The sequence below is a fragment of the Dipodomys merriami genome, unplaced genomic scaffold (assembly GCF_024711535.1).
Source record: "Dipodomys merriami isolate MVZ:Mamm:240054 unplaced genomic scaffold, mDipMer1.0.p SCAF_4, whole genome shotgun sequence".
In the NCBI taxonomy this organism is placed as follows: Eukaryota; Metazoa; Chordata; class Mammalia; order Rodentia; family Heteromyidae; genus Dipodomys; species Dipodomys merriami.
In genome coordinates this window covers 10,845,453-10,917,541 of record NW_027205603.1, presented here as the reverse complement: position 1 = coordinate 10,917,541, position 72,089 = coordinate 10,845,453, and the positions used below count along the sequence as shown (strand labels likewise).

Sequence of the window (72,089 nt, the reverse complement as noted above, 5' to 3'; positions counted from 1 at the left end):
AAGGAGAAGGGAGAGGAAGTATAGAGGGAGCAGAGGCCCCAAAACATAGATGGGGTAATGCTTCTTGTGTTCTACATCCTAGTAGATGAAGTATAGGCTATCATGGTCTATAATTCAAGATAACTAGAAAGGTACAAACGTTCCTATCATTTAGAAAAAAGTTTAAGATAGAAATGTTAAATTGTACATAAATATACAATTACATAAAATAAAAAATTTTAAATCACTATACATATCAAGCAATGAAGTCCAGTAAGTTTCTGATTTGCACCATGATTATTAGTTCATTTTGAAATAGTAAATCTTTCCAATTTTCTTTTATGTCCCTGTTTTTATTAGTGTTCTGTCGCACTGGTTCTTAAAACATATTTATTACACCAGGAGAATCGGCATCGCCTGTGAACTTGTTAGAAATATGAATTCTTAAGCCCACCTTAATTCTGCTAACTAGGAACTCCAGCTAGACTTTTCCAATGTTCTTTGAAGAAGCCTTTCAGGTAATCCTGAAATATGAAAGTTTGTGAACCACTGCCTTAAATTGTTACTTGAGCGGTCTGACATACTGCTGTTCACATGAGCTATTTACTAAAATCTCCTGAGAAGCGTTGTGAAACTGCCAAACCTGGGACTTGAACTCTGTAGATTTAATTGGCCAGGAATCCCGTATTTTCTAAAAAGCCGCCCAAGCGATTCTAGAATGGCAACAGACATTGAGAACCTAACGTGTTGGCTAATCCAGCTCTGGTCTCTACACTTGGGACAGTCATGGGGGGGGGGGCGCCCCCCAGTTCAGACCCAAGAGACTAAGCAAGGGGAGGGGGGTAGCTAAGGATGTTTAAGCAGCTTAGAAATAAGATACCGCTCATCTCATCTGGGAGGAAAAAAACGTGTTGGTTGCAGGGCGCCAAAGAGAACCTGGTTCCACACACAGTCCTGGGGCAGCAGAGGACCTAGAGAATAAAATTCGAAAAGATGAAGGTGGATGGGTGTCAACTATGGCCGACCCCGCGGCTCCTTTTCAAGGAGAACATAGTGACAAACAAACAAAAATACCCACAAAGCCAAGATTTGTCCAGGGGCCGGGGCGGCGTGAACGCGCCTGCGCGCCCCCGCGGCGAGCGGCCGAGGCCGCTGCGGAGCCGCTCGGTCCCCGCAGACAAAGCCCGGGACTGGGGGGGGGGGGGCGCCCCACCACCGCGCGGCTCCCGGCCGAGGAAAAGGAGGGCGGACCCCAAACGCCGCCGCCTTTGTTTCCCTCGCACCCAGACTACGACGTCTCCAGACGACCCAGGAGCGAGGCGGCTCCACACAGCGCTTCCCGCCCTCTCCCCCGAGCCCAGGAAGGAGCGGGAAGCTGCCGCCGGCGGTGGCAGTGACGCCCAGGCCTGGGCGGGAAGTAGCGCCGTCCGCGCGCGCGGAGAGAAACGCGAGCGGTGGCGCGGAAGGAGACGCGTGGAGCAGTGCGGCTTCGCACGCCTTTATAAGCGCGAGGTGAGGCGCCCGCGCGGGTTTGGGCTCGTCTTACTCTCCGGCTTGGCCTGTGACCGCCGGGGGCGGCTCAGCCGGAGCCACCGGCCTCGGGGAAGGCAGCCAGCCGGGTCGGGCTGCTGTTCCGACCGTGCCTCGAGGCGCTGCCAGGCCGGGCCTTGCCCCCTCCAGCTGGGTCGGCAGGTGCCCGCAGGCCGGGCTGCGGACCGGGAGGCGCGCGGCGGCAGCCGAGCCGACGCTGGCCGGGGTCTGTCGCGGACTTCTTCCCGACTCGGCTTCAGGTCCCTCTTCCGTGACTGGGGGCGGGGCGGGGGGAGGGGTAGAGCCAGGTGGGGGAGGGGGTCGTGAGGGGTCCTAGAGAGAGAGAGAGAGAGGGAAGATGGCCTGGCTGCCTAGAAAGAATTCTCCCATCCCGGACCAGTATTAACCCAGTGGCGACCTGAGCGGCCGCAGCCCGGCACTGGTTAAGTGAAGGTTCAGAAGAGAAGAGCGGAGGAGGGGAGAGGAGGTGGGGAGGGAGGAGGAGGAGGGGAGGGGAGGAGGGGAGGGAGTGCGAAAGGGGTAGGAAGGGGACTTTCAGGGGGCGCGAGTTAGTAGGATTTGTATGGTGGGGCTCGGTCCATGATTCACTCTTGCCCAAAAGCTCAGCCAAGCTGCACAGTCTCCAAACGGGTAGAGCAGATCATCTTCAAAAAAGCCACGAGCTAGGGCTGGCTGAGAACGTCCAGTTTGGTCGGGGGAGGAGGATTGCAAAAGCTGAGCGCTAAACGTGTGCAATCTGAAGAGCCAGTGAACACTAGCTTCAAACATGGCTTAGGTCCAAAGGGGGATACATCCTACCAGACCCGTCGCTGGCCCTCCTAGGTTTCCCCCGTGGGTCACCCACCCACCTGTGGTCCACTAGCCTGGCCTCCATTCTTGACAGCTTCAACCATCGTCTGAACACATGGCTTCAGAGGGTGGGATTTCTGACTGCTACCACCTACATGTGAGAAACACCGGGAGAATTCCCTTGCTTCCCTGGCAATTGCTTGTAGAGACGAGTTGCACCTAGACGAGGGAGAATTTGATCGCCGCCAAGACAAGCTTCATTAAAGCAGCAGAAAACAAGTAGCAACCAACAGATAAACTTCTCTCCCTTTCTCCTTCTGCTGGGTGGTTACCTCCGGAAGCTGCCTTTGGGGAGTAAGCAATCAGCTGTACTTGTGAAGTTGCCTTCAGATACGTTTGAACCACTTTGCGTTTGCTTGCCTTTACATTTCCCCCCACCCTCCGGGAGCTGCGATTGTACTTTGTCATTCTGTTGTAGCTCTTAAACTTCGCCTCAGGCTCAGCTTTTCTTTCTCAGCCTTTGGGGATGAGGTTTATACTTAAGGATAAATATCTAAAATAATTTGGATTTCCCCTTCCCCTCTGTTTTGGTTCTAGCTTAACTGTCCTGTTAAAGTAGTACTTTAAAACACAAAACCGTTGAGGCTAACGCTGAGTATGAATGTTTTTATAGGCATTCCCCTGTTTGAACTTAGTAGAGATAAAAGTTGGGGCTTCTGTCTCTGTCTTCTCACCTAATTTCCTCTCAGGAAAATCCTAGAGCATAGGCATTTGTTTAGATGTTGTAAATTTGTGGAAGCTTGAAAAAGTTGAGATGCATGTTTATGCAAAGCAAAACACTGTCCATTGTTAGTCTAGGAGTTTAATGAGTTTTTGGTTTGTTCACAAAAAAACATGCTCTATCCTGAAATCCTTGGGAAAGGATAAAGCCTTTTGTTAAGTGACTTCTGGTTCACAATGTTTTCAGAACAACGTAGTTTTAATTATTAGAAACAATGGTAAGATTTTTATGATTTTAATGCTAAGCACCACTGGCTTTGTGTCCAGGTTATTTCCTTTTATGGCAAGTTTGTCCGGCCTTGCACTGGGCTTTCCTTCCCACCTGGTTTGCCGATCATCTGTAACTTGATGAACAGTAAGTTGAGATGGCCAGAGTTATATATTAAATAGGACATTTCCACTTTCCAGACCACAGAATCCTCCCTTTCCTAACCACTTAAAAACTGTTACATAATCTACAAACACATGGATCTAATGACTCTGCTATATATCTTAGCAAAGGTCACACCTGCAGATCTACCTTTCTCTTGGCACAATGTTTCTATCAAATACTTATGTTTATGGCTTGTAATCCTAGCATATCAGAGCGCTTAAAATTATTTTTATAAATATGTTCTGTCTTTACACATCATAGTAAATTGTCAGGGAAAATGTTTCAAAGAACAAAATCATCTTTACAGTTTTTAAAGTTTGCATTTAAAATTTTTTCAGCTGAGGTTAATTTCAGCTGCAAGCTCAAGTGAAGCCAGGTTTTTAAAATGTGGTTTTACAAAAAAAAAAAAGGCATTCAAGAATACTTTCAGTTGCAGACACACAGTATCAGAACATTCCGGTAAATGAACAGAAAAGCTTCCCTTTGAGACTTAGCTGTTCTTTCCAAATTTAGGAAAGCAGATAATGCAGGTTTTATATTTACTAATAGGTCTTGGCCTTTTCAGAATAGGTCATAGATTGTTGCAGTTGTTTTGTCATTATTATTCACTTTTAGAATTCTTAAGAAATTTGTCACAAGAATCTTGACTCACATTCTCTTAAATGACATCAATGACGGCAAATTTTCCTCTTCTGAGAGCAGATCTAATTTTTAAAAATACCCTAAAGAGTTTTAAAACCATACTAAGCTTGTATTTTTGTTTAATGGTGAGAAATAGGGGAAATTCAACTGGAAGGAATAAAATGAATTGAATAACACTTTTTAATTCTATTTTTAAATCTCTGTACTGATAGGACTGTAGAGGTATTCTTATTAAAATCAAGTATAAAGATGCATGTTATCACCACTATTATTGAAAATTATGCAAAATAATTCTGTGATGAGATAAAATGGAAAAAATAGGTACATATTGCAAAGCAGTGGAAAAAATGTTTATTTGCAAACAGAACTTTGCCTTTAGAGACTTGATTGAAAAGCTATTCTAAAATATCCATTGAAAAATCAAGAGATTTTTCCAGTGATCCACCAATAAAATTTCATTTTAAATCCTATTTACAACTAACCAATATTGGCAAGAACTGAATAAAAGCCTTAATGTAAAAAAGAGAAGAAAGAACAAACAGGGGTGGAGAGAGAGATTTGAAAGCACAGACATTTGAATAGATTAAGCATGTTATATTATGTTCCTAGAAAATGCCTAATTGTTTATGGCTTTAAGTAAAATTCCAATTATTTTGAAGTTGAAAAATTAATTTCTAGAGTTTAAAACAGCCAGAATACTTCTGAAAAGGAAGAAAAACAGGAGATTCTCTCTACCAGATATTAATATGTATTGTAAAGCCATAATAATTAAAATGATACTGAACTACTGCGTAAAGATTGACAAATAGATTGACATTTCAGAACAGATAGCATGAATTTAATATGCCAGTAAATGAAACATCACTAATGGGGAGGACATGGATTATCAATAACCAGAACTAAGACACTGGCCAATCATTTGGGAGAAAGATAAAATCAGATTACCCACTTCATACATACTGAAATACATCTTAAAGAGGTGAATGTAAAAATAAAAATGAATAAAAATAAAAGAACTAAGAAGAAGTATAGTATTTAATTTTTTGATCGGATAGAGCTAATGACAAAATAATGGAAGAAATCCAATTTCCTTTTCAATAGTATCACAAAGACTTTGTGCTTCTGTCTATCCTCTAGAAGAGGTTCCACTGAACCCCCTCCAACAATGGATACTCTTCATAGATCCTCCAGATTTTAGAAAGATGTATGTGTGCGTATAAACACAGATGCAGCAAACTGAAAAAAATCACTAAAGAAGCCAACTCAGATGAACATGTTTTAGATCAAGAGAGGCAACCCTGACACTCAAAAGCTGTGTGCTCTGTGAGGATCTCCACATCTACCCCATTCCTGTCACAGACCACACTCAATAGCTTTCAGCAGTACCCAAATGGGAATGGGCTCCAAAGGCCTCAACCTCAAAAGTGAGAGTCTGTGAAGCACACACACCTTAGTGGAAAACTGTCTCATCCCTATGATCATGTTGGCACTTACAAGAGACTGGAACTATTGTAAGCCATGTTCTTACCTGGAGAGCTACATGAATTGTTTTGTGATCCTCAAACAACCGAAGGATTTAGATACTCTTTAGAATTTATTATTCTCGTTTCCACATTCTAGACCTGAAGCACCAGAAAAGTATCTTGCTAAAATTCACACAATTGGAAAATGGTACAAGCTGTATTTGAGCCAGGTAAGCAGTTGGAGCTGGAAGTCCCCTAGACATGAGGCCTACAATCATGTACACAGCCTTTTCAAACACAGGAATTCCTGTGACCCTCGCAGGAAAATATCCTTTCCAATTTACATTAAGGAAGTGGGAAGCCAGAAGTAGGTTATTGAAACAAATAAATTTTTAAATACTCTGAAAGAAACCATAGAGCATAGATAAGGAATGACTGCAGGGAAAACAAAGTTTAAAAAGCTTGGATCAGATAAGGCCTGTGAACTTCAAACAGATCAAACACAAACTTTATGGAGGGAAGGGGAGCCAGGGAACAGACAAGGAGAGGTTATCCTGAATGCAGCAAGAGTGAAAATCACACCAGTTTTTGAGCAATTGGGGTTTGTAATGATGTTAGATAATAGTGAAAGAAATCATACCCAGAAAAGACCCATTATTTGGGAATCTACCTACCTCCGGGAAATATCAGCTCCTATTTTTGTCACTGTTCATCTAAGTATCAACTAATATTTCTGCTTTTTCTACATGGTTTTTGTTTAATAACAAAACTAGAAGGTGTATTTAAACCACTGAAGTGAGTTTTTCATTGAGCCAAAGGATTTTCACTAGTTTTAAAATACCATTATGGTAATAAAGTTATAGAAAGCATTTAGAATTTGTTAATATAAAACTGAAACTGTGTCGGCTGAAGTCTGACTTGTTTTTTTTAATGTATCGCATAAATTTTCTTATTCCAAAATATTTCACAAAAAATGTGAGAACATTATTAAAAATATTTTTTAGAATTCATAAAGATTCAATCTACCTACATGTAGAAAACAGTCCTTTACCTCTTAAGATTGTCGCTCATTTTGTTTAGTAAATTTGAGAGGACAGGTTTTATTTTTCATTTTTTATTAAATAGTTGTATAAAGGCAGATATATATATTCTTATGCATTTAAAAATATCTGGAATTTAAAATTGATACATATTAGCTGCATGGAAAATTTGTTTACCTACTCTAAATTGAATCAAGTTTTATACAGTGTTATATAAGGTTATTGTCTACAGTGAACATATTCATAAATAAGCTTCACAAATAGAGGCTCTTAATCTTTTCTCAAAGGAGTAAATTCTGCTTAATAAGCCCTTTCTAACTTCCTGTCTGCTCCAAACACATTGTTTCTCTCTTATTCGCTGCCATCCAAATCCTTCAGTGACCTGTAGCAACCAAACAGGTTTCTAGTACTTGATTTCAAATAGTTTAAAAAAAAAATTGGAAGACTGTTCAGACTGAAATACTTTGGCTATGCTTCAGGGGGAAAAAATAAAAGGCACTCGTAATCCATGGTTTATAACAACATTGTTCAGATTTTTTTTTTCTTTTTTATTGCTGGTGCTGGCATGAATAAAATGCAGGCTGATGATTCATCCATTGAGAATTTCAATGCTGGTAGAAAATCCAGGTGAGCTGAAGGAGAAAGATCTGAAACTTGTGAGGAAAAAGCTGTCAGTAACTGAAAAGAGAGGTTCAATGGACACAGGAAAACAATCATAGCAGGTTAGAACTGTAATATTTAAAGCCTGCTATAGGCCGGTGACACTAGGTTGGGGGATTAAACAAAAAAAGCAGAGAGGGAAAAGTTTCAAACCTGACTTATTAAATAGATGTAACTCGGTGACTAGTGTACCCATGTGGGATTTTAATTACTTAGACATCTGTTTAGCGAAGTGTACTACTAAATAGGGATCAAATACAGAGATCAAATTACGTGGGGAGGGGAGTAGAGATGGCATTCATGAGTTAGAAAGGAGAGCAATGGGCCAGGGGAAAATCAATCCCGGCTTTACATCTCACCAACAGAGAAGCAATTATTTTAGATGTGGGGCTGGTTAGCATCCTAGGTCATGAATTTAATTAAATAACCCTCCAGTGGCAGAAAACAGAACAAACCACTGTATTTAACTGTCAGTAAGACATGCCACAAATAAATGATCCAAATTCTTCCTCTTTTCTTTCGTTCCTCCCACACAGGTTTGCTGTAGTTTTTCTTCCCTTTCCTCATTTAGCTTTTCTTCTCCAATAACATTCGAGTAAATAGCTCAAACCAGAGCAGTATTTATCTCTACAATTTTTACAGTGGAAAAAAGTGGCAAGGATTAAGTTGTCACTTGAGTTCCTTGCCTAGGCACAATTTTTGTTTAAAAAGGCAAATAACTCAGAAATAATCTTGGAAATAAAAAGACACTGAAGCTGTCTTAGCGGTAGTTAGTTGATATCTTGGCTAGCTAAGGGTTGGAACAAACACTGTAGGGAATTTTCCTCAAAGAAAAGAAAGCAGAGCATCGATTGCTTTTGAAATGGGCATTTAAAATCCAGCCTCACTGGGTAGGCTGAGGTCTTCAGCTCAGCCTGGCAGCCTCTAGTGAGTAGCTGACTCAGGCAGAAAGGTGAAATACCTTCCCCACCTTTGCCTTTGTGCCAACTCTGCACTCAACTTTCCTTTTCCCACACTTCCTATAATTCTTCCAATCAAATCAACCGGGTTTCCTCCAAGTCAAGCTGGAGGAGAGCCTAAGTTCTCATATAAATTTACAGGAAGGATGCTCCCACCATCTCATAGACTCCAAGGGAAAGTTAATGCCCCAGCCCCGCTCCTCAGGAGATCCATAATAAGCAGCTTCCTCGGCCCTCAGAGGATGAAATTTACTGATTCTTCCAAAGGGTCACCACTAACAACACAGCTCCTCACTCCACTCTCTTGCTGTGAAAATCTAAACTTTGGGGGGAATATAGTTGGTGATATACACACAAAGTATGCATTCAAGCTAAAGCTGTTCAATACACTCTGAAAATCATCCTAGACTATAACTCATTCCTTTTAGACTGGTCCTTTTTGCTGTCATGTAAAGATCCTAAGAACTGTTTCAGGAACTGCTAACCTCAGCATAGTAGATGTGGCTGAGTGGACAGCCAGGTTCTAATGCCCAGTGTAAACAGACAAAGTGGCAGCCAGCACCAACAGAGAAGAGCTTGAAAAGAACCTATTCTTGCCTTTTAAAAGTCTGCCTGTTGCCGGGCGCTGGTGGCTCACGCCTGTAATCCTAGCTACTCAGGAGGCTGAGATCTGAGGATCGCCGTTCAAAGCCAGCCCGGACAGGAGAGACCATGAGACTCCTATCTCCAATAAAACCACCAGAAAACCGGAAGTGGCGCTGTAGCTCAAGTGGTAGAGCGCTCGCCTTGAGCTGAAGAGCTAAGGGACAACGCCCAGGCCCAGAGTTCAAGCCCCACGACCGACAAAAAAGAAAAAAAAGAAAAAAAGTCTGCTTGTTGCCTAGGCCTGGATATGTGGCTTAGTGGTAGAGCACTTGCCTACCACGTGTGAGCCCTGGATTCTATTTTCAGTGTAACATACACACACACACACAGTCTTGCCCAAAATTCCCTTGAAAGTCACTAAACCAGATGGTTCCTGAGACTCTTCAGTGTCATTCATTCAACAATCACTTCTTGCTTGCCTACCTAGCACCATGCTAACATTATGCTATGTGTAGTATTGGGCACAAAGATGGAGAATGATTCCTTGCCCTCATGGCACATGAACTTAAATCAGTATTTCTTGTATAAGCATCAGTCTAGGGGCTTCTAAGAATTTACTTTTCATATAAATACTGGGTTTTAAAATGCTTAAATAAGGATATAGGCTGACCTATTGTAACAATGAGATGTACAAAACACTATGTTGAAAAGGAACTTTACAACTTGGGGGGGGGCAGGGGGTAGTTGTGGAGGTGGGAGGGAAAGGATGGTAGGGTGAAAACAAAGGAGAAGGCAACAATGCTCAATAGGAAATGTACTTATTACCTTGCTCATGTAACTGTAACCCCTCTGTACAGCATTTTTACAATAAAAAATGTACAAAAAAATAAATACTGGGTTTTTAGCTGCCCTTTCTTGTATAAGAAACCTATAGATTTTGCCTTAATTGGGAGGTTAATATTTCACTGTATATTTCTTAGGCTACATCAGATGAGAACTGAAATGACTTCATTATTTTTATGAAGTAAAATAGGGTATGATTGGGCTGGGAAGGTGGCTCAGTGGTAGAGTGCTTGCCTTGCATGCATGAGGCCTTGGGTTCAATTCCTCAGCACCACATCAGCAGAAAAAGCCAGAAGTGGCGCTTTGGCTCAAGTGGTAGGGTGCTCACCTTGAGCTGAAGAGCTGAGAGGCAGCACCCAGGCCCAGAGTTCAGGCCCCATGACAGACACAAAAAAGAAATTGGGTGTGATTGAAGAGCTGCTGTTGGTGAATAGAATTAAGTTTTAAAAAGTAACCGATGCTCTTTTTCTTCTGAACCAAATAGATATCTGAGTATAAGATTAAAAAAAAATCTAGTCATTTCCCCTTATTTCAGGTGAGAAAATACACTGGATCCTGCAGCTAAGCTTCCAAGTTAGGCAGAGGAGCTCCCAATTAGCAAGAGCTGTGGAGGCCACAGCCAGAGACTATTGAGGGCTACATGTGTAAAGTACCTGGGGCTTTGGTTTGGGCTTAGATATGAGAACATTAGATGTTCTGGTTTCCAACTTGAACCAAGTATTTTTAAGATGTTAAGATTTAGCAAATTGGGCTGGGAAGGTGGCTCAGTGGTAGAGCACTTGCCTTGCATGCCTGAGGCCCTGGGTTCAATTCCTCAGCACCACATAAGCAAAAAGAAAAAAGCCAGAAGTGGCGCTATGGCTCAAGTGGTAGAGTGCTAGCCTTGAGCTGAAGAGCTGAGGGACAGCTCCCAGGCCCAGAGTTCAGGCCCCACGACCGGACCCCCAAAAAAAATTTAAAAAAAAGATTTAGCAAATTATTAAGAGTCTGTGAGTTCATGACTGTGGTAAGGTTATAAAAATATGATTTAGCCAGGCATGGTGGCACATGTTATAGTAATATACTCTGGATGCTGAGGCAGGAGGATTCTGTATTTGAGTCCCAACTGAACAACACTCCTGTTTCAAAAGAGAGAAAAGGAAGGGGAAAGGAAAGGAGAATATACGTGGCTCAAAACTTATAGCAGTGAGATAAGTTGGGCGTTGGGCCTTAATGGGAGATGAGAGTGGAACACTAGAGTATTTCTTACAGTTTACCACCCCCCCTTGTGTTGCTCAGATCCACTTGCTACTTTTGTACTAAGTTCATTCAGTACCCAGAAGTTCCAGGGTTTCTGTTGGTTTTACTACTTCAGAACACTTAAGTTAGAGGGGAAACTAGTTGTTGCAGCTCCAGTGGATTGTCCCCCTTCTCCAGCACCCATGTTTGTCTAGGAGAATTGCCTAATGGAGTGACTCCGATTCTCATAGTCTCTGGTTTCCATGGCTACACCAGGCATAGCTTCTGTTCCTGTTTACTATTAAAACTGAGCATAAGCATTAAGAGATAGCCACAATGAATCATGTGTGCCAGACTCTCCTCATTGCTTTCTCTAACGGCATTACTAACTACTACTAACCAGTGTCTCTGCTGGTAACAGTCATTGCTTTTCTGCTGGTCTCTCGGCATGAGGAGATCTAAGACTGAATGGAAACTGCAGTGTAAAGTACCATTGTACCATTATACTTGACCAGTGTCCCATTGGACACTGTCCACTGGTGAGGTATTACTTTCTGGGAACCCAGACTTCTTGACCCACAGAATCTAAAGTGTGAGGGACAAGAAACACAACTTTTTCCTAATGTACCACCGGAAATGACAGTAAGCAGGGCCTCTGGCCAGCCCATGTTTTCTAGACCCATGTACTCTACCTGTTTGCCACGTAATTGTCACTGGCTTAGGATAGCTTTCAACCTGTGAAGTATCTCCAAGCTGGATGCATGATAAGACCATTGGGCTCTGGTTCAAGGCAGTGTTTTATGGGACCTATGGCAGTGGACAAGCATTCTTAAGTCTCTGGGTCATGGTGTTGGCTGAAGATTTGTGGATAGGAAAGGCCAATCTATATCCCAGCATACAACAGTCTCATTCAAGATGAATTCCTGGTCCTTGCAGGAGAGAAGTCCTCTGCAATGCATTTCCTTCCAAATGGTTTATTGGATGGGCTGGGAAGTTGGCTCAGTGGTAGAGTGCTTGCCTTGCATGCCTGAGGCCCTGGGTTCGATTCCTCAGCACCACATAAGCAAAAAGAAAAAAGCTGGAAGTGGTGCTGTGGCTCAGGTGGTAGGGCACTAGCTTTGAGCTGAAGAGCTGAAGGACAGTGCTCAGGCCCAGAGTTCAGGCCCCACAACCAGACCAAAAAAAAAAAAAAAAAAAAAAAACCAAATGGTTTATTGGACTCCTTGAGGGATGGTACTCTATTAAGGAGTCGGTTCTAGTGTATGTTACTAACAGGTTAGACATTTGATGGTACCAGTAGCTGGATCATCCATGGTGAGTGGAAGTCTATGCTGCCATCTCTGCCATTCTGGCTGTTCACAGGCCCACTGTGCCAGCACTATCATAACCTATGAGAGAGGCCAGCTGACATTCATAGCTGAGTCATGAATGTGTTTTGTACTATTTTGGTAGTGGATACTCAAAGGGGATTAACATGGCACAGAAAGTTCTCAGACTTTATACGTGTGTATACCTTTTCCCTTCTAGATCCTGACAAAAGTGCTACCTTGTTTATCATTGTCCATGGGTCGTCCTTTCCACAGAAGCTAGATGATCAGATACCTTGCCAGGAACTTTGCCAAATTGGAAGATTTCTCCTCGCTTCTTTTTCTTCTTATTTTTTTTTATTTTGGGGGGGGGGGGTTGAACTCAGGGCCTAACACTTGAGTGCTGGTGGAAAGTGTTCTCTTACTAAGTCATGCTCCAGCCCTTTTTTGTCATTTTGTTATTTTTCAATAGAGTCTTGCGTTTCTTCCCATACCAGCCTGGACTGCAATTCTTTTTATACTTTGCACATAGCTAAGAAGACAGGCATATACCACCACACCAAGCTTATTGGTTGAGAAGGGGTCTTGAGCATTTTTGCTTAGGATAGCCTCAAATGGTGACCCAGTTTCTCATCAGTCCACCAAGCCTGACTCTCACCCCTTTCTTTACATGTCACCCTAAGAGGCATATACTGTTTTGGGCTTGGACTCTTATGCTGGGTCACGTGATTTATGGGGGGAAAATGGTGGTCTTTTCCCTCCTCCATCATCTGGCTCTAGAAGATTCCCCCACATGACCGTTGTTGAGTTAGGAGTACAACATTCAGATCTTTACCACAAACTGGTACAGATTACATGTGTGCTTTTTCCCTGTGGACACAGTAGCTATACCAGTTGGGACCTGGTCCTGTATCTGCCACTTGAATTTTACAATGGATTATTGCTAGACTTCTGACTGAGTAGTCAGAAGGCTTTGACAGATCAACTGGTGATGGATCTCTCTGGCTTCACAGCTGTTTCATATCCTATTAGCATATATTCCATCCCAATCGGTACACAGTAAAATACAAGAACTTCTCTTATTTGTTTGCTCTCGATGGTAGGGGTCTTGCCCCAGAATCTTAGGAGTCGAGGCTGAGACTCTTCTACAGAGATTCTCAGTAACTCTTCCTGGACTCCTTTCTCCCTCATATCCTTCTGTTCCCATTTGGTATGTTGAGTGATACAGCAGGGTTCCTTGTACCAGGATGTAAACCAGCTGCAGACAGAGCTCTGCCACCTGGCAATAGGGTGGAACAATGATTGTGCTAAGGAAGCAACTACTGAATACACCTGCTGAGGTGTTTCAGGCTTTGTCCTGAGACATCCCCACTCTCCTTCAGACAATGGGATCCAGGTCCAAGAACTGATCCAAGTCTGGAAACTGGAGTAGTGATTCACTTGGTTTCTTTTTCAGTAGTGGAACTGGAAAGGAAAGCCTGGCATCTTCTAGGAAAGTCCTCTACCACTTGAGCCATGCCTCCAGCCCTGTGTTTTGTTTTTGAGATAGGGTCTCATTAAGTTTGCCTGATCTGGCCTAGAACTCAAGATCCTCCTGTCTCTCCCTCCTGAGTGGCTGGGATTACAAGATTGACCCACCATGTCCAGTTGAATGGCTTTCTACTAGAGCAGTTACCCTCAAGCCTCCAAACTATCCATTCTCGATTCCTTGTCATATTACAAAATTGATATGTATTAAGATATGAAGATGGCCTTTATCCTGCCTCTAGGAACATTGTTATATTTCTGTGGATTTGGTCCCTGAATACCACCACAGACTTGCTCCTTATTGTGATAATTATGTTCACCTTGCTTCTGACAATTATTACTCTGTATTTTCAGGACCCTATCATCTTATTTATGAAGCCCAATGGGTACTCTGAAACAACCCCCAGACCACAGTTGGCTGGTGGGTGTTCCGTCTCTACATAGTGTGCATACAGCAGCATGCCCATCTCTCTGGGAAGTTTGATACATCTGTGATGTAAACTATAACATTTCCACTTCACTTAGCATGGGCTATTGCTTCTACCAGGTTTCCAGGAGCCATCCTAGTACCTAGGTCCCTGTTAGGACAGTAAATCTTGTATTCTGGAGTAAGTCCTCCCATTATCAACAAACTCTCCTTTCTGTGTTAGTCTTCTCCGTGACTGTAGTGCTAGGTATGAAAATGAGCCAGTATTTTTTTATGTTTGCAAAAGTTTGCTGTAATCATTCTCTTCCCTTCAATAAAGGATTATCTAGCAGGAATACAGGGTCACCTGTTATATCCCAAGTCAGATTCTGAGGTCGAGGTGAATGGCAATACCACTGTCTTCCAGAAACCTGCCATCTATAATAATCTATTGTATTATTTTTGGTCTAACTTTAGAGATCAATATAAAAAAGCTCCATGCTTTGTTTTCAATACATCAAATATGTCCCCTAATTTGAGATTGATGGCTTAGTATTTGTGCTAACTTAAAACTGTAGGTTTTATTGTGAAACACACATTCAGTGGGGGAGGCAGGAGGTAAGAGGAGTACATGTTTCTAGTCTCCATAACAAAATGATGATGGTTTTCTGTTGATATTGTTGTTTCTTATTTTTCTAAGTGAATTTCTTTCTGTAAAAACCTTATTTACCTGGGCTTCTCCTCCAAATGCTATTTACCAAAGTGAGACAGAGGGTAGCAAAGATAACCTATGAAGCACGTATATGCCCAGCTGGGGGTGTAGTGTATTCCACAAAGGCACCAGTTCTTCTTAGTACCATAGGATACATGTTAAGCATCATGGATTTGCATATTTACAAAGGGAATTTTCCAGTAGATGGCAGTAAAGTGTCTTCCTTTATCAAAACAAGACTATTACAACAATTATTTGCCAGATAGAAATAACATGTCTTAGGACTGGGCACCATTTTTGATTCACTCAATGGTACCATGGAGACAAATGGTGACACTGCTTCCTGGATGTCATGCCCTATGCTCACTCATTGCCATTTAATCTTTAGGACCCTGTGAAGTGGGTGCTGGTAGGAACTTGACCAAGGCTACTGACTCTGGCTATAGGAGTTTGGCGATTCCAAAGTTGTCTGTCTCTTTTAATGCTAGTTTCTTTCCTTCTACACTCCACCCTGATGGTTCAGAAAACTAAGGTGTAGGAACTTGAAGTGACTTGACCATGGTGACCAACGCAAGTCAGGGGTGCATCTGAGAGCCTGACTCCAGCCAGCCTGCACTATTTTTACAATATATACTAGATCCACCGCCATGCTCGGTGACACTGGCGACTGAACAGCACACATTTTACTCATCTAAGATAAATGTGACTTTTGAGTTAGCAAACAACAACAGCAACACCTGGGAAAATAATGACTTTCCTCTTGACCTTTTAGAAATAATATTTGAGCTCAGCACTGGTAGCTCACATCTATAATCCTAACTACTTAGGAGGCTGAGATATGAGAATTGCAACTCAAAGCCAGCTCAAAAAAGCTAGAAGTAAAACTGGCTCAAGTAACCCTTTAGGTTCAATCAAGCCCCAGGACTGGCGCGTGTGCACAAGCGCACGCGCACGCACACATACACACACACACACACACACACACACACACACACACACACACACACACACACACACACACACACACACACACACACACACCAAAGTTACAGCATCAAAAATCTAATTTTAAATGTTAAAAGTTTTTCCAGGCACCAGTGGCTCATTCCTGTAATCCTAGCTACTCACTAGGCTGAGATCTGAAAATAGCAATTCAAAGCCAGCCCTAACAGGAAAGTTTGTGAGACCCTGATCTCCAATTAACCACCAAAACTCCAGAAGTGGAGCTGTGGCCAGGTCCTGAGTTCAAGCTCCAGTAGTGGCAAAAACAAAAACAAACTTTGGATAAACAGGTAAATGCAATAGTTGTAGATAAGAATGCCACTTGATACTTTTAATCTCTGAAGCAAAATAACTACAAATCAGCATTTCCTAAGTGGCCAAATAAAAGCCTCAACATTTGCTAGCACCTACCTTAATCAAATTGTTGTATATCTGAAAATAGGGAAAAATTCACCCTTCCAAGGTTTCTAAACTTGGCATCATAAAAATGGCCTCTTCATGTTTAGGAACAAGCAAACCTTCCATTCTTTTTTTTTTTCTTTTTTCTTTTTGTGTGTTTTTTTCCCTGTGCTGGGTCTTGAACTCAGGCCTGCGTGCTGTTCCTGAGCCTCTTTGTGCTCAAGGCTGGCATTCTACCACTTGAGCCATAGGGTCACTTCCAGCTTTTTCTGAACAGTTTATTGGAGATAAAAGAGTCTCATGGACTTTTCTGCCCGGGTTGACTTCATTCTTTCTTTAAAGAAAAGGCTTTCTTGGGCTGGGAAACTGGCTCAGTGGTTGAATGCTTCCCTCGCATGCATGAGGACCTGGGTTCAGTTCCTCAGCACCACATAAGCAGAAAAAACTGCAAGTAGCGCTGTGGCTCAAGTGGTAGAGTGCTAGCCTTGAGCTGAAGAGCTGAGGGATGGCGCCTAGACCCAGAGTTCAGGCCCCATGACTGACAAAAAAAAAAAAAGGCTTCCTTTTGAAAGGGTTAACAGATCAATGTCCTATAAATATGAGGTTGTCATTTGTTTTTATGGGCTAAATTAAATTTGTGCACTGTGTTCAGTCTTGTGGCCATTCTACTCCATGTCTGAGAAAATGTATATTAAAAAGCACCATGAGGACAGGAAATAGTTTTGCTTTACCAGAAATCATCTAAACTCCACTCATCTAAGAGGGGGAAGCCTGGGGGTTACTACACAATTGCTGTTCACAATGTGTAAGCTGTCCTTGATGATCCTATTTCCTCTAAGTCCTATCAGGTTTGTGTAGAATGGAGTTCACTGGTACATGCACCATGCAGGCCATGTTCCTAAGCATGTTATAAGTACATGAGCAAGCTTTATCACCCTAACTACTTAACAAAGTAGTGACTGGACATAGGTTTCATCATTCCATTCTGAAAGACATTCATTCATTTTACCATATTTCATTTCCACCACAGTTATACTGATGGCATCTGTTACAAAAGGTCCAACCAATTCTATCCCTGAAATGAAGCTTAACAGCAGTTGTTCACATAAGTCAGGGATCTTTATAAGAGTTAAATAAGTGGTATGGGTCAGGTGCAGGGGAACAGAGGTTTGTTTGCACTGAGAAATGGGGTTGACAAAATTCAAACCAGAAGTGAAAATACCAGAGGGATATTACCAATGACACTATTTTGCTCTCTGAACAATTTTTTTTTCTTAAAAGAATCTCATATAGGCCTTTCAGAAATAAAGTAGTAACCTCTCCCAGTGCTCAAGAGGTAGAAACTGGGAGGTTGGAGGTTCAAGGCTAGCTCAGGCAAAAGTTTGTAAGACTCCCAATCTCAAAATGCTGGGCGTCGTGGTGTGTGCCTGCCATCCCAGATGCATGGGAGGTGTAAAATGAAGTATCACATGCCAGGCCAGCCTGAACAAAAACTTTGAGACTCTATTTGAAAATTAACTAAAGCCAAAAGGGCTAGGGGGTATGGTTCAAGTAATAGCTCACTTGCCTAGCGAGCTCCAAGACCTGCGTTCAAACCCCAGGACTGCCATAAAATAAAAAAGGAAAAGAAACATTTGTAGCAGATATATTTAGCACATACATGACCAAATTATGCCCAGCTATCTCAGCCTCCTGAGTAGCTAGAATTATAGGCGGTGAGATACTAGCGCCCAGCATACAAAAAGGTTTTATGATGAAAACTTTAAAGATGCAGCAAAGCTATGTACTATTGGGAAATAGTGATGACAGAGAAGTCCAGAAAATTGCCAAAAGGTAAGTTTCCTTTTGAGGGGGGGAAAAAGTGCAAGAAGGAAATGTGCAAACAAAGCCCACTGGGCTGACCATGGCCTAGGGGCTCTTCAGGTGTTCCTGCTCCTCCTCCCCAGGAACATCCAAAACACACCGTACGGAAAGGACAAGCCTAAAGCTATTTTAAAACTTTATTGAAATCCATTTTTACTTACAGCTTCTTTTTATTTCATTACAACTTCTTAATAGGAAAGTGTTTGTAAAGTCTGAGCCAGGTGATATCTTCTCAATATTTTTTTCCTTAAATTCCTGAAAATGTGACTTTTGAAGTTTGGGGAAGGTAAAGTTTGGTCAAAGGAATACTGAGGCCTCGCTTAACATGCCTGCTTCCTTAGACAAGAGACCTTTCCATGAAAATGCAGAACAGTGTTGCAAGGTACAGTGTTCAATACTGAACTGTGACATCCTCCACCCAAGAAAGATCAGGTAGGGTGAGAAGAAAGAAAGTCTCAAAAATCTGGTGGTGAAGAGGAGAACCTTCCTAAGTTAGGAAAACCTGACAAGTTATCCCCAGGCTCTGTGTTTCTTAATGTGTGTATGTGATCAGCCTTAAGAGCTCTTTCTAGAACACTGAATTTATGTCATCACTTTCCTATTTCATCTCTTCCTCTTCTACATCCTGCTGTGTAATAGCTAAGGCCTATGCGTATTTCCTAATTGGCCAAAATAAGGGTTTCTAAACACCATCACTTACCTATTGAAGGGGAGGGGTATATTGTGTATTTGATTGTGGTCTTAGTAGAAAATAACATATACCTTAAACCCCATTAGTGTTTTTAAATCTATCTTTAGAGCAAACCCTATACATGCAAATGATTATGAATGGTTCCTTATGATTTCAAGTTACTAATTTCTAAAGCATCACAAAAACTTCAAATATTATCTAAAGGTATTTCACGTTGAATGAAACTGGTATGTACTTAATTCAGATACTTCGAACTTTAACGATTGTTATCCATTCTCTGTTGTAAATATAAGTATAAAAATACAACTTTGTTTAATTAATAATTGGTTGATAGCTGTCCACTCTCTGCAGAAGTGTATCTGAATATCCAGGGGAATAGTACCTGAAAAAGAAAAATTGCTATTAGGTACTTAATGGAAAGATTTTGCACAGTGAGCATAAAAGATTCTATATAAGGAATATATTGAAGTAATTTTCTAAATGAAGCCTCACTTATACCTGTATGATTATGTTATAATGCTTTATGCATAAAGGTAGAAACTAGAGGAACTAATAACACTGCTAGAGAAGCAGCAGAATATCTTAAGGGCATGTTTTCCAAGCAGGAACCTCAATCCAGTGGCAACATTTAATTACAGAGACACTTTATTATATCAAGTGACTATGTTACTATAAAGACCATAGCTGATTTTTTTTAGATAGTGCAAACTATCATTGCTGATCAACTTCTGCATTCTGGTTGTCTTAAAAAATCATTTGTATATTTGTTTCTGTTTTTTGCAGTACTGCAGTACCAGGGTTCGGATTCAGGTACTGGAGCTTAGGTGCTCTTATTGCTGTGGCACACCTCTAGCCCTGATTGTGTGTGTGTGTGTGTGTGTGTGTGTGTGTGTGTGTGTGTGTGCGCGCTAATCATTTTTGAGGTTGTGTCTCATTTCCTGCCTGGGCACATGCATGGGCATGATCTCTGCCTTGTTAGGCTTCAGGGCAGCTAGGTTAACAGGCCTGATCCAACACAGCCAGCTCAATGTTGAGAAGAGTTCGTGAACCTCTCTGCCTGGGCTAGCCTCAGACCTCCTAAGCAGCTATGCATTAGCCACTAGCACCTGGCTAAAAATCATTTCTCTTTTCTTTCTTTTTCCCCCCTACTACTGCCTTTTGAACTGTGGGCCTCCTACTCACTTTACTTTCTTGCTATATTGCTGTTCTGCCATTTTAGCTACATCTCCAGCTCAACTTTGTGCTTTGGAGATAGACTTTTCTATCCAGGGTGACTTCAAACCATGATCCTCCAGATCTCAGCCTCCTGAGTAGCTAAGATCACAGATATGAGCCACCAATGACCTGTCAGTCATAGGGCTTGAACTCTGGGATTGGGGGCTGTCCCTCAGCTCCTCAGCTCAAGGCTAGTGCTCTACTACTTGAATCAAAGTGTCACTTCCAGTTTTCTGGTGGTTTATTGGAGATAAGAGTCTCACGGATTTTCCTGCCCAGGCTGGCTTTGAACCATGATCCTCAGATCCCAGCCTCCAGAGTAGCTAGGATTACAGGTGTGAGCCTCCGGCAGCTGCCTACCCATCATTTCTTTCTTTCCTTCTTTTTTAAATTCAGTTTATTCACAGTCCAAACTAAAGTATGGAAGTATTGTACCCCGGGATTTTCACTGTACCTTTGGCAGTTTTAAGAGCAAGGACAGTACAGGTTAATTTTTTTTTTCTTTTCTTGGTCAGTCATGGGGCCTGAACTCTGGGCCTGGGCGTTGTCCCTCAGCTCTTCAGCTCAAGGCTAGTGTTCTACCACTTGAGCCACAGCGCCACTTCCAGCTTTTTCTGCTTATGTGGTGCTGAGGAATTGAACCCAAGGCCTCAAGCATGCAAGGCAAGCACTCTACCAACTGAGCCACCTTCCCCGCCCTAGTAATAATTTCTTAATATCTGGTTTAACCAGATCTGACCACCCCCATAGGAACAAAAAAATTTGGAGAAATATAGTTAACATTGAAAACTTATTTTATAAATGGTTTACAAATATCCCTATCATAAAAACATAAAAATCTAATCATTTCATTGGTTCTTTAGCTTATATAGTGCTATACATGTACATAAAATAGTTTTAAAGTAGTAGGTATGTTGATTAACAATTATGAGATGCTTGATATGCCAAGCATACATATTAAAAGTATGCCAAATAAATTTGTCGTGCCCACTTATTGATAAGTTTCTTCGAGGATTTGTTTTTTGAGGGGGGGAAGGTTAATTATTTTTTAACTTTACGTATATTTTAGTTATGAGGCCCTTGCCAGATATATAGCTAGCAAAGATCTTCTCCCAATATGTGTGCTTTCTATTCATTCTGGTAACTATGTTCCTTTGCCATGCAGAAAGTCGCAGGTTAATACAATCCTCTTTATCCAGCCTTTCTTTGACTTATTGTGTTTCTGGATCTTTACTTAGGAATTTTTGACCTGTGCCAAGAAGCCCTAGGGTTTCCCTATCCCTTTTTGTAATATTTTCAGGGTATCTGGTCTTACTTTGGAGTCTTTGATTAAAAAGAAAATTGCTATGCAATCTAGAATATATTAGATTTTAAAAATAAAAAGAATAATTATTTTTTTGGTCAGCTCAAAGCGAGTGTTCTACCACTTTAGCCACAGCACCACTTCTGGTTTTCTGGTAGCTAATTGAAGATAAGAGTCTCACAGACTTTCCTGCTGGGGCTGGCTTTGAACTGTGATCCTCAGATCTCAGTCTCCTGAGTAGCTACTAGGATTACAGGTGTGAGCCACCAGTGCCTGGCTCAGATGAGTTTCTCAGTGAAGAATTCCACAGTGCAATAATTTGGGTGGGAGCCCAGAAAACTTTCATGTATCTCTGAGTTCTGTGTCACCCACCTTACTTAACAAATATGGAAGAAGTTGGTATGAGGCAGACTAGGAGTTGATAAGTCAAGAATCTAGGCCTGGGTAAAGGTAACTTAAAAAATACAAATTATCACCCTAACATTAGGTTTTATCTAGAAGAAAACTTTCAAAGACTTTACTTTGTATAGTGTTTAGAAAATTTAAAAATTACAATTGTAGCCGAGTGCCAGTGGCTCACGCCTGTAATCCTAGCTACTCAGGAGGCTGAGATCTGATGATCGTGGTTCAAAGCCAGCCTGGGTAGGAAAATCCATTAGATTCTTATCTCTAATAAAGACCACCAGAAAACCTGAAGTGGCACTGTGGCTCAAGTGGTAGAGCACGCACCTTGAGCTGAAGAGCGGAAGAACAGCGCCCAGGCCCAGAGTTCAAGCCCCACGACCGACAAAAAAAAAAAAAAAAAAAAAAAAAATCATCTGAGTTAGTCACATATGTGAAAGCTAGCCTCACCATCCAAAGCTCCTCAGAAGGTAGCTATTATAAAATATCTACCTTAGTGTATGAGATATTAAAAAATCTTTAAAGCTGGGCACCTGTGGCTCATGCCTGTAATCCTAGCTACTCATGAGACTGAGATCTGAGGATCATGGTTCAAAGCCAGCCCAGCCAGGAAAGTCCGTGAATCTCTTATCTCCAATAAACCACCAGAAAACTGGAAGTGGTACTGTAGCTAGTGGTAGAGCACTAGGCTTGAGCAGAAGAGTTGAGGAACAACACTCAGGCCCAGAGTTCAAGACCTACAGCCAAAAAAAAAAATCTTTAAAATTTATACTGCTGAATATGGTACTAATTACATGTGACCACCAGAAATGTGACTAGCATGTTGAAGGACTGGATTTCTATTTTTTAAATAATTTTTATATTTCATTTATCTCAAATTTTAAAACACTTCAATTATTAGAAAACATGGATAAATTGGAATAAGTTAAGAGTCTGCTTTTATATAAGTTTTATATAATCTAAATATAGGTCAAATATTTCCAATGAAACTTACCATCTGAAATAAAACATATTTAGATTGATAAAATGTTATAAAATATAGAATATAAATTTTAAAATAGAAGTGTAAAATATGATAAAGTACTATAAAATGTAAACTAACTCATTCTAATTGTTATATTTGTTGCAAGTGGAAATTACAATGCTTGGATATATTAGATTAACAAAAGCATACCATCCAAAATGTGCTTAGCTTGGTTCATTTTTTTGTTCTTAAATGTGGCAATTGGAAAATTTGAAAGTATGTATATGGGTCACTTTATTATTACTTGTTTTATTTTATTCTTTAGTTTGGTTTAGAGACTGGACTTGTTCTGTAGTCTAGGTTGGCCTCCAACTATGATCCTCCTGCCTTGGCCTCCTGAATGCTGATGTTATAATACCACTATATCCAGCAAATTTTTTTTCTTTTCTTACAGATGGACCTAATTCTTGTACATGCTAGGAAAGGACTAAGCTACATTCTCAGACTCACCCTATTTCTATTATACATTATCGCTCATTTCCATGCCAACTGCTATTACCATTTCCCAAAGATCTCAGCGATTTCTCTGGCATATTGCAAGTGTTAGTCAAGCAGTTCTTCTATGTTTCCCAAAATATACTTACTATTCAATACTAAGATAGCGGAATGTCATAAACATTAACATAATTTTTCATATTTAGTTAAGAACTTTCTTTTGTTACTAAACTTCTCTTATGATACATCCATTAATATAATATGAACTATGTAAAAGTAATATACAGGAAACTATGAAAATTAGAATTTAGGCTGAGTTCCAGTGACTCAAGCCTATAATCCTAGCTACTCAAGAGGCAGAGATCTGGAAAATCATGGTTCAAAGCCAGCCCAGGCAAAACAGTCCATGTGACTCCAAGTGCAAAATATCTAGCAAAAAGCCAGGAAGAGGGGCTGGGAAGGTGGCTCAGTGGTAGAGCGCTTGCCTTGCATGCCTGAGGCCCTGGGTTCAATTCCTCAGCACCACATAAGCAAAAAAGAAAAAAGCCAGAAGTGGCGCTGTGGCTCAAGGGGTAGAGCGCTAGCCTTGAGCTGAAGAGCTGAGGGACAGCGCCCAGGCTCAGAGTTCAGGCCCCATGACCAGACCCAAAAAAAAAAAAAAAAAAAAAAAAAGCCAGGAAGAAGCATGGCTCAAATGATAGAGTACCCGCTGAGCAAGTGCAAACCCCTGTACCATCAAAAATCAACCAAAAAAAGATGAAATAAAATAGGATTTATAGGCCTCTTCTACATAGAGAAATCACAATTTTAAGACTATCAGTTTAATTTGAATTATGTTTTGGGGCATTCTACAGTAAAGCGTTAATGTTGAATTTATATAGAAATATCTTAAATGACGGGCTGGGAAGGTGGCTCAGTGGTAGAGCGCTTGCCTTGCATGCCTGAGGCCCTGAGTTCGATTCCTCAGCACTACATAAGCACAAAGAAAAAAGCCGGAAGTGGTGCTGTGGCTCAAGTGGTAGAGCGCTAGCCTTGAGCTGAAGAGCTGAGGGACAGCGCCCAGGCCCAGAGTTCAGGCCCCACGACCGGACCCAAAAAAAGAAAAAAAAAAGAAATATCTTAAATGACATTCCAGACTGATTTGGAAATGTCTGTGTCAGTGGAAACATCAACACTAGCCGGGCGCCGGTGCTCACACCTGTAATCATAGCTACTCAGGAGGCTGAGATCTGAGGATTGTGGTTCAAAGCCAGCCCAGGCGGGAAAGTTCATGAGACACTTATCTCCAATAAACCACTTAGAAAACCTGAAGTGGCGCAGTGGCTCAAGTAGCAGAGTGCTAGCCTTGAACTGAAGAGCTGAGGGACAGCATTCAGTCAGGCCCAGCGTTCAAGCCCCATGACTGACCAAAAAAAAAAAAAAAAATCACTTAATTTGTACCAGGAAAAAGAAATCAAGAAAGAAGTGAGAATACACACTGGCCAGTACTATGTCAAAGTGCACCTTCTGACACAGTAATATTAATCTCCATTTGAAAACCAAAAGGCTTCACAAAAGTCCATTTTCCCTACCTTACTATTTCCTCTGGGTAGCAATTGTTAATACTGTTGATGTATTCCTGAAGGATAGAACCTGGTTCTGCTTTTATCTCTTGAACCTTCTTAAGTCCACCACTTGTCACAAAAAGTCGCCGAGCTTTGCTATCATGTGGAAGCACCTAGAATCATGAAGCACATGAGAAAGTCAGCACACGTTAGGTTACTATGATTGCAAAGCACCCAGCCTCCTCCATAGCCACTATCTACACCCTCAGTTTTGTTTAAATAACATCAGAGCATGCAAGTGGCGCCATTCCTGGCCTTCCCTTGCTGTTTCCTCTTATTAGAATGCTCATCCATGAGACCCCCCACTAACACTTCCCCACCCTGTTTTGCCTGATTCTTCTTATTTAAAACACAGCTCAACGATTATCTCCTTTAAGAAATCTTTCAGGCTAAACCAGCCTGGCCTCCTGCCAACTCCAGAGACCCAGTGCCAGGCATTCTAAAACCTGCCAAGCTCTGGGTCATAGATCACATGAATCCAAAGCTCACACAGGAACAGTTAGAAACCTATGGGTAGCAGGAAGGCTGGGAAATGTAGGTTTTAGATTCTACATAGTGAAGGCGATAATCACAATGTAGGTTTGGACAACCACAGATAACATCTTCCCAACACGATGTATATACTCTATAGCTCTGTCGATACTGATATCTGACACAGGAGATGAGTAGATCAAGATCCCCCTTTAAGACTGGGGAATACTGCCCTTGAAGACAAAGACTAACAGTTCTTGGCAATAAGCTTGTTTCTGACAACATTCTAGGGCAATGCTACCCTAAGTATTGTCCTAGGCCAGGGTAGGTGAATGCATTATCAGTCCTCAACCACATCAGCACAGAAATGGAACATGCTTTTAGAAACATGGATACAAATTGACAAAGTAACTTTATATCCTTTAACCCCAATAATTAAACATAGGGAGCCAGGCCTGGTAACACATGCCTGTAATACTAGCCCTTGGGTGACTGAGGTAGAAGGCTCTTGAGTTCTAGGCCAGCATGGGCTGCATAATGGCAAGATCATGTCTCAGGGAAGAAAAATAACCTGTGTGCTGATGGCTCACACCTGTAATCCTAACTACTCAGGTGGCTGAGATCTAAGGATCATGGTTTAAACCCAATCTGGGCAGGAAAGTCCATGAGACTTATCTCCAATAAACTACTCAGAAAACCCTGGAAGTGTGGCTCAAGTGGTAGAGAGCTAGCCTTAAGCACAAAGAGGCTTGGACAGTGCCCCAAGCCCTGAGTTCAAGCCCTAGGACAGGCAAAAAGAAAAAAGAAAAAGAATAAAACTGGGTGAGGGCAAGCCTTGAAGAAAATAAGGTTGGGCATGATCCAAGAGGCAGAGGGGAAAGGAACGTGAGTTCTAGGTTGGCCTGGACTACATAGCAAGTTCCAGGCCAGATTGAGCTATGTAGTGAGACTCTGTCTCAAAAACTCAGGGCCTAAAGCCAGTGGGTCATGCTTATAATCCTAGCTACTCAGAAGGATCACAGTTCAAAGCCAAGCTGGGTAGGAAAGTTTATGGGACTCTTCATTAAACAATCAAAAAAGCTCTAAGTAGAGCTATGGCTCAAGTGATGGAGCATCATGCTTGTACTCAGTGTCCAGCCCTAAATTCAAGCCTCAGGACTGGCAAAACAAACAAAAGGCTATAAGTATAGCTAAATGACTGATTGCTCATCTAGTAAGCGCAAGGCCCTAGGTCTGGTTTGATGCCTAATACTTGGGAGTGTGTGTGCTTGAAGGACATAGAAATTGTGCCTAAGATAAATATTGCCAAAGGCATATTTACAGGATAAATGATATGACATACTGTCTTCAGTTAGTTGACCTTGACTTTTTTATTTGCCTGTTTTGAACTTTTAGCATTGGTTAGTGCTCATTTTCATAATTAGTCCAATAAAATTGGAATATCTTGCTTAAGCCTAAGATGATTACACTACAAATGAAACTGTTAGAAATAATGTCACTTACCCAATTTTAAGAGTTAGGCACTGGTGGCTCACACCTGTAACCTTAGCTACTCAGGAGGCTATGATCTGAGGATTGCATTTTAAAGCCAGCTGGGGGAAGGAAAGGCCATAATATTCTTATCTAAAATTAACCATCACAAAGCTGGAATTGGAGCTGTGGTAGACCCCTAGCCTTGAGTGAAAAAAAAAACTCAGGAACAGTGCCCAGACCCTGAGTCAAGACCCCATGACTAACCAAAGGAGGGGAAAAAAAGTTGATGATTCTATCTAGGTGATCTATTAGTCCCTATTCCTTCTTTTTAGATGATCAAATTAGCCAGTTTCTTTCTTAACACCCAAAAGCACACCTAGGTAAAGAAACGGATCAATTTTCCCTTTCCATGAGTTTGTCTTTTCCCTGCATTATTAGTTGGTTTTGTCCAGGAGCAGACCATATATCTGCATGTCCTATGTAACTGAGAGGAAAGGAAATTTGGTTGATTTCTTGAAAGGAAGGAGACACAGCATAGGTGTCTGTTACACAGAATATTGTCTTCAGGGGTCAACAATAGAAAACTTCTATTTTCCGGTAACTGTGGTGCTTGAGGCTGAGCCAAGCTGTTGGAGACAATGAAGGAAAGTCCAGAGAACAAAGCTGTGAGTAGTTCTTTTAGATGAATACTCAGAAACTTCCAGCTTAACTGGAGGGACATCTTTTCAAATTAATATATGTGAGAACTCAGGTTCCATCTCTAGCACCCAAAAGAATTTTTTTTAGGAAAAAACAACAACAACAAAGAATTATAGCTATTAAGCAGGAGATCCAAGCCCTCCAACTTATGAGCCTATACACACAATGTGATACACACACAACTTGTAGAGACACCACTTTCCTAAGTCAAATATACAGAGCAGCATTTAGGCGGTTCCTGGTAGCATGGTGTCACCATCCTGACCATGGGTGACTGTGTCTTCTGTCATTTCACCCCTTGCTGCCAAGTCCCCAGCCCCACAGGCTAGGCCCCGCTTCACCTTTCTGCCTTCCTACCACTTTCATCCACTTCTCTCTGAGAGAGTGGACAGCTACATTTGTTAAAGTTGCTCTGAAAAGAAGTCAGTGTTCTAAATGACTACTGAGAGCATCTCCAGTGCAGCACGGACTTTGTGAAAACATGTCAGTGGCTCAGAGACCCCTGTCCTTTCTTTATAAGATCTTTGCTGTATTCCCCAGGTGAGTGAGACTAAGAGACCCTGGGAAAATTACTGAAAGACACTTATGGATACAAATTATCCATATCGCGACATTTTTTTTGCATGTTGACGTTCTGTTTGCTTTCTGAGAATTAAAAAAATCAGGGTGGGGGCTGAGAGAAATGTGAAGAAAGAAGAAGTGTTTCATTTACTGATGCATTTAGTTCACCTTTGCTACCACTGTCAGTGTAGACTGGGGAGAGTTTGGTTATAAAACATGAGCCCCAGCTTACAGAAGAAAATGGGAGAAACAAGTTAGCAGATCATTTTCATGCTGTCCCCTCTCATAGGCTCCAGGGGCATGGCCTACCTTACTAAACTGCCCAACTACATGCTTCAGAATATTGGGCGGAGCATCATACAGGAATGGCTCGAGGGCTGGTAGGTAGGTGCACTTCTGCAGGATATTCTTGATGGCTTTTTTACTCTATGGGAATACAAAGCAAAATGCATAAAAACTGGATGGGAGTGAATTGTGCAACTCTTAAAATATCTAAAAATTAAAATCTAGATGAAAAGAAGTGAAGTATAGACCATAAAACTATATATTATATATTATATAATAGTTATAGATTACAAATTTATATATAATAACATTTTCTCTATATGAAGTAGATAACTATTACATCTTATTGCTTCCAGTTAATAGTTATGTGAAGATAACTTACTGGTGAATATCTTTATTAGGAATTATATATACCTGTATATACAATACAGATGTACACACATATGTAATGTACATATACATACATATAGGGTATTTTAAATATTTATACATTTTTTGTAGTACCAAACTTTGAGTACAGGGCCTCACATTTGCTAGGTAGGTGCTCTACCATGTAAACCATTCCCAGCCCTTTTCTGTTTTTGCCATTTCTTTCATAGAGTCTTCATTTTCCCCAAGGCCAGCATCAGACTGTGAAGCCTATACCTCCCATATAGTTAAGAGGACAAGTGTGCACCACTACCCCCAACTTGTTGGTTAAGGTAGGGGAGGTCTCATTAACTTTTTCCCCTGGCTATGATTCTCCTGACCCCCTCCCTAGTAGCTCATTGCAGATTTGAACCACCATTCCTGGTTTTCTCTAACAGATTTCATGCCTCATAGGTATGAAGACAGAAATGTCTAACGTGTGCATAATTCAATGTGCATTTGCAGAGATGCTTCTAGGGCTTATGAGTGGAAATTTTCCCATTCATCCCCTTCATGAATAGGACATACTCAACTACTGGGAGAAGACTGCCCTCATTCCATCTCCATCTCAGCAGTGTCAAGCCAACTTAGCAAGTAATAGGCCTTGAGTTCAAACCCAGTACCAAAAATAATAATAACTAATGACTCAAGTTTAATATGGGCAAGGCTGGGGAATGTAGGTAGTAGTAGAGTGCTTGCCTAGCTTGTAGAAGGTCCTGGGTTTGATATAATAAAATGGTCAAAGGATCTGAATAGCTATTTCTCCAAAGACAGTAGAAAAATGATTGATAAGTATATGAAAATATTAACCATATGTAAATCAAAATCATGAGATATAACAATTCCTACCCACCAGGATGGTAAGCAAAAATAAAGATATTAACAAGAGTCAGCAAGGTTTACAGAAAATTGGAACCCTCCTGTGTTGCTCATAGGAATGAAGAACAGCAGCTACACTGGCTGGAAAACGGTTTGCAGCCTCTTGAAATGTTAAGTAGAGATATTAATGATCCAGCAATTCTAGCAATATGCCCCCAAGAAGTGAACACCTGTATCCACACAAAAACTTGTACAGTCATGTTCATTGCCGCATTATTCAAATAGTCCGAGTGGAAATGATCCAATATCCATCAACTGGTAAATGGATAAACAGCATAGCATATCAATACAATAGCATGTTATTTGTCAATAAAAAAGGAACAAAATATTGACATATGCACATGAAGGCATCTTGAAACTCAGACTAAATAGTAAAGAAATCAGGCAATAAAAGCCACATGTTTATATGGTTCCACTTAAATGAAATATCCAGAAGAGACAAACAAATCCACAGGGATAGAAAGTAAATTGAGGGTTGCTGGGGCTAGCGGAGGAGAAGTGAAATGACTGCAAATGGGTAAGACATTTGTGGAAAGTAAAAATGTTCTAGGATTAGTTTGTGGTAATGGTTTTGCAATTTTGTAAATACACTAAAAACTACTGAATTGTATGGTTTTCTTGTTTTGTTTTGTTTTGTGGTAGTTGTAGGGACTTCTTATTTCCTTTATGGTACTGGGGATCAAACCTAGGGCCTTTCTAAGTACTCTACCACTAAGCAGCCCTTATTTTTCAGAAACAGGGTCATGCTATGTAGCTTGTCTAGCCCTGAAATCTGATCCTTCTGCTTCAGTCTCCTGAGTGTGGGGATTATAGGTGTTTGCCACCATGCCAATCTGAATTGTATATTTTAAATAGATAAATTATATAGCATATAAATTATATCTCAATAAATAACATTTTACATCTACTAAAAAATAAAGGGCAACAATCATGACCCCAAGAGCACAACAGCTACCTCAAGTAAGTACTTAAAATAATTTCATAACTAAACTGTTTCAAATGCCAAACTAAGAAAAAATGTTTCAATAGGATGTCTCTAAATCAAAACAAATGAAAATGCACAAATATTTTCATAATATATGAGTACATTTATCACATAAAAGCCACATTTTTTTCATTTTATTTATTAAGATGCTTGGAAAAACACAGGGCTTTTAAAAAAAAAGGAAAGGGCTAAAGGTATTAGGGCTATGTGACATCATGGGAGAGGCTGCTCACTGGTTCTCCCAGATTGGAACCAATTAAGAGTATTCACTAAAAATGGCGTGCTTTTGGAATGAAGTAAACTTCAATATGGCCTTATAATGTGAGAGCTGCCATGAGTAAAATGAAAAATAGCACCAGACAGCTCTGGGTGGTCTCAAATATACTCTCCCCACAAATAGAGACAAATCAAACAGACTTTACTGTATTTCATTCTAAAGCCTTTGAAGCAACAGCTGATAGATTCTAGGAGTTCTTGGGGGAAAAAAAAGAAGGATCAAATCCCTATAGTAAGAAAATATTTACATGGGCCTGTAGGCATGGCATGGCTCAAGTGGTAGAGTACAACTCCCAGTACCTTGGGGGGGGGGGGCGGGGGGAGAAGGAGAGGAGGGGGAAGGGAGAAAAAGGTTTGAACTTAAAAGTTTTGAAGAATGCTGCCAGGGCAATTCAATACCCAGTATTGTTCCTGGAAGTAAATATTGAATCAAATATAGGCAGAAGAAATTTAATGTTTTCATTAACCTAATAAAACCACCTTTCATAAAGGAAAACACAGTAATAGTTGTTATTTTCCCCCCATCAGTCCTGGGTTTTGAACTCAGGGCCTGGGCACTGTCCCTGAGCTTTTTCACTCAAGACTAGTGCTCCATCACTTTAAGCCACAGTGTCACTTCCAATAGTTCTTATTTAAAAAATTATTATTTAAAAAATTATTATTTCTTTTACTCTAGTGATATTTATACAACACCACAACAATTCATTTAAAAACAGTTATAGGAGCTGAGGGGTGTTTACTACAGAGTTCTCTGTCATATGTGAGGCTGTAAGTTTAATCTCCAGCACCACACACACAAATAATAATTATATAAACACTGTCGTGCATTAAAAATGTATAGTGCTACCAAATTTACTATTTCTCAAGGTATAATTTGCGTATATTTCACTAGTAATCATTCATGTTCTAACTCCTATCTTTATTGCTGCTGCTGCTGCTGTTTTGTGTTTGGAGATAGGATCTCACTGTATATAGCTCAAGCTGGCCTTGATCTTCCTGCTTCAGTCTCCCAAATTTGGAGAGTGCATGTGAGCTCTACCGTGCCTTAGCCTTCTAGATCATGGGTTCTACTTTTGTTCTAAAACTGAAAGGAAAGTGAAAGTTGCTGAATGTAGGTATCTGAAAGGATGAAGAATATTTTAAATTTAATAATTTATCTATCAATGATCAATGTTAGACTCTGGGCACAGCTTGGAGATAAAAGGAGTGAGAAGTGGAGAGAGGTGCGGAAAGAGAAAGGAGGACAAAAAAAGAGAAAAAAGAATAGTTCAAAGAAACATGAAGTCAAAAAAAGATGATATATAAGTTATGTAAGATATATATATATATATATATATATATATATATATATATATATATATATAAGATATATATGTGCAATTATATATATTTTGTCCAGGAGAAAAATCAAAACTGGAAATGGAGCTGTAGGTTCTTACCAGAAGGTGAGACCTGTTAAATTAGAAAAGACCTTAGAGAATGTACTGTTAATCTCTCTTTATCAAGAATTGCCCATCAGTGGAGCCTGTGAGGGAAGCCCTACTAAATCATTGCTTTGATCTGGAAGGTCTTACAAATTTTTTTTTAATGCTGATTTGAGAAAACAACTTTCCTCAATGAATTTGTAGGGAAAAAAACATGTAAACATAACCAAGTGAACATAAATTCGCTTTTATAAAATGTATAAGTCTGGGGATGGAAAGGTGGCTCAGTGGTAGAGTGCTTGCCTTGCATGCCTGAGGCCCTGGGTTCGATTCCTCAACACCACATAAGCAGAAAAAGCCAGAAGTAGCGCTGTGACTCAAGTTGTAGAGAATGCTAGCCTTGAGCTGAAGAGCTGAGGGACAGCGCCCAGGCCCAGGGTTCAGGCCCCATAACCAACAAAGATAAATAATTAATTAAAAATTAAAAAAATTAAAAATTAAATTTATAAATCAAATAAATGGTTCACTATAAACATTTCACTCAGAGCCCCTAAATAAGTAAATTTTACATCTCATTCTACCATCAAAGTTGTATTTCAGGAAACATATTTTCTTATTTGGTAGTTTACTGTTCATTAAAATTCAGTGTACAACTCCTTTGTACAACTACTTAAGTTAATTTTTAAAATAAAAATATTCAGCGTAATTTGCTGCTGTTAATTTTATTTTGAATTACTGTCTTTTCTATGAGCTCCCCTCAGTCTATGTCAATTCAGAAAGTTACATATCTTCTTTGTAGGTATTGTGCAGAAAGCAGTTTTATTTTAAAGAAAATACAACATTATTGAACTACTCATTCTACTTTATATTCATATTTTGTGAATCACATTAGTAGCCAGTAATGATTTTCATAAAACCTGCCCTTTTAAAAAATTCATAATTTAAAAACTTAGTGAATATTTTTAAAGGAAATAACACAAGACAAGCAATTGAAATTTTAAGCAGCCTTGAAGTAAGAAATGAATTACAAATGGAGGAATACTCTATAACTACTTTATATCTTTGAAACAAACATTAAATTCTTTTGGACTCAATTTTTTAACGTAAGATGGAGAAAATTCTCACCAGCAAATTCCAGCTAAAAAATTCTATTATTCTTTATTTCTTATTTTGGGGAGAAATGTCTGTCAGAATACAGGATGCACAAACCAGAAATTCATTTTGCAAATACCACATTTTGCAAATATCTTAAAGAGAAGGCTCTTTAAGATAGATTACTTATTTTGATTTTGAGAGACAAGAATAACTTATTTTCAAAAAACAGTGCCATCAATTCTTCTGTAAATTTGTATTTCTTGATTTGTGAGTGCAATAGTGTCAGTCCATCAGGAAAAATAAAATATTTTAAGTCACAAATCTAACAGATCTTCCTACGACCTTTAAGAATGAAGCACTTACTTTCACTTGCAGATCCTCAGAGCTCTCTGATGACATGTACAAGGAAAGGAGAACTGGCAAAGTGTTTGTGACAGCAACAGCCCGTGCATGTTCGGGAGTATGTCTCCCAATCTGTCCTAAGGCCCACGCTGCAGCAGCCTTAATATGATCTTCCGGTTCTTCTGACAGGCAGATTGACAACTGGGGTACACCCTGCAGCCGTGATCAAAAGAGCAACTGCTATAAATCTAGAGTGGGATTAAAGAGGCTTCGGTGTCTCTCAAACATTAGAAGAAATCATTTCAGCCTTGATCCTTTTTTTCCTAAATGGTTCAATAAATGAGCACATCACAGGCGCTGTCATTTCTTAAGTCAATAAAATGACCAGAACTAAATGACCTTCATTATCTGTAACAGTCCAACTTAGAAAATCTCTACGAGCCTCCCCCATGCCCCAAGTACAGAGACATTTAACCAAACAACAGATGCCACAGATTAGGCCAAACCAGAGTCTACTGTGACAAACTAAAAATGCTTTTAGATCCTAGGACTGGAGCTGTAACACCAGAGCTTATGCCTAGCCTAGTACTTACCTAGCATGCACAAGGCATCCTGAGAACCACAACAACAAGTAAACAAAAACAAAATAGTAATCTCTTTTATAAAAGAAACAACTTTTTAACAAGTATAATAAATCTGAGGAGAAAGTACTACGGCCTCAAAATCAAATGAATAGTAAGTACATTTTACATGGGATACATTACACTAATATCTTTCCTGAAATACATAATTTTCCATTGATTTTAGACAATTTTTAAATTATAGTTTTGTTCCTTTTAACATGATTACACATCAAATAGAAACCTGTGTGGCTCGTTACACAGATCAGTGCATGCTTGCACTTTGCAACTCAGCTGCCATCTCATTTGAACAATGAAAACTGCTAACTAGAAGGCCTCAAATATATCACAATTTGTACTCCGAAGAAAGTATCAAATAACCAAATACTACTTCCAGAATCCATATTGGTGTGATTTTCCGACTAATTTGGAGTCATGGTGATAATACCCCAACAGCTTCTGAGCTGTTATTAAGATCCGTTTTCTGAAAAACCTTGCCATATTTCCCCATTGCCTCCCTTCCTACAGACTAAAAATGTATGTCTGCCAATATGAAAGGTCAGACCTGTCTTCAGAATGAAGTCACTTTCTCAAAAGCTCATGCTTCTAGAATATAACAAGCCTGAGGAAGAGAAGAAAAAGTAGACAGTCCCTCCTCCCATCCCAAGATTCAGCCTTACTGGCCCCCCTGTTGTTTCAAATGGACAGAGGAGACAGGAACATGAATCCCTTCCAAAGTGATGTCATTAGACATGAGGTTCTGTCATCACGGATTCTTATCACACTACATGCGAAATGGAGGGAATGCTACTACAGTGCTATGTGCTTTAACTAAGACTGCTGCTCCCCCCTGGATCAAATAACTGAAAAACAAACCAGGTGGGAGAGGCCGGCAGCCCAAAGAAACCAGGAGAGGCTCCTGGTTACTTGAGGATGACATGTCACAAGCACAAGCAACTGCTGCTGCTTTCATCATTCTCACTCTATGGGAGCTCTGTGGTGACCCACAGAGGAGGCAAGGATCAAAAATCCTAGTGCTGTCCTTGGGGTGGCCCGTCCCAAAGCATTACTTACTGCTCCAGTCACTGTCACAGTCTGTGGTCAGAGAAGAACAAAAGGAAAGCAGCAAGATAAAACGGAGCAAAGAATTATCATAAAGTAGGCAGAAAATAAAGATCTGAAACTCCTTTACATTCCAAGGATTAACAAAGGATTTTTTAAAATCCACATTTCTATTTAACATACAGCAGCTGGTTTTCTACACTGACAAGAAATTTACATCTGAGGGTTGCCACACACGCTGTAAGCAGACAACCTATGAAGTACTCTTCAGATCAATATTTATGCACTGTGTGAGCACCTACTATGTGCCAACACTGCACGATATGGTTGAGTTTATATAAAATTGAACATTGAGATAAGACAAAATCCCTAGAGCAAGAACATATGCACTCATGTTCACACACACACACACACACACACACACACACACACACACACACACACACACACAACACTGCTATCTACTGTGTGCTCTGATTGCTTAGATCTAAGAAGAGAAATTAGTTTATGATATCTGACTGAGAAAAAGTGTTGAGAAGATGTTCTAACCACTGCCGTCTCCAACCTGAATAACCTCTGAAAAGAGTGGAAATGACTTCTGGGCACGTCATTCAAAATAGCTGTTTGTAAGGAAAATGTGCTATCAGTGTTTGCAACTGTGCACAATGAATCCTCCAAGATACACACATACTTAATATTTAAATACAGATAACAGCCATATTCAAAAGAATTTATATTCTGTTAATGCACTAAGTAAAACATCTCCAGGAACCTCAACCTTTCTTCAAGGATCACTTTGAGAAACCTACTAATAATCAACATTGAAATAAGCATTGAAACCACTGAATATACTTTCAGGTAATTCTTTTGCACTGGCTGGTTGCACTTCCTAGAATGTCACCGTGTGCTTCTATCTTAGGACGTGTGCTGATTAGGAGAAACAAGCAATCACGCACCTTGGAAATGATCACTGCCATTGCCAGGTTCTCAGAATGAGCGGCCACATAGCCGAGCATCATGATGCCGGGCAGCCGGATGTTCCCCTTGCAGGACCCAATACAATCGATCACAGCAGCAACGCCTCCTGCATTAACGATCAGCTGCGAAAGCTGAGAGAAAAGACAAGAGCCAGGAGGCATACGATGGCCTTTCAATATGGGTTTAATATGGCCATACTCAGTTTAAGATTTAAAAACAACTGAGAAAATTGAAGTAGCATTTAGATAAATTATTTATTCTATTCATCCTGTGTTAGATGTATCACTGGGAACAGCTTTGTTTTGTGTTCAATTTGTCATGTACTAATCACACAACTTTTATCCTTATTATAATGAATGTCAAAAATTCTCACCTAGACACTAAGCCTAGGGCTAGTTCATAACTAGATAACTACTAAACCTTCAATCACAATGCACAAGGATGAAGCAGATATTAATCCCTGACTGCCAAAAGACAATCCCCTTTGCTAGAATGATTACTCTCTAAGTATACTTCAATTTAATATTTAAAAAACTTCAGCCAAATAAAGATGTTTAATGATACAAGAAATGAAGACTTGTAATGTGTCATGAAATAAAAATCAACTCATCAAAATACATGCAGAAACTGCTTTAGCTCTATTTCCTTTCACATCTAAGGGCTCGAGCAGGGAAGTCACTGTGGAAGTGCAGTTATTAGAAAAGGCACACTAAGCCAGGGGACCTGTGTGGTGTCCCAGCCTAGAGACATAATATCATTCTCACTGCTCTGGCTGACACAAAATGTCGAGGATGACCGAGGGCCACAGCCCCACAATCTAGAAATGGAAAGCTCAAACTCCACTAATACAATTCAGGGGTTCTCAACTTGGGGCAGTTTTGTACCTTAGGGGATATCTGGCAATTCTATGGAGCCTGTTTTTGATTGTCACTCCCTAGGGGGTAGAAGGGTTACTGGCATCTAGTAATGAGAAGCTAAGGAACACGGGTGAACACCTACTCTACAATGTATAGTCCAGCTCACCACAACAAATAACCTAGTTCAAAATGTCAGTAGAGCCCAGGATGAGAAGCTCTTACGTGCTAGTTCAACCCTTGGGCACTATAAACAATTGGTGTTTTATTTTAAAACTGCATTGTTGCATCTCGTCGCTTTCTTTTTCTTTTACCTCAGGTGTATGCTTTGCAATTTCTCTAATTAAAGTAGAAGCATTTTTCTTCACATATTCATCTTTGTCCTTCAGACAGGTGAGTACAACTGGGAAAATCTCTGCTTCGACAACCATTTCTGCCAGATCCACAGAATGTTTTGCGATCTGACTGAGAGCTGAAAGGACCTGACGCTGTTAAGCAAAAAACAAACAATAACAGTGCATGACAACATTCCCATGTAACCTCAACAGCCTCATCCAAAGTCAAATTCCTTTCCAAAATGAAACCAATTACATAGCAATGTAATTAAAATTTCTGAGTCTTGAAACTTTCACATCCTTTTCTTACACTTAGGTTTTTGTTTTTGTTTTTTAATTCCCTAGTCTCTGAATTCATTCTCCATTATTTATTTATAGCAGAAGATTAAAGAAGATGACCTTTGGATGAAGACTAATTTTTTAATCATGCAATTCTTAAATCGTTAATTAATGTTACATGCTACATTCAATATAAATTTACAACTAAGTAGAAATAACATTGTTTTGGCATGATGTTAATACCATTTCAAAAGTGTTCCCTTTGTTTTGCTAATGATTTTTAAACTTTATATGCAAGTATAACTGTAATCAGATTTTAGAAAATTACAAGGACCAATATAAATACAACAATTTTCAGAAGAAACTAACTACAGTGGTAGGCTAGAAAATCTTCAGGTCCTTTCCAACCCTAAGATTCAATTCTGTACTTTAACTATTCACATTAACGCTGAGGTTACATCTAACTTGTAGCACATCTTGTGTGACCCTTGCAGCACTGTTTTCACATCTTAAAAGACCCAGTATCTACTATATTTGTGCTTGTTTCCAGTGATAATTTAAGAAGTTTTTAGGTATAATAGCAAGCTGTGCACATTTCTATTTTTGTAGATTATTAAACGATAGAGTTGTTGTCTCATAAACTCATTTTTAAATACCTTCAACTTAGCGTCAGGGTTGAGGATCATCTGGGCTAAGTGGGCCACAGCTCCTGCATCCACTACTGTCTGTGCTAACTCTGGAGAATGCTTTGAAATATCACTGAGGGCCGAAGCAGCAATCCTTTTCAAAGCAATTTCTGGCTCCTGGATACAGAGTACTAAAAGAGGAACAGCTCCTGCGTCCACCACAGCTTGTGACAGTTCTGTGGGTCCAAGAAAAGTAATTAAGTGAGTATGGGTGACTGACCCTTGTGCAAGCCATTTTTCACCCTGACAGATACAGCAAAGAAAAAAGGGGAGGGTGTACTTCACTCTCCCGACATCTGCATTTCAAATCAGCCTTCCTGGTTTCATAAACCATGTGGACCAATCCTGAACTGAAAAGAACACAGGTCAATAGATGGACCTCCATTTACATGAACACATTTGAGGTAGATTAGGCTGAAATGGCTTGTTATTCTTTTTTTTTTTTTTAAGAGAGTAAGCAGATGTCAGCTGTTTAAGCGCTGACAATTCCGCACTTCTCAATAGGCAAGCATTTTATGCATGGTTTACAATAACAGAGAAAATTAAAGTACCAAAAATTTACCAACCACACTAATTAGGCAGCATTTTGTGCTATTTACGTAAGTAAACATTAGCATGAATCTAGTGTCAATAGTGTTGATTTTCAAATTCCTTTCATTTCATAATATTTCGAGGACTCTTTTAAGATAAAACACTGTGTTCTGTGTATTAAAAATACTTTCAAAACTGAGATTTGCAAATGATCAATATATATGTATAGATGATCATATATGAGAGCAAGATACATAAATGTCAATTTTTAGATAAAAGGATAAATCTACCTTAGTCATGATTCATGTCAGAAATCATGTAGATATCTTTTGTGCACACATGTTGATTTACTTGTATGAACAAAATAAGAGATATAAAAAATAGCACAGCTTATGAAAAATGGCAGACAACTAGACAGACTCATATGTGTGCCCAAAAATGTATATTTTCAAGAGCATGAAGTGTTATATGCAATTATAGATTCTACTTGTACCACATCCATGACCTCTCACTGAATCACACAACTCATTTCTATAATTTCTTCCTTCCAAATATGTCCTTATTTTTCCAGATCTGTAGTGTCTTAGAAATGTATGCTTTGTCAAGCTGAAATAGTTACTTATGCTAGGCACCAGCACCAGGGGCTAACACCTATAATCCTAGCTACTCACAAGGCCGAGATCTGAGGACCACAGTTCAAAGCCAGTTTGAACAGAAAAGTCCGTTAAACTCTTATCTCAAATTAATCACCAAAAACCCATGGTCCAAGTGGTAGAGCAACAAGGTTGTTACCTTGAGCACAAAAGCTTAGTAAAAGCTCCCAGGGCTTGAGTTTAAGCCCCAAGACTGGAAAAAAAAAAAAAAAAAACCTACTTACCATCTCCCCTCAAGTAACCTTTAATTTGAAGAAAATACAAGGTTTAATTTTTCAAATTGGTAATGTTACATCTTCGTAAAAAATGTCAACAAAGGGCTGGGAAGGTGGCTCAGTGGCAGAGCGCTTGCCTTGCATGCCTGAGGCCCTGGGTTCAATTCCTCAGCACCACATAAGAAAAAAGCCAGAAGTGGTTCTGTGGTTCAAGTGGTAGAGCACTAGCCTTGAGCTGAAGAGCTGAGTTCAGGCCCCACAACCAGACCCCCCCCAAAAAATGTCAACAAATATAGATTCATATCTTAAATTGCAGTTATCTTTAAAGTCTCAGTATTGTATAAATGGTTTCTACATGCCAGATTCATCCAGCTCTGGTGCTCGTGACACACTTCTGCAAATTAACACTATAGTCATTAGTAAATATGTTTTCATTTTTAAAATCTGGTGGGAAAACCAGAAGTGGAGCTGTGGTTCAAGTAGTAGAGTACTAGTCTTGAGCCCCAAAACTCAAGAACAGTGCTCACACTTTGAGTTCAAGCCCCAGGACTGGCACATACACACACACACAAATCTGATGATAAATATGGTATAAAATAGGACGTTAATATGTAACCTCAAGAACCAAAGGGAGATACAAGGAAAAAAATATATATATATTTTTAAAGACAACAGCAGAGAGGCATAACAGGTTTCTCAGAATGAACCTCCAGGCAACTGCTGCATAGCACAAAGACTTACAGCACAGCAAGTAAAAGTGATATGCTGTTTCCTCTCAGATATAAATAGACAGACAGACAGACAGACAGACAGACAGACAGACAGACAGACAGACAGACAGACAGATAGATAGATGATAGATAGATATAGATAGATAGATAGATAGATAGATAGATAGATAGATAGATAGATAGATAGATAGATAGATAGATAGATAGATAGATAGATAGATAGATAGATAGATAGATAGATAGATAGATAGATAGATGGTCAAGAATGGTGGCTCATGTCTATAATCTCAACTACATGGGAGGCATAAGAGAATCAAGATCCCATACTAACCTGGACCAAAAAAAGCATGAAAAAATACCTAACACAAAAAGGGGCTAAAATTGTGTCTCAGGAAGTAGATCACCTGCCTGACAAGCACTGTTCATATCCTTAACCAGATAGGTATAGTCCCACAAAGGTGCAATCTGCTCCTGAGAGGCTCGCACTGTCCCTTCACCTGCATGTGAGATCTAAGCTGGTTCATATACAGGGACGGATGCAATAGCCTGGGGAGTGGACAACAAAAACTTCATATTCTGCAGCCTTGCCTTTCCGACCCCTCTCCACTGGCACATCTTTCTGCTGTTTCTGTTCCAGTGACTGTTAATGTCTCCCAGAAATCCTTGCCAGCTGGTGTGGTCTTTGTGAACCAGCCTGGCCACGGGGACCCAGGAGAAGTCATCTGGAGGCATCTGTGAAGGGCATTTTGCTCCTGAAATTCACACCTCCTCCTTTTCGTTGGTCATCGCCATTTGTACAAATGACATCTGGAACTCCTATATCCGCGTGCCACTATAGCCAAAGGAATCTCTACCATGCCAAGGAGGCTGAGTACAAAAATGAAAAACATCTGGATCCTCCATGACATTGTCTACCACAGCCAACCTAGGAACTCTCCGGATGCTCAACTCTTGTCGTGTGAATTTTTTTTTAATGTCTTTATTGCAGAAGCCACTTGTAGTTTGATATCTGTAACTTACAATGGAAAACATCCTGATATAATTCTTTCCTCTTTTATGCTTGGGATATGTACATATTTTCCTCTCTCCTTTCACTCATCAGGTGTTGGTTAAGAGCTTCATACCTGTTGGAAACTTTTTTTTTTTTGTCGGTCGTGGGGCCTGAACTCTGGGTCTGGGCGCTGTCCCTCAGCTCTTCAGTTCAAGGCGAGAGCTCTACCACTTGAGCCACAGCGCCACTTCCGGTTTTCTGGTGGTTTATTGGAGATAGGAGTCTCACGGTCTCTCCTGCCCGGGCTGGCTTTGAACTGCGATCCTCAGATCTCAGCCTCCTGAGTAGCTAGGATTACAGGCTTGAGCCACCAGCGCCCAGCGGGACTCTTATCTCCAATAAACCACCAGAAAACCGAAAGTGGCACTGTAGCTCAAGTGGTAGAGCGCTTGCCTTGAGCTGAAGAGCTGAGGGACAGTGCCCAGGCCCAGAGTTCAAACCCCACGACCGACCAAAAAAAAAAAAAAAAGAATATATCTATCCTATTATCCAATAAAATGTGATACAATCACATGTTTTCTCTCATATGCATACTAAATAACACACAGTGAGACCAAAGGTGGACACTCTTAGGAGAGGAACACAAAGGCACAATGCCCATGTGCATTAGAGGATACACAATAGTATTATCAAAATGGACTCTAGGAAATGGAAACAAGTTTTTTTTCTTTTTTGCTGTTTTGTTTTCATTTTTTTTGTTCTGTTTGTTCATATATATGTCTTTGGGAGTCTAAGGGGAGGCGCAAAAATGGAGGGATAAGGGGGGACAAATGCAGCAATGGGACTCACTGCATACTATGTTGAAATGAATTATACCACCTGTGAGTGGGTATGAGAGGGAAAAACTGGATGAGGGAGTGAGGGAGGGGGTGGCATTGTCCAAAAAGAAATGTATTATTTACCTAACTTATGTAACTGTAACCCCTCTGTACATCACCTTTATAATAACAAGATTTTTAAGTGTGACACAATCTTACATCATTAAATAACAAGATTAAAATATAGCTAGAGCTATGCTTAAAAATACAAAGGGAAAGAAGCCAGGCGCCAGTGGCTCACACCTGTAATCCTAGGTACTAAGGAGGCTGAGCTCTGAGGATCACGGTTCAAAGCCAGCCCAGGCAGGAAAGTCCGTGAGACTCTTATCTCAAATAAAACACTAGAAAACCGGAAGTGGCGCTGTGGCTCAAGCAGTAGAGAGCTCTCCTTGAGCTGAAGAGCACAGGGACAGCGCCCAAGCCCAGAGTTCAAGCCCATGACCCACAATACAAAGGGAAAGCTAGAGCTGTACCCAATGGTGCGGCACTTGCCCGGCATGTGTTAAGGCCTAGGGTTCCATCTTTAGCATCAGGGAAAAAAGAAAAAAGGCTACATTTGATGCCAACATGCTAACAGCATTTATTGGGTCAATTGTGATATAGGTGATATATTTCTTCTCTACTTGCCAACTTTTCTCAATGTGGCTTTTTAAAATATATACACATCTCTGTTCATACATACATCTGGTGGGGCTAACTCCACAAGGGAAAATGCAGGTAAGATGGGGTTTTCTCAATAAAATAGAAGGTTCCTTATTTTTTTTTAATGGTGAGATTGCATCACCTTGAAACAAAATACTCAGAAAGACTGTGTAATTCTTTTCAGGAATTTCTATGTGCTAGAAAATTCATTTACTTTTTCACACTTCAACTGCTACCTTTATTCCTGTCTTTATTACATTTCAGTTAAAACGCTAATCTTTCAGTGTTAGAAGGTATTTATTTTTAACGATATTTTTAGACTGCAAATTGTCAGAGAATAAATCATCCAATAGTATTTCCCTTATCCACATTTAGCATTTTTAGCATACACAACTGAGTGCGTGGCCTGCAGATTTGGTCATCTGCTGTTTTCCGTACAAGACTCACTCCTCAGGAGCAGCTTATTAAGAGCAAAGAAACCAAGGCGGTCTCCTCTGTGCTATGGAGGCTGTGAAAACACAGGGAGATATCACCTTGTCACACTCTTTGCCTCCCTCACTTTTCCTATAATTATTTTTTTTGGGGGGGGGGAGTCTGATCGTGGGGCCTGAACTCTGGGCCTGGGCGCTGTTCCTCAGCTCTTCAGCTCAAGCCTAGCACCCTACCACTTGAGCCACAGTGCCACTTCCAGCTTTTTTTTTTCTGCTTATGTGGTGCTGAGGAATCAAACCCAGAGCCTCATGCATGCAAGGCAAGCGCTCTACCACTGAGCCACCTTCCCAGCCCCTCTTTTTTATTTTTTCTTGCAGTGCTGTGGATGGAATCCAGAGCCTTTTGCACAGAAGGCAAGTGCTCTACCACCAGCTACATCCCCAGCCCCTTAACCTTTCTTCTCAATTATGTCATGTCTAGTTGTCTCTCTCTTTTTTTGGGGGGGGTGCGGGGGGTCTGGTCGTGGAGTCTGAACTCTGGGCCTGGGCACTGTCCCTCAGCTCTTCAGCTCAAGGCTAGTGTCCTACCACTTGAGCCACAGCACCACTTCTGGCTTTTTCTTTTTGCTTATGTGGTGCTGAGGAATTGAACCCAGGGCCTCATGCATGCAAGACAAGCGCTCTACCACTGAGCCACCTTCCCAGCCCCCTAGTTGTCTCAGGCAAGTAACTAAGCGAAGTCAGAGGAGGAAAGAAAAATAGGGTTTGGAGGAGCAGTGGGAGAACGGGAATGTCAAGCCCATACCATTTCTCAGTCTCAGCCCCAGGTGGCCATGTAGGAATAAGGGCCTATTCTTGTTAGAACATTTTGTAATGTAAATTGTTGGGCTACTTTTTAAGTGTTGGCAACTTTATTTTTTAAATAACTATGTGAGACAGTTATAGTGTAAGCCAAATAAAACACATCCATCTGTGCGCCAGCTCCAGCTTCAATTAACCTTTTACAATATTAGAATTTAATCTACACCTTCTTAAAATGACCTGTGGGTAGGCTTTCTAGATAAGGAAAAGTTCTTTCTACTTTTCACTGTTGAAATCATGCTTTGATGTCATAAAGGAAGAACCACGTTTTGATTATATATTTTAAAAAAATCAGAAAAGAATTCCAGGAAATCAATTAAAACCTAAACATTAGCCACCTAAAGTGCAGGAAAGAGAGAGAGAAAAAGAGAAACTCAACTTTCTTTCTGCACACAAGAAAGTGGATGAGGCTCCTATCTCCAATTAAGCACCAGAAAACTAAAGTGGAGTTGTGGCTCAAAGTAGCAGAGCAAAAAGAGCTCAGGGACAGCACCTAGGCCCTGACTTCAACCGGCAAAAAGTAAAATGAAATAAAAATAACCACACATTCTTTTATAATCAGGTGGACTTACTTCACTTTAAAGATATGTTAGTTTTTGCATCTGGCCATAAGACTATTTTGATAAAGAACATATGACTTTCAATGTATTACTTTAACACCTTTTTGAAATAAATCAGGTTAAAAATCACATTTCAAATTTCCTTGTCACTTTAATCTTAAATTAATCTGTCATACCATTTAGCCAGTTTTTTCATGATTTGTGAAATTATAATAAAAACAAATAGTGTGCTCCATTAGCCTAAACTGGTTATTAATTGCATGCTTTTAGGCTGGGAAGATGGCTCAGTGGTAGAGCGCTTGCCTTGCATGCCTGAGGCCCTGGGTTCGATTCCTCAGCACCACATAAGCAAAAAGAAAAAAGCTGGAAGAGGCGCTGTGGCTCAAGTGGTAGAGTGCTAGCCTTGAGCTGAAGAGCTGAGGGGCAGCGCCCAGGCCCAGAGTTCAGGCCCCACGACTGGACCCAAAAAAAAAAAAAATTGTATGCTTTTAGTTATAGCACTTCTAAAGTTTTTTGGTGTTACCCAGCTGTTCACAACTGATGTGGTTATCTACTGCTCTGTAATAAAATCACAACAAACTTAGAAACTTAAAACATTTACTCCTTCCGTGTTCTGTGGGCGAGGAATCTGGGAGTGGCTTCACTGATCAGCTCAGCTGTGTGAACTCTCAACAGGCTACAGTCAAGGACTGAGCTGTGCCAGCATGGTCAGAGGCCCCACTACTAGCATACTCAGGAGTGTTGGAAGGAATCTTAGTTTGTCACCATCCAGGCCTCTCTAAGACTGCTCATGGTGAGGCTACTCCCAAGATGAGTGATTTAAGCGAGAACTCAGGACAATAAGCTATGGTCTTTAACCTTGGACACTATATAGTATCACTGCTGCTAGACTTCACTGCTATACTGGAGAAGAGGACTTGAATTCCCTGACTTTAAGAAACAAGCTGGGTGGAGAAGGTCAGATGGTCAAAGGGTCCAAGGTTTCGTGGAATTTTCTGAATGATAGAGGCCTTCAGAGAGGCTGGCGACCCCAGAAACCTTTACACCTCGCCAACACATTGGAAAGAGGCAACATCCACAGCAACCATAACAAAATCATTCTGTCTCCTTTAAGAAAAAAATCAAGGCTGGGAATGTGGCTTAGTGGAAGAGTGCTTGCCTAGCATACACGAAGCCCTAGGTTCGAATCCTCAGTACCACATAAACAGAAAAGGCCGGGAGTGGTGCTGTGGCTCAAGAGGTAGAGTGCTAGCCTTGAGCAAAAGAAGCTCAAGGACAGTGCCCAGGCCCTGAGTTCAAGCCCCAGGACTGGCAAAATAATAAATTCAAATTTAAGTCAAATATGCTATTGTTCTGTAGATAATGGGCTTTAGTTTAAAATGATAGTTATCTGGGATGGATGGACAGTGCTTCTAGGGTTCAAGTATAAAAAAGCAGCTTCAAAACTGGTTAGGAAAAGTCACCAAGTAGAACCCAGAGGAAGTGGGAAAAGATAAACTTGGGTACAGCCTTGAATGGCAATAGGTGGTAGAAAATGTAAAGAGCTCTTCTTCCATTTCTCCCTCTCTCCCTCTCTCCGTATATGAAAGTTTGAACTTAGTTCTTTGTGCTTGCTAGGCAAGTGCTCTACCACCTGAACCACACCTCCAGGCCCCTTAGCATCTGACTTTTAACAACTGAAACTAGGCTGAAAAAGCAAAGCTACAGATAGATTCAGAATCAGACTTCATAAAATATACTTTTCATATCCAGAATTTTTTCCACTTGTTTTACATAGCCTTGCAACTGTAATTTAGTTTTACTCTACCTCCAGATTCACAACACACACATACACACACACACAATATGGGAAGTACACTGTTTATTACTGATAATCATTTTTGCTCCAACCCAGTACTAGTTAGGAAGGTCCCTGACTTCAAGAAACAGTTGGAAGACTGGAGAGTCTTCTCATGGAATTCTCTGTAAGAACTGGCAAAGGAGAGGGGAAACAAAAACAAAACACTGAGGTTAAAACTCACATTGGGCTGGGTGCCAGCAGCTCACATCCATAATCAGAGCTACTCGGGAGGCTGAGATGTGTGGACTGAAATTCAAAGCCAGCTGGGGCAGGAAAGTCCCTGAGACATGTGTCTCCAATTAACTACAAAAAATGATGGAAATGGAGCTGTGGCTCAAGTGGTAGAGTGCTAGCCTTCAGCAAAAAAAGTTCAGGGACAGTGCCCAGGCCTAGGATCTACACACATATCAAGAATATGACACTTATCAGTAATTTAGTATTTGTATTTGTATTTAGTATTTAGCAGATGTACTCCTTTTTGCCAGATTTGCTATCAACCAGTGTACTACCAGCTAAGGTTCCCAAGAAAAACAACTTTTGAGCCCAAATGTGGAAAAGTCATTTGCATAGAACACTTCATTCAGGCACTTGATTCCACCCCAGACCCTCCTCCTAATTGTGGCCAGCACCTGTCCTGAAAGCCACTGGCAGCCATTGGTGCTGCTTCAGGCCTGGGACAGGCTGCCTAGAGGGAACAGGGAAGGAGGGCTTGTGGACTCCTGAAGCTCCTCCCTGCACCCCTGCCAGGGCAGTGCCAGCAGCAAAGAAACCCCACAGTCTCACAATTCTTCTGTCCACTATACCTCACTCCATTAACCTTGGAAAGCTTCAGCTCTTGGAAACACTGTGAGATTTGACCTCGGTTAGGTAAATAGATATAGCAACAGAATAATTATGCAGATTTGGCAAGAGCAGCAGGAAGACAACCAATCTGAGGTTTCTACCCTAGCCTTCAGTAAGAGCAGGGAAAAATACAAAGAAATAGCTTACTTCTCTTCAAAATGAGAGGTAAATAATATGTGCATTCAGTAACTGGTTATTCAACAATAAAAATTTAATGATATAATTTGTAGACATCTCTGTGTCTACAAACAAACACCATTTCTAGTTGTCAGCACCCTTTCCCTATGATTTATGGTAAATGTATGAAATCTATATGTAGAAGCAACTTGTAGAAATTGTAGTTTTCAAATAAGCAAAAATCAAATAGTGCCAATTTGTCTCTCTTTTCTGCTATTGGGAGCTCATTTTACTTTTTACTTTCCATAATTCCTTTGATTTTTTTTGGGGGGGGGTCCGGTTGTGGGGCCTGAACTCTGGGCCTGGGTGCTGTCCCTCAGCTCTTCAGCTCTAGGCTAGCACTCTACCACGTGAGCCACAGCTCCACTTCCGACTTTTTTTCCTTTTTGCTTATGTGGTACTGAGGAATAGAACCCAGGGCTTCAGGCATGCAAGGCAAGCACTCTACCACTGAGCCACCTTCCCAGCCCCTCCATAATTCCTTTGATTACCTTTCCTTTGATTACCATTAAATATTGTTTAAAGGCAATAGATTTATGATGTAAACATTTAAGATCTAAACATTTCTGGGCTGGGAAGGTGGCTCAGTGGTAGAGTGCTTGCCTTGCATGCATGAGACCACCCTGAGTTCAATTCCTCAGCATCACATAAGCAGTAAAAGCTGGAAGTGGCTGTGTGGCTCAAGTGGTGGAGCACTAGCCTTGAGCTGAAAAGTTGAGGTACAGCACCCAGGCCCAGAGTTCAAGCCCCATAACCGACAAAAAAATCTAAACATTTCTGAAGGTAATAATCATTATACCACTAATATTAAAAAAAAACTGAATGAATGTCATCCTGTTAACTGATAGATGGATGGATACATACATACATACATACATACATACATACATCAATACATAGATAGATACATAGATAGATACATAGATAGATATCACTTTTAGGAAATCATTGAGAACTAAATTGGGTTATTTGGAGGTAAATTCTGTTCTTGCACTGGTTTGCATGAGAATGAGGACTTCTCAGGCCTGCTCCAAATCAATTCCCTTTCTTTTTGAGAAATCTATGCAGTAATCTCTTCTGGGAACTTCTGAGTCCCAGGACCCTAACTGCTGTGAAATATTGAAATTACACTGGGAATTCCATGTGGGAGTTAGATTATAGTAAGAAATTGGAATGGGACCCCTAAGTCAGATCCTATTTATGAACTATCATAATTTTAAGGTGGGGGGAATGAAATGGTTATCTGGGGGCAGCTGCCTGATATACTTACTTATCTGTACTGCTGTCCCTCAAAGCTTTTTTGCGTCACTCTGAAATACTCATGTCAGTCTGTAGCATGCCCCTCTGACCTACCAAAACCTTAACTAAATCCACTCAGGTAGACATCTAGCTTCTAACTTAAAACACTGCCTTAGATTTCTCCCTCAACATGGGTTGACAAAATGTCATAAAGTGAACCTATGTGAAAAGGAAACTAGATATAATGGAATTTTAACATATTCATTTTGAATCATTCTAAGTACTGTCACCGTTTCCTTTCCCAGTTTAGTTTCCTATTGCTTTATTTCTATTTTGGCACAATTTTTTTTTTTTTTTTGGTCGATTGTGGGGCCTTAAAGCTGAGCCTGGGCGCTGTCCCTCAGCTCTTCAGCTCAAGGCTAGCAGTCTACCACTTGAGCCACAGCACCACTTCCGGCTTTTTCTGCTTATGTGGTGCTGAGGAATCGAACCCAAGGCCTCATGCATGCAAGGCAAGCACTCCACCACTGAGCCACCTTCCCAGCCCCTATTTTGGCACAATTTTAAGAAAAAAAATTAAATATACCTATGGCAGAGCTTCTCCCTGTTTCTGTGTGTAAGGTTTTCTTGCATATTCTTTCAGGAAGCATTTAGTGGGGCAGTAAGGAATAGGAGCTAATCTGAGCTTGGGAGTCAGACAGATTTAGACTCAAATTCTGATTCTAAGATTTATGCAACTTTAGTCATTCTAAGTTACCCTTTCTTTCTTCATTCTTGAAAGAATAATACCCAAGGGTAACTGCAATCAAAATTAGATAATGCATCTGAAACAATTACACATTCACAAATTCAGACACATAATAATTACTCAATACACAGTAGCTATAATTTTATGCACCAAAAAATATGGAAGTGAAGGAAAATATCTTTTAGTTTAGTACCTTAGTAATACAAATATGTTTTACTTTCTAATTTATGTCCACATAAAAACTCATTAGAGCATAACCGTAATATACAATTTATCCTTTTTAACATTATAATTACCTTTCCATATTACCACATAGGGATCATAATTACCTTTTTGCTTTGCTGCATGAGATTCTATTAAGTGGATTACTATAATTTAACCATTAAATTTAAATCACATGTTTAAGGTGTTTTAATATTAAAACATTACAGTGACATTTTCATTCTGTGAGATTTTTTTTTTCCCTTAGGATGAATTTCCAAGGCAGCCTTTTTAAGACAAGCATAAGCTTTTCCATGACTTACATTAGTTTCATCAAACTCCTTTCTATGTGTTTATATAATTTGTAGTTCATCCTCCAATGTCATAAATATTATTTTATTTTACTATTATTTGAGATAGGGCATTACTATGTTGTCTAGGAGGGCCTCAAACTCATGATCCTCCTGCTTCTGTAGTAATGATTATAGGCCACAATTCCAGCCAAATACTTTTAATATTCAGTACTATATTAATACCTTACATTTACTGAGTATTTGCTAAGTACTGTACATATATTACTTCATTATCCTCACAACAAATCTCTGAAGTAACTACTATCAACCCTCTTGCAGATGAGAAGATGACAGTTCAAAAAGTTCAAAACCGGGGCTGGGAAGGTAGCTCAGCGGTAGAGCGCATGCCTTGCAAGCATGAGGCCCTGGGTTCGATTCCTCAGCACCACATAAGCAGAAAAAGCTGGAAGTGGCGCTGTGGCTCCAGTGGTAGAGCGCTAGCCTTGAGCTGAAGAGCTGAGGGACAGTGCCCAGACCCAGAGTTCAGGCCCCATGACTGGCCAAAAAAAAAAAAAAAAAAGTTCAAAACCCCTGTCCAGAGTGTCTCAGCTGCTAAGTGGTAGTACATGGACTCAAACGCAGATCCTGCCGAAAGCCACCAAAGTCTAAACCACATGGCCACAGTGCTGCTTTGTTCCTCCTCCCCTCCAATCAGCAGATGGAGGAAGACCCTCCAAATGTTTTCAATGTGCTGTTTGTTTACTACTAGCAAAGTTGGTCATTTATGTTTGCCAAGCACTGTGTTTTCATTGTATGTCACTTGATCTTAAGAATGTCTACAAAGTGGTAGTGACTACACAGCTCCCTGTGTATGGTTTATCAATCAAATGTGTTCACACAGATTTCTTCCAAGAGGCCCTGGCCATCCTTGATGACTTACTTTATACTAAGAAGTCAGGCTGTAGGAGAAGGTAACTCCTATTGATTTACTTCCTCCTCCCTCCTTTCTTTCCAACATGCGCTGAATACAAACATTTTCTACCAAGTCACGTCCATTTCTATTCCCTCCACCAGTCTCACTCATGTGGCATGGCTCCTGACTTGGCACACCCTATCATGAATGACAGGGCGAACCCAGTGACCCTTTCAGCCACAATAAATTTCACTAAGTCTGTTTGTTGGCATTGACTGTTTGTCTGTGACAGGAACTCTATGAGGCCCAAGCTGGCCACATATTTATGATCCTCCTGCTTCCGATTCCTGAGTGCTAGGATTACAATGCCACCATGCCTGGCCAGCAAGGCCTTTGAGAACCAACCCAACTCCCTTTCTCCCTCCTCAAACTTCCCTTGGCTAAGATAAAAATTGGCATGTAAAAATATTTTGCAAATGTGCAATGCAAACAACTTGGCTGACATTCAAAACTAATCTCTTACAATCTATAGAACCCCCACCCATGATGTATTAGGCAAACATCTGACAGCTAATGAATCGAAGCTTGAATCATCCTATTTTTCAAATATGCTCCAGTACCTGCATTATGTCTTGCAATGTATCCCAGGGCCCAGGCTGCAGCCTCTTTGACTCCAGGGTCGAAATCTTCCAGGCAGATCACCAGCGTGTCCAGCGCTCCGCAGTCCACGATGGCCTGCGCCAGCTGAGGCGAGTGCTTGCCGACTGCTCGCAGCACAAAGGCCGCTGCTTTCTTGTAGAAACGCTGCCAGGGCAAAGAGAACAAACCCAGAATGAGCTGCGCACTTACATATTCAAAACCTAAAATAGACCAAGAGCAACGTTAAAATGATCTTAATATCATATATATAATATAAATACAAAGGAGGAAAACTATGCTGTGAAACCATTATGTCTACTTGATAGGGTCCCAACTACAGTGCAAACAAGATTGTTTTAAATTGTACTTCAAATGTTTTATGCTGAAGCTTGCATTCAGAAATTGTTCGAAATGTAAACACTGTACTTGGCAAATTCATGACATGAGATGTATCTGCATTCCACTGAACAGTATTGCTTTACCCATGGGAACTCTCAGATCACGTCTAACTAAACTCTCTGTCAACTGACTACTTCATTTCCTTTTCTGGCCCCCAGCCTCGAAGCATGATTGGCCTTTCACCACCTCAACTAATCTTTCTGATGTCCTCAGGTAACCTGAAATAACAACCACATTCCAAGATGTACTTACAATCAGTATGTAAACAGAAAGCAAATCCCTCATTATGTATTTACATGGTAAATAAGTAAGCCAAACAATAGCACAGAGGTTATTTGTCCTCTCAAGAAATGTTTTTATAAAAGAATAAGGGCGAATTGCTATGATGTGAATTTTAAATACTGCCTTGTATTTATTTTTCCTATATAAAAGTCTTATCTGATTTTGGAATGAGAAACAGAAAGCGAAACACAAGCCCTAGCCTGTTTCTCTGTATTGCTAGGAAAATGATTAGAAGCATTGTTTAGTGGTGACAAATGATACAGTAATGGTCTCACAACTTTCTTTCATTAATAAAATCCAATTCATCTCCTACTTGACACTCTGAGTTTCCTTTTCTTGCAGTGACTACTGAGATATAACCAGGTGACTACAACACCTGCTTTGAGAGCTTTCTATTTACTTAGGCTAAAATTCTGGCACAATAAAAATTATAGCAAGAAGAGAAAGTAAATCAAGTGTATTTTAACCTGTTATATCTAAGAAGTGGATATATATTGCTAATATAAGAAACTAGTACTGATGTGTTGATGTGACATATTTTCCTTAGTTTCCTGATATGTCAATAACTCAATTAGTATAGAATCCTAAAATAGTTTTACATGAGTGCTTTTCTTCTAATTGTGGAAAACGAATAGTGAGACATTTCTTGTACAGCACATTAATGTGTTAAATTAATTAATTTCTTGGACATACATCACCTTAGGCTCATTAAGGTAATGAGCATAACTGTTCTTCATAGCTGTTAAATTTACAGTTTATGGGTACCACCAGAGACAACTAACTACAGTGCTCAGAATTCATACCTTCTGATCAAAGTCTTTCTCCTATTTTTTATTTTACTCAAATTCCTTATGTTCATTTGTCCTTTTCCTCACCAAAAGATTTGCCTTTAGGGGGAAAAAAGGCAAAGCAAAACCACAGGACTTTGTACCTCATAAAGAGGAGATTAAATCTCCTGTGAGAAATTACTTAAAGGCTGGGAGGGGAAGGAGAGGGGCTTGTGAATACTGCTTTGTGTGCTCACTGCCTCCAAAATTTGCTGCCTCATATTTTTTGTCTCTTGACAACTAATATAACACTCATTCGTACTTAGAAAACTTTGACTGGAACTTTTTATGTGAGATACAAAAACACACAGGAAAGGGTGCCAGTCCAAGAGGAAGAATGTCTAAACAGTATTTGAGAAAGAAGGAACATCTCTGAGAAAAATAAGCTTTCCTTATAGAGAAGCATTAGTAGATGACACTCGAGTCAATAACAATACAATATTTTGCACAATGAAGACTTTTTGAAATTCTGGTTAAAATTTTATATATCATAAAATTTTTCACTATAGTCATTGTAAAACATACAATTCAATGGCATCTAGTATATTTGCAGTGTGCACAACTATCACCGCTCTCTAGCTCCAAAACCTTTCCATCATCCCAATAAGAAACGCCAGTAAACTAAGTAGCCATCCTCTAACACCCACCTTCTTCCTCAGCCCCTGCTGTGTCTGTGGATTTGCATATTAAGAATGGTTCAAATACATGGGCTCATACAATAGGTAACCTTTTGTGTCTAGCATCTTTGACTTGTCATATTTTTAAGAATCAGCCATGTTGTACCATTCACCAGTACTTTGCTCCTTTTTGTGACAGAATAATAGTCCATTGTATGAACATACAATATTTTGCTTATCCATTCATCTGTTGTTGGTGGACTTGGGCTGCTTCCACCGTTTGGCTATTGTGAGTGCTGTCACTCTGCACATCTCTGTGGACTTTTGTTTGAGCTGGGTTTCATTCCTCCTGGGTACACGACTAGGAGGTGAACTGCAGAGTCATGTGGTAACACCAGGTAATTTGCTGCCAGCTGGCCAGCCTGCCAAACGGTTTTCACAGCAGTTGTACCATTTAAATTCCTGCCAGCCTTATGTGAGGATTCCGGTTTCTCCATATCTTCCCAACACTGATTTTCTGGGTGTTTTTTGTTTTGTTTTGTTTTACTTTTTACTATGGCCACCCAAGTAGGTATGAATTAAGATTGTGGTTTTTATATGCATTTCTTACTGACTAATGCCGTTAACTTTTTGTATGCTTCCTGACCATTTGTAGAGAGTCTTTAGAGAAATATCTATTCAATCCATTTGCCTGTTTTTCAAATTATGTTTTTTAATACATAAATAAAGGAAGACATATGCCTTCGGTATGAAAACCTAGCTGAAGAGAATAGCTTTCCATAGCAATTGTAGAAACCAAACAGGGAGCACTGTATAAACTACAGACTAGCACTAGATAGAGAGAACATTGGGGGCATTTTACAGAGTACTTAAAAAAGTTGGCATTTGCCCAATGCCTGTGGCTCACACCTGTAATTTCAGCTACTCAGGAAACTGAGATCTGAGGATGGCAGCGAAAGCCAGACGGGCAGAAAAGTCCAAGAGACCCATCTCCAATTAACAAAAAAAAAGGGAGGGGGCTGGAAATGGAGCTGTGGACTCAAGTGGTAGAGCAGCTTTGAATGGAAAAAGCCAAGTGAGGGCACCAGGCCCTGTACCATGCTTGTTTATTAATACTAAATGCTTTCTCAAACTTTCCATTGAACACATTCCCTCCTTTTGGCTGTTTCTTTAGGCTGTCTCACTCTCCTCACTAACCACATTTCATCTGGATATAATGATTGCTGAAAGCAACTGTTTATTTGCCTCAAGGCCCTGCAATCTTCTTTAAGATAGATACTATAACTTTGTTTAAAACTTACAGATTTCCCTTTAAAACATTCAATAGGCTGTCTTGTTCATCGGCAACTCATCCCTGCAGCAAAAATATTCTAAAGATATTATTATGCACAGTTCAGAGAAATTGAGGTTGTATTATATCCTCATCATTCTAATGCCCACAGGCTTTGCAGCTGGGCCCAAACTTTTTTAAAATCTAAAACCAAAAAGTCACATTACTTTTTTTTCTTTTTAAAGAATTCTTACGTTCTGTTCTGCCAATGAATAGACAAGCTGCGGAAGAATGTCTCCCTTTACAACTGCTTCTGCTAAATCATCGTTATAATTGGCCAGTCTCCCGAGAGCCAAAGCTGCAGTCTGTTGAATTGTAGGGACCACATCCAGAAGAAGAGGTCTCAATAAAGACATCACACCTGGGTTACATCAGGAAAAACAGAAGTCAGGAAAATTTAAATTTGAAAGCAGACATACAATCCAACAAATATGCAGGTGAGAAAATTAGGAATTAGAAAATCAGTACACACACACACACACAGAGGGCAATGTGACACACACCTTTAATCTCAGTACTAGGGAAGTGAGTCAGGTGGATAGAGAGTTAAGAAGCCAGTCAGATACACAGTAAAACTAAACCCAAAATCGAATGGGATATTTAGGAAGCATTTAACTGGCCAAGACACAAAAATCATATAAGCTATAATATTAAATCAGCAGCATAACATAAAAATAAAAAGGCTTCATTTAGATCAGAATATAAAATTTTCATGCAGCAATAACTATGTCACAATGAGGTTGTCATGTGGAATGTAGATAAGTTGCAGGCTTCCCTCGGCCTTTGTAAATCTTGTCTTTTAAGCCTCATTTCAGGTGTTCTCAAAGAAATCTTACACTTCAGTTTAGAAATTTTATTAGGATTTCTCCCAGAGCTGAGAAAGCTAAGATGGCTCTGCTAGGAACTCCTATGCATGAATATTATCTCCAAATAAACTCCTTGAGATAAAGAAGTACAATGTCTTACGAACTCTCATATTTGTTCTAGGATTGAAAACAGAGTAAGTATATCACTATCACCACCACCACAATACAGCAGCTTATATTGATCAAGTTGTCCACGACTACTAAATGGTAGAGAAATGTTAGAACTCAGCATTCTAATGATGTCTGGATTCTTGACAATTACTAAATTAAAAATATGCATTAAAAATTGAAGAGTAGCAGCAGGAAGACATAAGAATTGCATTGTAGTTATTTTTACTGGAGATTCCAACTCTATATCAAATTTTGACTTACTATTAATGTATGCAAAAGAGCCAATTGCTATTTCTGCTTTAATAATACAGTGGGAATGACAGGTAATGACAGATTTCCAACTGGAACAAAGTGCCCTTAACTTTCTAGACTTTACCCAATTTACCCCAGTTTATTAAGCATGGTATCATCACATCCTTTAAAAACACATCCTGGTCATACATAAAAGCAAACATTACCAATAGTCTTTTATCACTAAATCTAGAAATATATAAAGCTACTCCTTACCTGAAAAAAAAAGAAAAAAAGTATAATATTTTGAAATTAGACCAAAATAAGAGCAATAATACTACCAAATACAAAGCAGAAAACACTTATGCTTATCACAGATACATTTAACAATGTGATTATTTAGTGCTCAGTTTTATGCCTGCACTGGCTTGCTCCTTTCATCTTCTATAGGCCACTTTATGGGGTGTGGGGCCATAGCCCATGCTCATCTCATGTTCACAGACTCTTATTACTTTATCATCTAAACTTTTTGTTTTTTTTTTTTGTTTTTTGTTTTTTGTTTTTTGTCGGTCATGGGGCCTGAACTCTGGGCCTGAGCACTGTCCCTCAGCTCTTCAGCTTAAGGCTAGTGCCCTACCACTTGAGCCAAAGCACCACTTCCAGCTTTTTCTGTTTATGTGGTGCTGAGGAATCAAACCCAGGGCCTCATGCATGCAAGGCAAGCACTCTACCACTGAGCCACCTTCCCAGCCCTCATCTAAACTTTTTGATGGAGATAACTGAAGTCTCACAACAAAGAGATTAAGGCACAGAACAAGGTATCTACCAATACACAGATGTTTCTGGAAAGTTGGGTTTCAAGCAATTTGTTGGTCTCCTCTTTGCATTTTGCTATTTTGCTGTGATGAAACATGAGAAACACACAAAAGTTGCCATTTTAACCTTTTTCAAATGTACAATTCAGTTCCATAAACTCCCAAATCCAGTGTTATATATGAAGGCCTTCAAACTGTTTTCCACAGTTGCTATGCTATTTTATGCTTCCATTAGGAAAGTTTACTTTTCCTACATTCTCACTAAACCATTTTCCTTACATACTTTTTAATATTTTTTATTTATCTTTTTTGGTGCCAGTTCTGGGGCGTGAACTCAGGGCCTTGGTGCTAACCCTGTGCTTTTATGCTCAAAGTTAGCATTCTATCACTTGAACTACAGCTCCCCTTTTGAATTTTTGGTGTTTAATTGGAGATAATAGTCTCATGGACTTTCCTGTCTTGGCCAAATCATGATCCTCAGATCTCAGCTTCCTGAGTAGCTAGAGTTTACAGGCTGTGGGCCACTGGCACCCAGCTATTTTCCTTAAAAAAAAAAAAAAAAAGACAGGATCTCCAGGAATGTGAAGTAATGTTCCATTGTGGTTTTTATTTGTATTTCCTTTTTTTTTAGTTTAATTTTTTAATTGTGAAAATACCGTACAGAGGGGTTACAATTACATGGGCAAGATAATGAGTACATTTCTTATCAAGCATTGTTGCCTCCTCCTTTGTTTCCCCTTCCCGTCCCTTCCCATCTCCCCCCCTTTCCCATGCCCCTACTTCCCCTCCCCTTTATTTGTATTTCCTTAATGTTAAAAATGTTGAGCATCTTCTCATGTGCTCACTTGGATGTGGTATGTCATTTTTGGAGAAAAGTATGTCAAGTCGTTTGTGCCTTTTTTAGTAAGGTTTTATTTTTGCCATTTTTGTCAAGTATTACTTATTATCATAATGAACATGCACCACTTTCATTAAGATAGAACAACACTAAGGAATAAAGCTAAATGTGTTATCATATATTAAAAGTGTCATAATAAATGTGCTACTGAGGCTAAAAAATAGAAAATATGCTTAAAATAGCTTTTCTTCCCCACTTGCTACTTTTATGAGAAAGCAGTAGCTTGTTGTCTTCTGAAATAAATTGGGAAATCAGTCTATAAAGGGGTTATTTATATGGGATATTTAAAATTAAACCTCACAATCTCTGAACTATTATGTTAAGAATTTTTTAATGAGTTAATATATTTAGGGTTGTAAAAATAGTTAACTTACATGCTTATGAGTTGCAGAACTTAGCTAATCTACCACAAATCTCTCAGGTTTGGAATAATTCAGTTTACAATTTAGAAAATATGTGCCCCTTCAGAATGATATTTTACTCATCTATATAGTCAAATTGTATGTTTTCTCGGTATTTTTACTGTATTTTCCTCCTATTCCTGTGTCCAATATTAAACAAGTTTTTTTGCTCTATCACAATTCTCCAATATTTAGTTCAGACAATGATAAGAAATGTACTTATTATCTTGCCCATCTAATTGTAACTCCTCTGTACAGTATTTTCACAATTAAAATAATAATAATAAAGTTCTAAACTTAAAAGATGAAATGTCCCTTTGAAATACATTTGTTTGAATAATCTTATTGCTTTGAATAAGGTCCTTTTTACTTTAGGAAAAAAACTTTTCAAAAATATTGCCCCAAACATTTAGTTCCTAAATTGCTACCTCTTATATACAGTGAGCATGGACACTATGATTTTTTTATGGGCTTTTTGTTGCTTTGTTGTTGTTGCTTGTGCCAGTACTAAGGCTTGAATTTAGGGCTTGGGCATCGTCCCTTAGCTTTTTTGCTCAACATTAGCACTCTAGCACTTGAGTCATACCTCCGCTTCTGGCTTTCTAGTGATTAAATGGAGATAAAAATCCCTTAAGTTTTAAAAAAAAAAAATCCCTTAAGTTTGTCTGCCCAGGCTGGCTGTGAACTATGATCCTCAGATTTCAGACTTGTAAGTAGCTAGGATTACACAAATGAGCCACCAACAGCTGGCTGATATTTTGTTATTCTAATTGTATTTATAGGGGTAAGGATGTAGCCCAGTGGTAGAGAACTTGCCTAGCATGTCCTATACCTGGGTTTGATTCCCAGTCCCACAATCAACTAACTAATCAGTAAACAGCTTGTCTTGAAAATACAAAAATGTAAAGAAGATTGTATAAAAACTAAGAGAGAAAGGAAATGAATAAAGTAAAAAAGGGAGGGCAAGAGCAGTAAAGAGAGAAAATACAGAAATATATATGACATAAAACGAAATTCCTTTCTGCCTGTTCACTACGAATCCACAGAAATATATATGACATAAAACAAAATTCCTTTCTGCCTGTTCATTAAGAATCCACAGTCTATGGTGAATGAATGAATGAAAATTAGTAAGCGTCCATAGATAACATTACCTGTACGCTGGTTTAGGCCTCTAAATGAGTTCATGACAGCACTGGGTTTTCTTCTGACAACACATTAAGAACAAAATTGAGGGTCAGGATGTGGCTCAATGGTCAGAGCACAGGTTCAATTTCCAGCATTGCAAACAAAAAAATAAAGCAAGTGCTGGTGACTTACACCCTTAATCCCAGCTACTCGGGAGACTGAGATCTGAGAAGCAAGGTTCAAAGCCAGTCTGGTTAGACAAACCCTTGAGACTTTTTCAACTAACCACCAACAACAACAAACCAGAAATGGAGATGTGGTTGAAGTGGTAAAAATACCAGCTGTGAGCAAAAACGCTAAGCAGGAGCACAGCTCTTTTCCAATAGGATCCTAAAGCAAAAAATCCTGATCTTGTTTAAACTTTTCCAAATGATTTACATTACTGCTAAAGTCATCTTTCTAAAGTACAAAATGGCTCTAATTCCTTTCTTTAATAACCCTTCAAAGGCTTTCCATTTATTTAAAAAGAAGTTCCACCTTCATCTGAAGGCCTTGAGGATTAGGACCTCCAGTTGATGTTCTTCTACCCCTCAAAGCCTCCCTGCTTTTCCACATCATGTCCTCTTTTTTTTTTTTTTTTGGTCCAGTCATGGGGCCTGAACTCTGGGCCTGGGCGCTGTCCCTCAGCTCTTCAGCTCAAGGCTAGCGCTCTACCACTTGAGCCACAGCACCACTTCTGGCTTTTTTCTTTTTGCTTATGTGGTGCTGAGGAATTGAACCCAGGGCCTCATGCATGCAAGGCAAGCACTCTACCACTGAGCCACCTTCCCAGCCCCATCATGTCCTCTTGGTTGGAATGCACTTCCATCTGGCTAACTCGGAGTAAATTAAGTAATACCTACTCCTCTGCTCTTGAACAGCACCCTTCATCCTGAAGTGGCTGACCTTCGTGCCACCAGTAATTTACTCATCTATCTCTCTCCAGGAACACTTAAGCCACTTCAGCACAGGGACTATTCCTTTTAGATGCGAGATCAGCGTCTAAGCTTTCATATAGCACTTGGACACATTTAACAAATGTCCATTGAATAATGATTGAACCAACTGTGAAAATTAATGTGCAATTTTCTCTCTTTTCACATCTGTTTTAGTTAAAAAACAACACAGATACTATCACATTCACAGTTATTTTCTCTTTGGGTATAAAGTATAAGGAATATGAATGGCACTATTTTAAGTTCATAAACTGTAAGGAATTCAAAAAGAACATGTAAACCGTTCTTTCACCTAAAACCACCCCCATGCAGACATAATTCTATTTTAATTCGAAAGGCTCAATTTCTTTTTCTTGATACTGGGAATTATCCCCAAGGCCTCCACTTGAGCTATGTCTCAGCCCTTTGGTTTTGGATTTGCATTTACTTGTGTGTGTGTGTGTGTGTGTGTGTGTGTGTGTGTGTGTGTGTGTGTGTGTGTGTGATGGGGCTTACGTGTGTGTGGGGGGGGGGTGAACTTGGGGCCTGGGCACTCTCCCTGAGCTCTTTCACTCAAGGCTAGTGCTCTACCACTTTGAGCTACAGCTCCCCTCCAGGTTTTCTGGTGGTTAATTGGAGGTAAATCTCAGGGACATTTTTGCCTGGGCTGGCTTTAAACTGCACTACTCAGATCTCAGCCGCCTGAGTAGCTAGGATCACAAACGTGAGCCACCGGTTCCTGGCTAGTTTTTTGTTTGTTTGTTTGTTTGTTTGTTGTTTTGTTGGTTATGAGGCTTAAACTCTGGGCCTGGGTGCTGTCCCTGAGCTCTTCAGCTCAAGGCAAGTGCTCTACCACTTGAGACATAGCACTACTTCCGGTTTTCTGGTGGTTAATTGGAGATAAGAGTCTCACAGACTTTCCTGCCCTGGGCTGGCTTTGAACCTCAATCCTCAAATCTCAGCCTCCTGAGTAGCTAGGATTATACGTGTGAGCCACTGGTACCCGGCTTTGCTTTCATTTTTGAAACAGTTTTACTTACTTTGCCTGGGCAGAGATCCTCAAGATCCTCTGATACAACAGCTGAACTTTTCTAAATTAGTATTGTCTTCTACTAAAGTCATGCCTACCACACTCATCTGACTACAGGTGATTAGGACATCTAGGAAGAAGGTAGCACAGAGAAATAAGACAATACAACAAGTACCTGCACCATGAATTTTCACAGGTCACATTTGAATAGGAAATATTTGGAAGGCAATTAATTTTTTTTAACTCTGTCACAGGGCCTTGGGTTCAGTCTTTAGGACCAAACCAAAAATCTGTCTACCTTTGTGCCAACTGAATCTCTTATTCATACTTCACCTTCTTAAAAGATTTTTGAGGTAATTTATATTTATACATGGTGTAGCACATGGTTAGCATGTCAGAGGTCCTAGGTTCAGTCCCCCAGCACATGTGCCTGTACACAGACACACATGAAAACACAACATGGATGAAGAGATAACAATTAATAGGCATGTATTGTGGAAGGAGATGTATAATTATATCAGAATCATAGGTTATGGGTATTACCATAACTGAGCTCTGAAACACTGAACTTCCTGGAAATAAAGGACAAAGAGAAATAAAAGGAAATAGGAACAAATACTTTTACCTAAAATGGCATACTTTGCAGCTACATGGAGATATAATAGCAAATATTCATGGAATAAATAACACCTTTACAGAAAAGAACAGGATCCATATCTTCATTTATAGACTTAAGGAAGCAAGCTGTGGGAAAAGTGAAGGGTCTCTTTTTAAAAATAATCCCTCAACTAAAAAAAATACATGTTGTAAACTAAGCATGGTGGCACACACCTGTAAAACCCAACCTAGACCACAGAAAGAGACTGTGTCTGAAAACAAACACCATATTAAAGTAAGTCTGTAAATACTTCCATGGAAAAAAAATAATATAGTCTACTTCAAGAATGATTTACTTAAAACAGGTATAAAACTTAAAATATTTAGAAAAGTGGGTAGATAAACTTCATTTGTAGACACACACATGTTCATGCACTATACACACACACACACACACACACACACACACACACACACACACACACACACACACACACACACACACTAAATATCAGTTGCTTTCAGCTAAACTTTAAAAGAGCCAGAATGAAAAATATTTAATATTGAGCCAACTATACTAGAAAGCATGAAGCATGGAAATAGCAAAAACAACAATTCACTTTAAATACTGAAAAGCCGGGCTTGTAATCACCAGGGCCAGCCCAGTCACCACAGCAAGGCTAGATTTCTCAGAATGTGACCCAGGACACATTTCCTAGGGCCACCAAGACTACACAGTGAAATCTCAGTGCTGCCTGCGCTGGACAAGGAAAAGTACCTCTGACCAAGCATGCATGAATAAAAACCAAGGAGGGGAAATGTTGTACAGAGACTTCCACTGGCCAACCAACAAAACTCAAGGGTTCTAAAAAATCAGTGGATGTTGGAACATCTTCATATATACTAGTACTGGAGTCCCTTAAGTAGAATTTTTTTTCATTTCTTATTTTCACAAATAAATCAAGGTTATTGTGTAAAAAAAGAAAAAAAACCTCAAAGGTTCTTAGTAATGTGCTCCCAGGGCAAACTGATCACTCAGGGCTCAGAATTCGTCTCTCTAGATTTGTCTCTGCTAGATCCAGGTGGGTTATCAGTAGGACAACTGGTTGAAGTAGTGTCTTGGTTCTCAACTCCCAGCTGATTACGGGTCCTGTCCCACCCCAAGTGCTTTTAAAAAGCTCCAGGTTTGCCAAGCACTAGTGGCTCACATCTATAATCCTAGCTACTCAGAAGGCTGAGATCTGAGGATGGCAGTTCAAAGCCAGCCCAGGCAGGAAAGTCTATGAAAAGCTTATCTCCAACTGACTACCAAAATGCAGGAAGTAGAGCTGTGGCTCAAGTAGCAGAGTGCTAGCCTTGAGCAAGGAAGCTCAGACACAGCACTCAGAGCCTGTCCCTGAGTTCAAGCCCCAGGACCAACACAACAAAGAACAACAACAAAACCCTCCTGGTTTGGTAAGATTTTTCTTGTGATCTAGAGAAGCCTAAGAGCCTCTAGGACTCTGAGACCAGCTTAAACTCTGAAGACCACTCCTACTCACTTATACCTCCAGGATGTACCAGTTAAAGTTCTTCAAAGCTGGCTCCCCTCAAATTCCCATTATCCTTCTCAAGGAGAGCTCAAAAGTCACCACATTTCACAACTTTTGGATAATCACTGCTACTGAAAAGCCTAAACAGGGGACTTGTTAATATCAACGTTCATGAGGAACTTCTAGCACCATCTAGAAATAATTTTCTAATAATTTTCATGAAAAGAGAACAAGATCAGATAGAAATTGAGAAACTAGTTCTGGAATGACTGACCAAGAGGATGGCAGCTTGAGGGCAAAAGGTCTTAATAATCTAGACATAGTGATGTACGCCTGTGATCCCAGTTACATAAGGAGGCTAGAGGTAGGATGATTTCCTTGTTTGAGGCTAGCCCTGGGCAAAATGTGGAACCCTACCTGAAAAAAAAAAAAAACAACAACAAAAACTAGAGCAAAAACGGGATGAGATTTGACTCCAATAATAGAGCACCCGTCTAGCAAGTCCTGGAATTCAAACCCCAATATGGCAAGGCAAGGAAAGGAAAGGAAAAGAAAAGAAAAAGAACTATTAAGTTACTTTACCATAAATGCACTTCTCTAACCTTCTTTGGGCTTAAGTAGTGTTCTACTGCACTTGCTTGCCTAAGCCGTTATAACAATTTCAATTTATTTTCCTTTCTTTGCCTTTTTGAGACAGTGTCTTCACTACGCAGCCCAAACCAGCCCCAAGCTCGCGATCTTTCTGCCTGAGCTCCTGAGGGTTGGGATTTCACTACCAAACTTGTTCAATCTTAAATTTGTAATACAAATGACTACTCTGTCCTTCACTACTAAATATTTACTAATAAGAATTGTGCTAGGCCTGGGATGCATGCTGAGTGAGGAAATGAGAAACTAAATGCTTATCATTGTGCTAAACACTGTGAAAGAGAAGCAGTAGTAGAAAGAGCATCATTAAGGCTCAGAGGAGGCTTTTCCATTTCAGTATTCTGAGGAACTAAACAATGTGAAGATTTGGATTTGTTTGCTCCAGACATATGATTTTAAATCATTTTATACCAACAACCCTTATTGATTATTTTCTTGAACCCTAGACACATAACATTACCTAAATCAGCACCATGGTTTCATATACAGATGCATAATAAAAGGACTGTGTCAACTTCATAATTCTACTTCTGGAAATGTGCTTAAGTACTGATTTGCCATGTTTTACTGCATTTTTAGGTAAAATGTTATAGAACAAATATAAATAGTTAAGAAAAGGGTGTTTTATGTAAACTGAACAGTTTAAAAATAGTTTTGAGTTTTTGTTAGTTTGCTTTAGACTTCCTAAACAGGCCTAAGAGTGGCCTAGTATCCAATGTACCACAAAACATGTTTCTTATATTTAATAAGTAACTATCTCCAATTGCTGGAAATATATAATTGGTAAAGGTAACAACGCATTATCTATCTCTACTATTACAGCCATATGTGGTTTTTTATTCTGAGAGGGGAAGTATCAAAATTCATTTTTAAATTACTGCAAGATGTAATGTTTCAAATATATATAGTTTGAGGGCACTCATTAGATGTTTTAATGCTTTCATATGTTCTTTTTACTCAGGAGGAATCAAACCACAACTTAAAACCTAAGGTTACACAGTTTTCTCTAGCAATCATTTTGATTAAAAATTAAACTTATTATTTTCCAACTACTTTAAAGAAGAGGTTTCAATACTTTCTTTTGCTTTAGCAGTGATTTTGGACATCTTCAGACAGGCAGATTTTCTCATTAGCACATCAAAAACATAATGAGAAACTTCAGAAAATGAAAATACAATAAAATTCCATTGATAATCTTCATTTCCCTTCACATGAAATGATTCAAATTTCATAACAAGAGAATTACCATTTATCATGGTTTTCTATATTGAAAATGTTCTTCATATTATTCTAGACTATAAAACTTATTTAAACTGTATATAGCAAGGGATTGTTATAAACCTCTGCAAAATCTTCTCAGATATGTAGACAATAAGTCAAAATCAAGAGTAAAATGCACTAGCAACTTACATTACCAAAATGAAGGCACTTGTCTGAGAAAAATTTGGTTGCAATACATAATTGATACACACTGTGGCTACATAACAAAACAATATCATTTTACAGGGACAAGATGTTAGAAATAGATGATTATTTTTGGTCACATTCAGGAATAGCAGGAGGTAGTGCTTTTACAATAATGGCTATGATATATAATGGAATATAAAATTATACACACTGAAACACAAGTATAACAGAGGAAATTTTAATAAGGACAATGAAATCTTATCTGTTTGTGACATTATACTCAATTGCAAGATACTAAAAGTACCAGACTCTCTCCTATTACTCCTTACAACTACACATTAATCTACAATTACCTCAAAATGTAAAAGAGTTTTAAAGATAAATGCTTTTTCCATTCTAAATGTTTCTTCCACCTCTACCAATGAAAACACTGAATGAATACTCTCAGTGACAAAAAATTACCACATATGCAGTAATAATTCCCCTCAAAGAAACCCATAGTAAACATTAAGTCTAGCTATTCTTGCTTTGAGTATATTCTCCATTTATTTTGGTGGTATGTAAATTAGTGACAAAGATCTTATCCTACAAGCTGAAAGTTTATTTTTACACCCTATATATATATATATGGATAAAACATGACATTTTAATAAATACATATATAAACAAATTGCAACCATTTCATTCTGATTCTTTGAGTGAATTCCCTCTTAAAATATATGCACTTCCTCTATACAATTTTAAAACTATATAGTTGTATTACACAGCAGTTACCCGTGACACATTTTTCAAAGTGCAATGTAAGTGGAAATCTTCATGGGTTTTTGTTCTGGAATTTTCCATATATAGCTCTATACAATATTATATAGCAGCTATCTATCTATCTCTCTTGAGTTAATGTACATATTGTAGGGGGGGTTCACTGTGGTATTTGCATATGTGCACACAGTGTACTCTGAACAAATTCACCTCTCTCCACCATATTCTAAATTCAAGATTTCTCAAGATAGTATTGATAGCTCCCTTACAATGGAAGTGGTAGAATCATCCTAATCCAAAAAGGGAGGATGGGCTGACTCCCCTCTCCCGCTTTCTTTTCTCCCTTCTTCCTTCCTCCCTTCCTCCTTCCCTCCCCACCCGCCTCCCCTCTCTTTTCCCTGAATGGAAGGAAGAGAACCACTAGGCTTTTTCACACAGCCGGGTCTTTACCCTGCTCGGAATCCCCTGGCCCAGACTCCAGCACACCATCCGCTTTTCCCTAACCAGCCCAACACGTCTGGGATTTCTTTGCTGTGAGGAAGTCGAAGGTGATCCAAGACGGGGTGACAGGCCGACGCACCCGGACAAAACGGCTTCCCATCCACGTAAAATGACCTCCAGGCAGTCATTTCGCGTGGCCTTGATTTTCAGCCAGACAGTGAAGGCAGGAAGGACGGACCTGGGGCCGCTCAGCCCCGGGGCCCATCCCGCGAAGACCCGAATGCTTCCACCCGCAGGCTGGGCGGTGGGTTGGAGGCACTTAAGCGAGACTCCCTTCTCGGGGTCCCCATCCCGCAGCTGGCCGGGAGCGGGGAGGCCGGGATCTGGGGCCACGGGCGGGCCCGGGGGTCCGGGGACCCGGACGCGGGGCCGGGGCGCCGCGAGGCGCGGGTGGAGGAGAGGCGGGGCTGAGGGCGCGGGAGTGCGGGGCTGGGGGGGGGGGGGGTGCGCGTCGGCACGCGTGCGGGCTCACCCGCGTTCTGCAGTGTCTCGATGTTTTGGGGTCTGGTCGCCAGCTCCGCCACCATCTGCACGAACTGGGTGCGAGCCTTTTGGTACTGCTCGAACACTGGGGGGGAGGGGAGAGAGAGTCAGTGGGGGGGGGGGGGTCCTGCCCGTCGAGGGGGCGCCCCGCCGCCAGCTCCGCTGCCCCGTCGGGGGGGTGGGGGCGCCCGGCCCGCCGCGCCCCTACCTTGCAGCACCTGCCTCTGACTCATGGCGCCCGCGATCGCTGTCCGCCCCGCACCTCCCGGGGGCAACGAGGTGCGGCGACGCGGCTGGGCTGCGGGTCTGCGGGGGAGGCGATCGCCGCCACAACGCCGGGTCTCAGACCGGAGCCGTTCCTCTGTGTACCCGCGTCTCCCGGGCAACCGACCGGAACCGGAACGCCGCCGTCTCGCGGCAACGGCCAGGGCCGGGCGTGACGTCACGGCCGCGGTCCCGGGGCCGCCCGCGCGGGGGGCGGCGCCCGCACGGCCAGACTCCTCCCCGCCCCCGGGAGGCGAGGGGATGTCAGGGGAAGGGGAGCTGGGGGGACTCCGCCGCCGGGGGTTCCCCCGCGCATCACCCCAGTCAGACGGCCGTGAAGGTCACGCTCCGTCGAGTGTCACTCCCCGAGGGCCGCGCGCGGGGCCCCGGCATCCTCCAGGGGGGACCGCGTTCTGCACAAAGTGACCCCAGACCCGCGCGGTGCCCTGGCTGCGAGGCCCAGGAACGGGGTGCTGGGACGGCCGCGCTCCCGGGGCCTCCACGAAGCGCGCTCGTGACCACGGATCACTGGATCCCTGGGTGATTGTCAGTGCAGCCCTCAAGTCCAAGTTTCTACTCTGGCCTCTCTTATTTCAGGGTTCCTGCAAGGTCACTTCCATGCTCATGCGCTTCGTGACGCTAGTGACACATGGGCACTTCTAGAGATGCAGTGGGAAAGCAGAGGAGGGGGTAGGATGATAAATACCCTAATTTTGCAGTCTCCACATTTTCACGTGATGTCTAAAACCACCTTTTACCTTGATCCTTCATCTTATTGCTGAGTGATATTTCCCCAAAGAAAGGGAGAGTCTACCTGGAAACCCAGGTTGCCCTCGTTCATATAATCTGAATTCTGTACCTAGTTACTTTTGACAAAATGTCGGTGCCCAGCCTACTACTTGTGCCCTCTCCAGTCTTTGGAAAACTCATACCAAATGTTACAATGACAACCATCAGCACAAATATTTCTCCATCGCAAACTACTAATTTCACCAGGTGGCAAACACCACTGTTTACCAGATAGCCACAGCTGTTGTGAAGTAATGCCAAAACAGGAAATCTTTGGTAGCTCTTCTTTAAGAGAAGAGGGCATGCAGACTTAGTTGGTTCTCACATTTGGAGTCAGTCCTCTATAAGAGTTTTTGAGATCTCATTTTGTCTAAAACCTCTGATGAAGTCTTGATATTTTGTGAAGCCTCAAGTAGTTGGGGAATGGACTAGCAATCCAAGAAAGGAAGGTATGTACAATGGGTTCCTTGACAACCCCCAGAGCCAGAGTATTCATCTTTTATTCTGCAATTCAGAAGCCATTGACATTCACAATCCCTGGACTTAACTATGCTATAAATTTCACAGAAATCTCTATATTTTCCTAACAAGTCTTTTTAAAAAGTTGTAGACTTCCCTTGGAGATGTAGTTGCATTGAGTCAATAATTAAAATTGTAAATTAACTGCCCTAATTTTATTTTCGGTTCCTTTGTTGCATTATGAAAAAAATCCCCTTAAAACTAAAAGGTTCTATATTTAGTGCCAGTCTTTAAACAATTTAAGCTCCTAAACGACTATATCTGCCATGTTTAATAACTTCTTTACTATATATACTCCACTTTAAAAGTGTGATGAGCACAACAGTGAGGAAAATATCAAAATCTACCAATACAACACAATCTACTGATGGAATGCCACAAAGTTTGAAAACTTAAATTCAAATGGCATACAAAGACTTCAGAGAGTCTGAGTGTCAATGCCTATATTTTAAAATATTGTATTAATTGTCCCTGGCAAAAAACTAGTATAGCATGCCTACTTCATATCCCAATAGTTAGATCTTTGCTCTTTCTTTTGGCTTTCTTTTTTTGAAAAGTGTTTAAATTTTTATGAAAAATGTAATAGAATGATAAGATACATGTAAATGAAAATGATATTATTTGAATATAAAATGTCAGAGATTACTTTCTCTGTCAAGAAAAACAATCTACATTTTCTGACCCACTTCTCAACTTTCTAACTTTTAAATAAAGTATCACTCTATTTTACACAGTTAAATGTGTATTCTGTGATCACACACACACACACACCTTTAGACTAACAGTTAAACAGTGGAAAAGAAAACTACTTAGAGATGCTCTTTTAAAGAAGTGTTATTAAACCAAGATCAGTGTTCTTAAATACCAGCTGAATTTAGAGATTCATAATGTAGTTTGGACATAAAACAGTATGTTTGATTTGAGAATAAAGTATTTGAAGAACTTTCTAAAGCCTTGCAGCAGTGAAAAGTTTGGAAGCCTTTGGTTCCTTTTAGGAAAAGCCAATTTTAATACTATATATCATATATAACTTCAAAAACATTTTTTCTCACTTGGTTTCTTACAGAGAGGGGCTGGAAACCCAACCAAATAAAGCTAGTTTCAAAAATCTTCTTTTGTTTATCTTTACAAATGTCCTTTAAGAATTCAGAAAATCCCATCACCATACAAATGTACAGTTCATGCACCTAAAAGAACTTTTTTTCTAATTTTAACATAGATGTACTCTTTCAACTCCTAGCTGAATTTAACAGTTAAAGTTTTATATATACTAACTAGATATTAAGATCTACACTTTAAAATTCTGTTAAAGTGTCTGAAGTGTGCATCTATCTATCTATCTATATTCCTCTACCAATCCAAACATCAGTGTGTGCCAAACACTATATGAGGCAGTATGTTCATGACATACTGTCTTCTGGGGCATGAAGTTTCATAAGCAGCAACTGAAGCCTGTATTAACTCTGCAACCTTAAACCCATTACTGCTTAGACTCTCATTGATCTAACATGCTGTAAATGCTTTTGGAGCAAAAGATGACATGCTTAGGGTGGAGTAGGGAAAGAGTGGTAAGTATTTAAAACATTTAAGTTATGTCCTTTAAAAAATATTTATCTTCAAGTCGTACAAAGGAATCATTTGATGAATACAATGCATCTTGACCAGTTGTTGCCCCCTCTCTAAATCATGTCTTATTTTTAAAAAAATTAGATGTTGTGTCTAGATGTGAAATCTTCTCAAAAGAAGATAGCACTATGATACTTTAAAAGGATTCAGTTGATTAGTGCCCATAACTGTTGAAGTTATGAATACACAATAATCACACAACCATCATTTTGCCAACACCAAATCTAAAATTACTGGCATGCCTTCATATTTACATGGTTGAACAGAAAAATCAAAGCATTGCATACTCCACAATCAAGTTAGTAGACCCTAAATATTATCTACAATGATGAAAGCAAATATAGGGCTATCCTAAATGTTGTAGAGCCCCCAGTTTGGGAAAAATCTAGATTTTACATTTATGTGTGAGCAGATCATCCAATTGTGCCATCAAAGTTGTTACCAAAGCAGAAGGTATTTGGACATTTCTTTTGGGGGGGCAAAGGAAAGAGAAGAGAAAAGGATGAACATGTCTATGTATGCTTCTTTATTCTTTACTTTTTGAATCTTTTAGAACCAATGCCATGATTCTGAAACTTTAAAGTTCTTCTCTTTCTATTTAGTGATGAGGCCAGGAGACTGTCAGGTTAACAGTGATTCAGCTAGACCTGGATATACCTGAACATGGTTCCTTTATAGTATTTGAGTGGATCTATATGGCTCTTTTCCAGCACTTCAGTGGATAAGATTTAAGTCATCCTTTCCATTTCCCCAAATAAACTACTTAGGAGGATTTATTTTTCCAAAAAAGGTAACTCCTGGCATAGGAATTGATACTAAAGGGGGGTGGGGGGAGGATGCTTTTAATGTAGGTGTAAAATACAATGTAACATTTCCCAGAACAATACCATGCACGGATGGGGGAGAGGGGGTATTGCTGCTTAGGGTGTGTGTATTCCTTAAAAAGAAAGAGAGAAAGCAAAACAGTACTTTCTGAGGTGCGTTTTGATTAAAAATTGTACCCAAGCCAGTGTCGCCAAAAAGAAAACCCTAAGAGCTCTGTCAATCTTCTAGATTGGCAGCTACTCTCCCAACTTCCCACCCTTTCTAAATCTTGGAGTTGTTGGACTTGTCTTAGAAATTGTAGGTACGGTTGCTCTCAACATATATATATATATATATATATATATATATATATATATATAC

At 40.2% G+C, this 72,089-nt stretch overlaps 1 protein-coding gene across 2 annotated transcripts; it reads right to left on the bottom strand.

The window, feature by feature from the left end:
• Nucleotides 1-19,084: 19,084 nt before the first annotated feature.
• On the bottom strand, nt 19,085-68,082 carry Spag6 (sperm associated antigen 6). 2 transcript variants are annotated; one of them, XM_069990502.1, is made up of 11 exons: nt 67,915-68,082; nt 67,696-67,791; nt 55,520-55,686; nt 51,852-52,035; nt 38,455-38,660; nt 37,499-37,672; nt 36,309-36,461; nt 33,692-33,883; nt 28,286-28,402; nt 24,740-24,885; nt 19,085-19,171 (listed from the first exon to the last, which is right to left on the bottom strand). In XM_069990502.1, exons 1-11 carry the CDS (start codon nt 67,937-67,939, stop codon nt 19,102-19,104), a joined length of 1,530 nt encoding a protein of 509 aa, XP_069846603.1. In that variant the 5' UTR covers nt 67,940-68,082; the 3' UTR covers nt 19,085-19,101. The 2 variants fall into 2 exon arrangements, with proteins under 2 accessions (XP_069846603.1, XP_069846604.1); XM_069990503.1 differs by lacking the exon at nt 24,740-24,885.
• Between the last annotated feature and the right edge of the window lie 4,007 nt (nt 68,083-72,089).

What these genes read in the sequence shown, in the direction of transcription:
- Spag6 (XM_069990502.1), bottom strand. Translation starts at nt 67,939, where the DNA reads ATGAGTCAGAGGCAGGTGCTGCAAG. An exon ending in TCAGAGGCAGGTGCTGCAAG is followed by an intron (nt 67,792 to 67,914) that starts GTAGGGGCGCGG and finishes CCTCCCCCCCAG; the next exon opens with TGTTCGAGCAGTACCAAAAG. An exon ending in ACCCTGACGCTAAGTTGAAG is followed by an intron (nt 37,673 to 38,454) that starts GTATTTAAAAAT and finishes TTTGCTTAACAG; the next exon opens with CGTCAGGTCCTTTCAGCTCT.